Below are 64,568 nucleotides of genomic sequence, written 5' to 3' on the forward strand. Positions count from 1 at the left end.
TTTCTAAGTCAAAATGATTTTCCCCCCAAAAAAGTTGTTCCTTTGGGCTTTTAACTGCTGTTTTCCTGCTCCCCCATCAAAATACTATGCTTTTTCCAATCCGGTGGGGTGACTGGATGTCCTTCGAGGAGAACAACCTTAAACCCCCTCTGGCCTTAAGAGATGACTCTAGCATCAGTCTTAATTAACCTAGAGAAAGACAAAAGTCTAGGGTGGGACTTTCCTACTAGACAGCAGATGGAAAAATTCCTAGAGGGTCTCTGGAGAAAAGGCAGAATCTGGCATTAGCAATTTGCTAAAAATAAAAATTTAAGTACCTTGCAAGCCATCAGCTTAATGCAGGAATATTCTCTTAGGTAGCTCCAACCCAGATATCTCAGATATCTTATTTCAATTTAAATCCCCACTGAAGCAAGTACTAATGTCAGAAATCTCCCATGGAGGGCCTTATTCTTCAAGTGCTGAGTGCCCTTCCATCTTTGTACCATTGGCACCTTGGTGACAAGTTTAGGCCTCCCTGGGATGCTCCCTTGCTACCTAGTGCCAAGGAACCACCGAACCCTAGACTTTTGACTTTGGTGAAACAGACTTAAATCCCAGTCTTTTTTTTTTTTTTTTTTTTAATGGGGTCTCACTATGTTGCCAGGCTGGTCTTGAACTGGACTCAAGGGAGCTTCCTGTCTCAGCCTCTCTCCAGTGCTGGGACTACAGGCATGAGCCATCATACCCAATTTTGCTTTTCCTCTTTAACCTTAGGGAAGTTACTGCTCCTTTTTATTTTTTTCCCCACACTATTATTAATATAGGTATAGTAGCACTACAGAGTGCTGTGAGAACTAGACAATATTCTTAAAGCACCAAGAACAGTGTCAAGCATCTTAGAAACAATAAATGAGAGCAGTTATTGTATTTATTACTCTTCTTTGCTCTGAAAGCAAAACAATAAAAACAGCACATTCATATCCCTTGGAGACATGGGCTATGAATTCCCTACAAGTCAGCTCCCCTTGAGTTGCTTTCTAGTAATATTCCTGTCTACTCTGCCTTCTAACAAAGGAAACAGGACAGGTCTACAAGTGCAGGCAGGTGATTCCAATGTGCATTAATGCTTGAAAGTTACTAGTCCAAAAACTAATCTGCTAATCTGCTTAATCTACCTTTTTCTTTTATAACATGTAAAACCTTAAGTCTGTTGTCTTACTTCAGTCAACCTAACTTGAATCACAAATTTACCAAGCACTCTTTAAAGCACTGAGTGAATCAGCAATTAATGAGCCAGTTTGTGTGAAATCCGGGTCTTAAAGGTGTCAGAGAAATATAAGACTTTTTATCCCTGGCTTTAAGGTATTTACAGTTCATGGATGACGGAATCTGGCATACACCAGAAATTTAAAATTTGCATCTTAAAACTGAATATGCATGAAATTCAAAGAAAGGAGAGGGCACTGTGGGCTAAGTGGAATTGCGTATACAGTTTCCATCTTAGCCTTTCATTTTATACCCAATTTTTCTCCACCACCCCCCCCCATTTTTTTGAGGGTCTCAAATGCTAGGTAAGCACTGTACCACTGAGCAACATCCCTAGTCCTGGACCCAATCCTTTAACCCAAAATTTGATGTTCTATTTGTGCTTCCAGAGTAAGTTTCCACAGTGAAAGTCCACACAGATAAAAGTTAACTGTGTATTGCTTGGTAACAAGGAGTGAAAGTGGATATTTCTGGACAAGGCAGGACAATGTTATGGTAAGGGGTATGGAACCATATAAATCTGGGCTCAAATTCTCTGTCTCTATCTTTGTGACCTTTAGCTTCTTAATCTTTGAGCTCCAGCTTCTTCATCTATTGGAACATAGAAACTTTTTAGGGCTGTGGTGAAACAGAATATATCTTGTAAACTGTATGAAAATGGTAAGAATATTACATTGTTTTGTTTTTAGTCACAAGAAAACTCAGGCAGGACTATATCATTCCTTGAAACTCAATTCAAATATCACTTTGTGAAGCCTCCTGGGGTTCCAGGCAAGTGTAGTAAATTCTGCCTTCATTGTGCACCTACAGCAAATCAAACCTCTGTTTTAGCACTTACCAGGGTAAGTTGTCATGTATCTCTACATGTCTGCTTCACTCCCAAGTCTGTGAGCTTCTTCAGGGCAGGGACAGTATCTTTATTCATGTCTGTATCCATCATCAACACCCAGCCCAGTACCTGATATTAAATATTGAAAGAATGATGTTTTAAATTTCTTATACAGATTCTTTCACTATAACTCATGCTTCATGCTGTAATTCTTTCTCATCAAGAATTTATGCTAAAAGTATGTATTATGTATATGTATCTACTTAATTTTTTTAATGCTAGGATGATAATGATGATGATGTTGATTACTTTGGTGGTTCTGGGGATTGAACCTAGGGCCTTGTTCATATAAGGCAAGCACTCTACCAACAGAGCTATATCCCCAGCCCTCCTACTAGGATTATTCTTTAAGGTGAACCTGCTACTCTTGATTTTCTTATTTTTAATGTCCGTTGATACTGCCTGGTAATAGTGAAAGTAAAATTTAAATTCTAAACCAAAACCACCAGCAGGATTTTACCCTGCATTCTCTACCCACCATGTGCACAACTGCTCCCAAGATCATTTCTGAGCTTTGTGGGAAGGAACTAAGCTAACAGAAAACATCCTTTGTTTTAAGTTTCAGCTGTTAACATTGTTGCAACCATTAGCATTTTCTGAATTAATAGCTCCAATATAAAATTCACCTTTAACAACAGTTTTGAAATCCTTGACTCTGCACCATTAAAAATGCTAACACAGAGAGAATAAAACCTTCCCCAGTAATTGTCCTTTGAGCAAGATGTGCCCTGAAAGGTAATGTGGTCTTGACCCTAAAATGGCACTTAAATTTGTACCAGAGGAGATGGTGGTGACAAAGACCTAAAAATAGGATACTTTAAAACTTTGAATCAGATTCTTCTAAAATCAGCCTCCTCCCTGCAAGACAGAATTGTTTGGTGCCACTACATTGTGAAATTTTCTTTGGTAATCATAATGAATAAGCACTATGGGGTATATACTGGGTGCTGGGCACTGGCTTTGTATGCATTGTCTCATTTAAACACCATAGCTAACCATTAAATAGGCAGTCCTTTTTTTCTCCTTATGACAGGAAGCCATATAATTAAGTAGTTAGCCAAAGATCACATGATTATGAGTAAAAGAGTTATGATTTGTTCCTGGGCAAGTCTAATTTCAGAGTTCTTATGCTTAACCACTACTCAGTCCGATGAGAAAGAAATATTTGTTCTTAAATTGAATCCATCAAGCATAGTCAGGAAGTTTAATGATGTACTTTTCCTGTAGTTTTTGCAATTGCATTCATTTAGGCTTTTCCCAGTAGCGTACTCACATCCAAATGTGCCTTCATGAAGTGGTTTTACAGCAGCCTCTTCAATTGAAAAGCACTTTATGACTGAAAGCAAACTTCTTAATGAAAGATCATGAAGTGTCTTGTGGCTCTGAGTTTAGGCAACATGAAATACACTGGGCAGAATCTCCTAAAGAATTATTGTTCAGATGGGCCAATGATAGACAAGCAACTTTCACATGACAAATATTATTATATAATTATATCTAATAACATATAATAAATATTATGTAATTCTTCCATCACCTGACTAAGTCAAGAGGCAGAGTAACTGGCAAAGAAAGAGCTCTGCTGGCCAAGCTGGCAGGTGGAAAACAGAGAGTTTTCACCCAACTTCCTTCTTGCCAGGGTCTCAGGTAAAAAAAAAAGCTTACATGGGGTTTCTGAAGAGTCTAATTTTAGCTGTAGTCAGGTGGTCAAGGAAGGGTTATCAATTCTTGCCATAGTCAATTCTGCAAGAATTTGACGTGGATTTGATGGTGTCCACAGGTCCAAGCATTCCAGACGTTCCTGGTTCCTGTAAACCTAAAGAAAGATTACTGAGTAGGAGGCCATATGATTGGTATTGTTCTTCGATGTTTTTCTTTATTCTTCCTTACAGGCAGGGCTGAATTTGTCGGTTAATTATTTGGGAAGTGAGAATAGGGAGTGAGGCAAAACAGAAACAAGTGAAACACTGACTTGCTAGTATTAGAAGTGAGTTAATCAGCTCATGGCCTCCAGTTATACTGTGACGTAAGAAATTTACTTTTTGGTCTTCATTCACTTTCCTGGATCACAGCTTCTAAAAGCTGTAGAAAGTAGAGCTAAAGAGAATTTTTTGTTGTTGTTGTTATCATATTTGGATTTTGTCCTCGGTTCCTGTAATAGCATAACAATGAAAAAAAGGGTCTTGCGATATTCATAACGAATCCCTTTCAACTGCACATGGGTGTGTGTTAAAGAGGTGACTTCTGGATGTTCCCTAGTGAACCACTGTTGGGGGCTGGTTATCAGGGAAATTGATTGAAGGATTGGGATTTTCTGCACCCCTTCCCAACCTCCAGGTAGGGGAAAGGGACTGCAGATTGACTTAATCCCCAGTGCCAGGAATTTGATCACTCATGTCTATGAATGATGCCTCTATAGAAACCCAAAAAGATGGGGTTTGGAGAGCTTCCAGCTCAGGGAACCAGAGCACATCTATGTGCCAGGAGGACAGTTCCCCACAGAGCTCCAAGGGACAGAAGCTCCTGTACTCAGACAGTTCTGGATCTCTTTATCAGGTTGTTTGTCCTTTAATACAGACCAGTCATCCAGAAAATAAACTATTTTTCTGAGTTCTATGGTCTGTTCTAACAAATGATTGAACCTGAGGGAGCCTCAGGGAACCTCCAATTTGTAACTACACTGGGCAGAAATTAGTGGGTAATCTGGGGATCTGGCATCTGAAGTTGGGAGTTGGAGGAGAAGTCTTGTGGGGCTTAACTCTTATCCTATGGGGTCTGATGCTATCCCTGGGTGAAGTCTGAATTGAGTTAAATGTGTCGGTAAACCCTACACATTTGCTGATTAGAAGTATTGTTGTGAGTGGCAGAGTTGAGAGAAAACATTGAATTGCTTCAAATTTCAGTGTCATCAACCCTTAAAATGTACCTAAATTGAAGCTCAAGAAATTCATCCTTCCTCCCTCCCTTCCTTCCTTCCTTCCTTCCTTCCTTCCAAGCTGCTTTCTCTCTGATGGAGGAAAATCCATGGCAAAGCCTTTTGCTCAGCCTTTTTTGAGGTTTATTTCTTAATTTCCCAAATTCACTCAGGTTTTGTCTCCCTAGGAACAAGAAGACTAGCTTCCTTTCTCAGTGTCAATGACAGTGGCTATCAATGGCCACTTTTACTGAGGTTAGGGAGAAAAGCATAGACTGGCATTGACGAGACCTAGATTCTAGTCATGACTCTTTCATTGACAATCTTTGGATTTAGGATGCGTCTTAATATCTTTGTATCTTTAGCTCTCATCTGAAAATGAAGTACTTGGGATAGGTGATTTCTTAGTTTATATAGAACTAAAATTTTACACACAGATCTTGATATGTCTTTATTTTTCCCAGATTTTAGTCAGTAATGGATATAACCACCCACTTTTAATCAAGAAAGCAGAAAGCCATCTATTGCAACTTGCTGCTACCTGGGAGAAATATTTCTGGAGTAGAACAGACCAGTCGTCCGATATCTCCCCAAAGTATCTCTGTCCTCCACCACCTACTGCCGGTGATAGCCATTTCTCTCCTGAGGAATCTCTAAGCAGTTTCTGTAGAACTCTATTCCATGAGGTACTCTGAGAAATTTGGGTCTATGCCCAAATTTCGCATGTGTATACATACAAATTGATTTGGGAAATACTATACCTGTCTTAGAGATTCATAGTGCATATCAATATGCTTAGAATTCTGAGAACTCCTGCATTTAAAATGCTTGTTTAGCTTTGTTGAATCTAGAATTTCTCTAACTTCATTTGATCATAGAACTTCATTTGTCATACCTACAATATTCCAAAAAAGAATAGAATCCCTCAGAGTAGAATGTTTGAATTGTTGTTGTAGAGTTAAAGACTTCAGAAATTTCAAAAGATTTTTCTTTTTGTAAAGAGAGGAGATATAGGCCTTATTAACTCACTTAATGAAGTGAGATAAGCCCTCTTGATTAATGTTTTCTTCAGCTACTTTCATTACAAACATCAGTCATAATAGAGTGCCTGTCATCTCTAATAGGACAAAGAGTACCCATTCTCATTGATAATAATGTAGCCTGTTTCTCCATACTGAGGAATAGTTCTCTTGCTTTTACATATTCTTATTAGCTTCTCAGATCTATGACGTCCTTTTAGAAATATGTAGTTGAAACTAATATAAGACAAACACACATATTCTGAGCACTCAAAGGGATAACATGAAATAGTTTATTTATAGTTGGGCATGGTGGCACAGGCCTGTAATCCCAGTGGCTTAGGAGGCTGAGATAGGAGGATTGTGAGTTCAAAGCCAGCCTCAGAAAAAGCAAGGCACTAAACAACTCAGTGAGAACCTGTCTCCAAATAAAATACAAAAATTGGGTTGGGAAAGTGGCTCAGTGGTCGAGTGCCTGTAAGTTCAATCCCCAGAAGTCCCCACCAATAATTCATTTATTGATAATTGTTGAAAAACAATTCTATTAAGGGTCTTTAGTATTTCTGCACTTCTTGTGAGCCAGGTTCTGGCTGCCTTGTTTTCCAGACTAAGTGTTCAAGGGTATTTGTCTTGTGAACAGTCTTGAAAGTTAGAGGTGCAAAAGGCAGGCATGTTTGCTGTCCAATATGATAATAATAATGTTTCTCTCCAAAGCATAGGACAGATTCATATTCTCTAAGTTTAGGATTCCTCTCCTGTAACACAACTCACTACATATATACAGGTGCTTTCTGGTCTTTCTGGTCTTTTTTGCATCTCTCTGTAGAAATGGGGGCACCAGGAACTGATTTTTTTTAAAGGCTATGCTTTGTATACTACTATTGCTGTGAGTAGTGGACTTTCTTTTTTCTCTGATGCCAGAATTCTTACATCTTTTACTAGAATCTAAGAGTATGACAGGCTAATGTTTTAGTTTGCAAGGAGAATAAAAATCTCAGACCCTTTGAATTTTTTGACAATTTCTTTTTCCTCACCTAATGGTAAAACAATACAGTATCCTCTACTCCCTCTTTTAGTCATTCCTGTCTTATATTCTGTCCTGCGAATGTTTTCCTAGGCCTCTCATAGCTTTTATAGCCCTCCATCTTTGTTTCTGAGGAAGATACAGTATAGGGCTATTAGAAGTGGTGCATTCTGATTATGGGATGGGATTTCAAAGAAAAGCAGAATAACATTTCATTAAAATGCTATTCTAAGATAGTTTATATTCTTATTTTTTTATTTTTATTTTTTGGTTCTGAGGATTGAACTCAGGGGCACACAACCACTGAGCCTCATTCCCAGCCAAATTTTGGATTTTATTTAGAGACAGGATCTCACTGAGTTGTTTAGTGCCTCGCTTTTGCTGAGGCTGGCTTTGAACTCGTCGCTATTCCCCCTTCTCAGCTTCCCAAGCTGCTGGGATTACAGTGTGTGCCATTGCACCCAGCTTAAAATGATCTTAAAAATTAATATTCAATTAAAAGAATGTTTGTTTTAGTTACTTGACCAAAATACCTGAAAAGAACAACTTAAAGGAGGAGAAGTTTATTTGGGGTTCACAGTTCCAGGAGTCTCAGTCCAAAGATAGCCGACTGCATTGTTTAGGGCCTGCAGTGAGGCAGCATATCATGGGGAAGAACCCAGCAAAGGAAAGCTGCTCAGCTCATGGTGGGTCTGGAAGATGCGGGAGGGGACATAGGAAAGATGAACCCTTCTAGAGCACATCCCCAGTGCTCCATCTCTTCAGCAAGCCTCACCTTCCTACATTTCCACCCTTTCAATCTGTTCAAACTCACAATCTAATCATTTACCTATGCGTAATCCTGCATTTACAGGATCCAAACCATAACAGTGTTACATTAAGGAAAGGAGATATATGCTTATGCACGTGTGTGTGTGTGTGTGTGTGTGTGTGTGTGTGTCTGAATTATGATTGCTACCAAAAGAAATATAGAAAGAGGAAACGATTATAGAGTTCAGATCAGATGAACTTGCTTCATGTGACCAAAGGGAGGAGCCTTTTACCACAGTGTGAACACAGCTTTGTGGTCTTATGTAGGAGACTGAAAACATCCAGATCTCTTGATTGTCCCCAATATTCTTCGGCTTGTGGAACACTCTGGAGGGTAGTCAATTTTACTTCTGATGTGATAACATTTCATTTTAAGTGTTGGTTTCATTGACTAAACTAAGAGTCAGAATTGTGTTTTCTATACTAATGCTTCTGACCAATTGCTCTGAAAGAAATATTTTCTGATTGGAAAATTTTCAAGGACTTTAGAATATAACAATAATGGTTTTGGGAATAACCCAGTCTGGAAATTTATCAGAAGTAGGCTGACAGCTGGCTGCAGTGCATTGAATGGCACAAATGGAGAAGCTGATACCTAACAGTTGTTGAGGACTTACTCTATGGCTGACATTTAACATTGTATGTATTATTTCACTTCATCCACTGTAAAAACATTATGATGGAGGTATTATTATTATCTCCATTAAACAGACAGGAAGTCTGAGGCATAGATAGGTAATGTTACTTGCCCAAGGCGATGCTGCTATTAAGTGGCAGAGCCAGGAAGGGAACCAGACGGCCTGACCCTAAAGCTCACACTCATTTTCTCTCCCTTTCTGCCTTCCAACATCAGAAATTTTAAAACTCCTAGAAAATATCATCTTTTTCTAGGATTCTAAAGAAAAATAAACATAAATCATCTTGATTCTTCAGAGTCTTATGCTTGGGTTATTATCTTTTTTTGGGGGGGGGTTATTATCTTCTCTGATATAATGCTTTGTTCTTCGTTTCTCTAAGTATATTTCAGTGTCGTTTAGGGTTGATCAGTGTCCATTATCAGCCCATGTTGACAGAGAAGAAAGATACAGTATAGTCACCTTGAAATATTCCACTTAAGGTTTTGATGTTAACCAAACTCCAACACATGACACGTTTGAGAAATCTTTCAATAACCTAAAACAAATACACAGTAGCTGTTGAGTGTTTTCCTTTAAGTCCTTATCCAGAGAGGGAGAAAAAAGTAAGAAAATTTTAACATTGTTAACTCTCTACCTGGGCAAGCTTCCATTTTTCATGACCCAGAGTCAGCTCCCACATTGCCCAAATGTCCACAGTCCCCAGATGGGCACATTGTGACAGTGCGTGACAGTCGCATCACAATGCTTCTCCTAAAATCAGACTGGCAGCTCAGCTTGTCCAGTCTCTTGGACAGAGGTGAGGGTGGAATGGGCAGGGGTGTGTGAAGGGGTGGGATACAGAGAGCTTCAAAGGGAAAGGAATTTTAGGAAAGTTTAAAAAATCTTGAATGAATATTTATTTGGATGATGAGGAGATCCTTTAGTATACAGCATTTATGGATTGTTGTCTAACCTTTAAAACTCCAAAATGATTTCTAAAAATTAGTAAGAAGGTTCTTGCAACATTCTTCAATGCTAAATCTGATCTGGCTATTGAAGACAAGTTGAAAGATACAAATTCTTGATCTTTTGTGTTGAAGTATTAAAATTCCTTAACTGGAATTATTTGGATTTATCTGAATTTGAACTTGAATTGTCATGTTTTTATAACATGTATGCTAACTGAATTACTACAGATCCACTATTTTTTGGCAAAATCACCCTTTTTGGCAGTTGTTTACTCTGAGAGCACCTCTCTAAGCAAATCTACAAATGGCATTAGTAGGTTTATAATTCTTTACCACCTCCTTTATTTTGTGTAGGTCTCTATGGCACCTTCTAATTTCTCTACATTTTTCCTCCTCATCTCTGCACTTTCTCCAATCTACTTCAAATCCTATGTCCATAAAGTTTTTGAACACTGTCTCTTGCCTATGGTCTGAATGTTTGTCCATCTTCCCAACCTTGCCAAATTCATATATTGAAGCCTAATCCTCAGTGTGGTGATATCAAGAGATGAGGCTTTGTGGAACATGATTAAGGATGCTCTTTTATGAATGGGAATAGAGCCTTCATCTCTATTCCTTCATGTACGAGGACTGAGGGAGTTTGTTTCTTTGCCATGTGAGTATACTGCAGGCAAAGCAGAGAATAAATTCTTACCAGATACCAAATTTCCTGGCACTTTGATCTTGGACTTCCTGGCCTCCAGACCTGAGAGCAATAAATTTTTATTGCTTATAAATTACTCAGCCTAAGGTATTTTGTCATAGCAACCTTAAGAGACTATGACACTCACAGTACTTAATCATCTCTTTTGTCTTCTATTGCTGTGAAAACTCGGGCAGGTTGATTACCCCCTCTGAGCTTCAGTTTCTCTCTATGTAAGTGGGAATAATTATAGTGCCTATACTTCATATTGTAGTTGTGAGAAAAAGATGATTTAAACATACAAAGTCCTAGAACAACCCTGATGCATTGTAAATATGTGATAAATGTTAATTTTATTAATATTACACAGCTGATTGCATTTTCTTTTTAAATACTTTACATTTTTTTCTTACCAAATAGCAGAGGTTCAAAAACCATTTGCTGATATTTTAAGTTATTTATTTATAATATAATGTCAAAGGAGTCTTTCCTTCAACTTTTTAAAGTGTATTGCTAAACACAAAGAGTTGCCAGTTACCAGTGTTTTTTAAAAGTCACCTTCTTGTAGCTTGATGTATAATAAAAAAAATCAAAGTTTATGTGATTAGTACTTATTGCTTAACTATATATGATTCTAAATATTTCAATTTCAATTTAACATATTACTTGTGATACATTAAAATAATTATTTATCTTCTTCTCCAAGAAAAAATTTAAACACATGAAAGAATTTTTGAGTAATTCTTTATTTTTATTTGTATCTGTTTTTGGTGTTAGAAATGAGCCTAGGACCTTGTTGCATACTGAGCAAACCTTCCACCACCGAGCTTCATCCCAGCCCAGGTAATCCTTATCTAAAATGTCCATCATATTGCAGAACTTCTGTGGATAGGAGAGATTCAGTATCTTAGTTACTATTGTGAAAAAAAAGACTACATACCAAGAATTTTGAAATACAACTTTTATTATCCGCTGAAATCCATATGCAGGAAGTTTCAACATATCAGTATCCAATGTTCTCTTTTATACACAACTTATATAAGGGTACATCCCAAGATTCAGGCAGCCTCTCCATAAATCTGATCTACAGGAGAGGAAGGGCCTTAAAAGGGAACAGATTTCATTATTATGAAGGTAAAAATGGACAGTATTTATTTTAAAACAGAAACAGGTCAACCATTTGAAGACAAGGAAAGTCAATATTCTTGTTTTACAGAACCAATTGGAGTTATGTCGTTAAAGATTAAGTCAGGAATTCTAAAGTTTGTTCAAAAGATAAAACACAGATCCCTCCATTAGTTGAATTTTTAATGTTTGAAGCAAAAACCTCTGTAAATCAAATATAAGGCATTTTCTTTATCAATGTTACATGGATATTTTTAGGCAGTAACTTCAACTCTCCAAATAAGTTTAACTTGCTGGGGATGTGGCTCAAGCGGTAGCGCGCTCGCCTGGCATGCGTGCGGCCCGGGTTCCATCCTCAGCACCACATACAAACAAAGATGTTGTGCCCGCCGAGAACTAAAAGAATAAATATTAAAATATTCTCTCTCTCTCTTAAAAAAAGAGAAATAAGTTTAACTCCTCTTCTTGTTGTGTAGTGTTTTGTAATGGAGATGAAAGTTTAAATAAGTTGAAATCTTCCTGCAGAATTTCTCAAGCCCTCCCTTTCTATTTCCACATCTGCTCCCCTAGTTCATTTCCCCTCACTCTATGTCTGCACGGTGGCTACTTTCATCCAGACCACCCTCCATGCCATTGTCTATCTTCCCAACATATTACTGCCTTTAGCACATGCATTATGAGTGGCTAGCCTGTAGTAATTGCTCAATAAATAATTTTCATTTGCTTAAAGTAACTCCCCATTGCCCAAGAGGCAGAGTGACTCCAAACCCTGAAGATTCATAAATCTCTTAGAAGACTGTAGCATAATAAAGAATATATTTGATCTTTTCCCACATTCCCAGTACAGAGCTCCTACACCCCTTGGAATTTCCCAGTAGGAGAGCCTATAATGCCTAGGAAGAGACTCAGGGTGGGTCTCTACATGGTTTCGGGAAGGGTGCCAATTAGCAGGAAAACCAACTAAACACCAGATTAGAGTGTTAGAATTTTGGGCCAGCCTGACCTGAGTTAAAAATCAAATAAAGGAGAGAAAGGGGCCTAGAGACTGATTTTCATCATGTGGTCAATGATGTGTGTGTGTGTGTGTGTGTGTGTGTGTGTGTGTGTGTGTATGAAATTTCAATAAAAACTCTGAGGTTCAGTGGATATCTCTGATTAGTTAACTCAGATTCTATGGTCCTAAGAAGATTTTCAGTAAATCAGTTTTTCATTATAGCTACTCTATACCAAACCATGCTCTGGTGACTTGATTTACTTCTATAGATTTGAGTAATAACTACTTATTACTATCTCTGTTCTGCTTCCACCCCAATCAGTTCTGACACTATCTACCTAGAGTTGGCACAGACTCCATAAGTTAGGTGTGCCTTGAGAGTGCATGTCTCCTCAGCACCAGGAGGGTGGGTTCCCTGAGTCCACAGCATGAGGGTATGGGACCTCTGTGTCCTCTCCCTGACCTTGCCCTGTGTATCTCTTTGTTTGGCTTTGTGGGAAATGGAAAGTAGAGTGGTCCATCTTCACAATGTGGTATTTAGCCTTAAATGTAAAATTGGGATGTAGAATCTATGTGTAGTCATTTTGAGCTTCCAACCTGTATCCAATCGTAGCTTTTTTAACTACAGCTCTTCCCAATTTTATAATTACACAATCATGTAGATTGTAACCCTGAGCTCCTCCTATCAGAACAAGGGGCAGTGCCTGTTAGGGATAAAAAGGCGGGCTACTCGCCCAGGTGTGCTTGCTTGCACATCCTTCTGTAAAAGTAAAGTGTACCTTGCCAAGTAATTTTTGAGCTTGATTTCTTTTGGTACTCCAATGTTTCTAATACCTCTTTCTTGAAATATGTCCTTTAATGATAAAGTTATAATCATAAATATAGTACTTTCTTGGGTTCAGAATATTCAAGTGAATTATCATGGTAACCCCATGGTGGCCAGTAGGTCAAAAGTATGAGTGGCCTGGGGACTTCCTAAGACTTGTGACTGTCATCTGAAGTGAGGGCAATCTCATGGAGGTCTATGATCCTAAACTTGTGGAGCCTTTGCCAACTCTGGGTAGCTAATGTTAGAATTGAATGGAATGGAAATAACAGAGACAGTATTAAGTAGCTATTAGAGTAATCTATGGAAGTCACCAAAGCATGGTTTTGTATAACAGAGCTGTGATGTGGTGGAAAAATGATTTACTAAAGGCCTCCCCGGGACCTCAACACGATAATACTTCTTCCTGTAATCTAGCTCACAAAGGACCTGCTAGGATGACCTCAGGCTTAGGAATCATTCCTATGAGTCATTGGAAGACAAGAGGAGTCAAAATATTTTGACTAGCCCAGGGCAAGGTATTTCTGATGTATTGTGATCTATGTTCTGAATTCCGTGGGGTCCTGCTAATGGTTTATTTTGGCAGAAGAGAATAGAAGTGGCTTAGTTTCTCTGAAAAACATTCAACTTAGCCCAACATCCAAGACTGACTGTTGAGTTGCGAGTAAGTGTTCATGCTATACATAAAGATTTGAAATCCTCTGCTTTGTCTGCATCCTAGATAGCAATTCTAAGAAGAGTCATGTGGCTGGTACGGGAAATTACACTGCATGGAGTGCCCTCCCACTATTTCTTGCTTTCTAAGCTTTTCCCATTTTGGCAATATAATAACAGCAACAGAGGGGAAAGAAAAGAGAAGTCATGAGGTACGGAGCACCTACTGCATACTAGGCATGGGATAAATGCTTCCACTTATGTTACCTTATTTAATCCCCATAATCTTCTAGAAGAATGGGTATTATTATCACCACTTTGTGGACACTTAAAAGGGATCAGAATTCCCTGAGGTCTCATAGTAAGTTAAAAAAACAAGCATTAGCACTCAGGGTTGTCTGCGTCTGAATTTGAACTCCACACTCTTCTTTATTGTTTACCAGCTTTGGGCCTCACTAGGGTGTGCCCAAGTCACACTCTGATGAAAACAAGATTACCTTCCTCACCTCTTTGCCAGGAGCTGCTGGTTATCCATCCTTGAGTAAGGCTAGAGTCAGCTGCTAAACCAGTTTTCCCTGATAAGTCACAGATTTCCCCGGCAAGATAGCACTGAGATCTTTTTCAGCCTCCTACCTCAATGTTATCTCTTTTAGGCAAATTGGTGCTAATTGTGGGACAGGCAGGAACAGGCCATCATCACAGCCTCCTAGAGGCCTCCTCTGCACAGTTGCCTGCTCACTGCTGCTTACAGAATCCTCTTCAACCCCCTGACTCAACTTGGTAGTTGTAGGAGTCAGAGCTGACTTTTCTGGCAAGGACCCGTGACATCACATCCTCTCTCTTCCACACAGGACCCCCGTGACATCACATCCTCTCTCTCCCCCACAGGACCCGAGCAAGAGCTCAAAATGTGCTGAAATCACTCAGGGAGGATAAGGCTGGGCATCCTGCATGATTAAATGTCTACTTGTCATTAGTAAGAGGCTCCACCCAGCCTGGTTGGCTGAAGACCTAATATTGGGAGCCTGGAGTATTGAGCCCAGTATTCTGGGGTGGGTTGGTGGGGGAGGATTAAAGAAGTACAATGAGACCTCCACAGTCTCACTCGGCCACCAGCAGAGCTGGCAGTCCAGGATAGTGTGTTACCTGGGCCAAAATTTTGAATACCCTGTGGACTGGGACCTGGGTTGGAGACGGGGAGGAGCCATTGGCCATTGAACACCTCCAGCCCAACATAGTCCCTCTCATTTCCTAAGAGTTCATGGCAGTTGATTTCCAATGGAAACAAGCAAAAATCTGCTTTAATCATTTGGCATTTTTAGTTTCCTAATTTGTATGGGAACCTAGAGATACAGACATATGGTACATTCATTATCCCAGAAATCTACAGCTAAAGGGAAAATAGTTGAAGGCAGTCTTAAAAACTGGAAATCTTCGGCAGATGCCTTAAAATTACTTTTCTTCATCTCGGACTGTCAACAACAGAAGGGTTCTTTCTGTTTCGGCTCAGTACTTCCAGAAGGATTGGTGTTTGGACTTCTGGTGGGTGCTTCTCCATGGCCCATCCCAGCCTGCCAGCTCTTGTGGTTAGATCTCAGAACCTTGCTCTTATTTCCTAAACCAGCTTGAGAGGGGAATGATGAGAGGCTCAGGTGTCAGCAGACCTGAGGTCTAATACTGACTCACGACCTTGTTAATCCTGAGACATGGGGCTAACCTGAGCTGATTCATGTCTTCTTTTCCTCATCTGAATATTTTATTTATTCATCAAACATCTATTTTGTGCCGGGCACTGCTTTAGGAACTGATTAAACAGCAATGAACAAAATGGAATCATTGTTTTTATGAGTTTTTATTCTACTTAGGGGGAGATAAATAACAAATTAATAGAAGAAATAATATGCCAACTGGTGATAAGTGTTATGGAGAACAATAAAGTAGAGGGAGTATTTGGGCAATGATAAAATTTAAAGGCTGTTCAGGGAAGTCATCACCTGTGCCGCTGTTGAATGAAGAACGTTTTGGGTGGAGACTACCTGGGTTATTTTTTTTTGGTGGGGGGGCAGCCAAGAGTCTGGTGTGCCTGTAGTTCCTGAGTGCAGAGCTTTGGGCACCTCTAAAGATGGTGCTATGGTAACTCTTGTATTGGAGAGTTTTAAACAGAAGGGTGATATGATCTAAGTTGTGCCAAAGTTACTCTGGCTTCTGTGCTGAGTTGGATGAAGTGGACAAGTTAGAACATCACAGTTACCAAAGGGAGACCCCATGGTTTGTGGCAGGGTAAAATTGATGTTGGGTGGTGAGGAGTGGTCAGATTGTAGTTAGCATATTATTTTGAAAGTAGAATTGAAATAGTCTGCTGACATATTGCATGTGGAAGGTGAAAAAAAAAACCCTTAGGATTACTTTAATTTTTTAGTGCATTTCTTGGAAAAACAGAATGTCCATTTTCTGTGATGGTCCATGGTATGGAAGGAATAGTTTTCTAGATGGGGAGGGATAGAAAACCTGGAATTCAGTTGTGGACATATTAAATCTGAGGTCCCAATTAGAAATCCAAGTGGGGAATATGAAATATATTATTTTAGGATCAGAAAAAAAGGGAATTCCTTTCCTGCCCATTGTTAAGGTTCATGACCAACAATCCTGTAAAACAAAAAAAAGACAGGATAAGAGGCTGGAGTTATAGCTCAGTGGTAGAGTGCTTGCCTAGCATGTGTGAGGCACTGGATTGGATTCTCAGCACCACATATAAATAAATAAAAATAAAGTTCTATCAACAACTAAAAAAATTTAAAGACAGGTTAATAAGAGAAAAGCATAATAAATTTATTTGACCATAGTTTCACATGGCATGGGAGTCTTTAGAATGAAGACCAAAGACCTGGGGTAAAGCATCCATTTTTATGGTTAGGTTTGATGAAGCATGAATGTCAGTATAGATATGTGACTGGACAAAAAAGGGTATGACATAATAAGAATCAACCAGGGAAAGGAAAGTCCAGCAAGGCCTGTACTTCAGGTTCTTCTTGGTCTCACTATGGGGCAAGACACTTTCTAGAATGGGAAGGGGGTTCTGATGTATAATAAAGTTGGTCAGAGAATTTCTTTATGGCCAACTCTTACAGAAAAAGGCAGGAGAATTTTAGGGTAATAATTTTAGGTTTTTATGGCTAGATTTTGGGAAAAAAAGTAATAGTTTCTAAGACTCAACCTGGGAAAAAAGAATGCTAGCCTTTATGGCTTTTTTGGGGGAAACTGAGCCGTGAGAGGCAGGTGGGCAGGAGAAGGTCAGAGAAGAACTTTGCTTCTGAGGCTGCTTCTGTTCCTTCACTTTGGTATACTGTTTTCTGAGAGCTAGCATTACCTATCAGACAGCTGAACTTATCAAATTTAATAAATCTAAAAGAACGACTGCTTTTATCTTCAAGAAAAACAAGAGTAGCTATCTGATAAGAAGGTAAGCTGATTAAGTAAATAGCTTGTTTCTGTGCTTTCCTAGCATGGGCGCTATTATCTCTTTGCAGTTGGGTCTATAAGCTAGTGGGATTTCAAAGATTCACAAATTTAAAGCTAAGGAAAGGTCCTGGCACTGAGACATTCAATATAGAAAGCATATATCCACTTCCTACTTACCTATTCTTTTTTTTAAGGATAGTTACACACTAGAATTAGAAACAGAGTACTTATGCCCAAGGGTATAGAGAAGGCCATGGGATGAGAAGGCTTGTGCTCATATCAGTTTGGAGAATTTTTTTTTTTAAAACCTTTGTTTTATTTGTTTATTTTTATGTGGTGCTGAGGATTGAACCCAGGGCCTCACACGTGCTAGGTGAACACTTTACAAGTCTGGAGAAATTTTTGAACCCCAAATGGAGAGTCTTTGAAGGCTGGTGGTGAGTCGCTGGCAGAAATTATACTACACTCTTGTAGGGATGCCAGGTCTGGCTGATAGCAGGCTTAATGAATTGTAGTTTGCTTTCTTTTTCTTATGAAGAACCCTGCATTATTAATCTTTATGTTCTTAGTAGATATATAGTAACTGTACTTATTTCTATACTTGAATTTAGTCACTTTATGCATTAATGTTTCTAGGGCATAAGGGACCTAAGGATCAGGTCAAGGAAACTGTAAACTTTATTCTAAAGCAGTACTGCCACCAGAACTTTAATATGTAGCAGTATGTATTCTAAGTTTTCTAGTATCAACATTTTGAAAAGTAAAAAGAAATGAAATTAATTTTAGTAGTATTTATTCAACCTAATGTCAAAATATTACTTTCATGTAATTAATATAAAAATATTAACATATTTTTCCTTTGATTGTTTTTTTAAAAAATCAGGTTTTTATGGCAATAGAACATCTCTACTCAATAAGCCACATTTCAAAGTCTTACTAGCCACATGTGACTAGTGGTGGTCATATTGGATAGAACAATACTAGGGATAATAGAGGGTATTTTCATTTCATTTGAAAATTTATTTATTTGTTTACTTTTGAGAAATGGTGTATTTTTAGCCAGTCAAGCTCAGATGTTAATTGTCCCTTTGCTTTAAGCAGCAGGAAGTTACACAGTTGCTCTTCTAGTACATGGAGGAAACAGAGGGAGGATCTTAAATTTTCACTAAGCTCCACCTCCTCTCCTCAGGTAGAAACACCCACCCAGTGAAGAACACAAGGGCAAGATCCCTAACACCAACAGTATAAGTGTAGTCCCTTATCTATGAGGAATATGTTCCAAGACCCCCAGTGGTGCCTGAAACCAGATACTACCTTAACCTATATATATAATTTTTATCTGTACATATATGTCACATATGATAAAGTTTAATTTATAAATCAGACCCAGCGAGAGATTAACAAAATCTAAAAATAAAATAGAACAAATATAGCAATATACTATAATAAAAGTTATTTAAAATTCATGAATTATTTGTTTCTAAAATTTTCCATTTAATATTTTTGGGCTACAGTTGACCACTGTTAAGTAAAACTCTGGAAAATGACATTGCAGATAAGGGGTACCATGGTGTTGTACCCACAAACTTTTCTTGCATGGATAGTTATGCTAATAGATACATTTAAAAATGTTACCCCTCTTTGATTTTTATGTTAAAAATCTCCCCATGATGAAAAGGCATAAGAAAGGTGAATGAGACATAAATAACTTGGAACTGGTAACAGGAGGTCTTCTAGGAAATAGCACACAAAGAAAACAAAATCAAAGGGAAAACTAGAAAAATGTAGAGCTTTTAGTCATAAAATAAATTGAATTTTAATTTCATTTCAGTTTATTAAATGACTTTGTGTGTTTTGGGAAATCAGTCATGTCTTCTACCTTATGAAATTCCTCCCTGACCACAATCAACATTGTTCTAAGCACTTTAAAAATATTATTTAATCCTTATAACAGTCCTATACCTTTTATAATAAGAAGTTTGAATCTTAGCTCTGTCACTTGCCATTTAGGAAATTCTCTGAATTGGTTATTTTAATATGTAAAATGTAGATAAAACATGACTCATCTAATAAGATTACTGTGAAAATTAACTTGAGGTCATGGTGGCACTGTGGCATACAATAAACTCTCAATATACATTGCTACTCTTATTGGTGACAAATAGCTACTTTGTAAACCTTGAGATAACAGGTTACAAACACTATGGTAAGGAGGTCACAGGGTTAGGACCTCTGCTTCTGGTTCACATAGTGGCTTTTTCTTTAAAGAATCCACTCTGCTGGGTACAGTGGAACAAACCAGTTCTTGAGAGACTGAGGAAGGAGGATGGCAAGTTCAAGACCAGCCTGGACAATTTAATGAGGGCCTGTTTAAAAGGAAAAAAAAAAATGAAAGTGCTGGGATGGTAGAGGATTCCTGGGTTCAATCTCTAGTACTGCAAGAAAAAAAAAATCACAGTTTCTTGTCCATGTACTAGAAAGTTTTGGAGCCTGTATTAACCTTCAAAGCCTTAGGGAACTCTTATGTAAGAGTGCCTAAATCAAGAATTCACCCCAACCTCACTAACATTTTTAAAGCAATTGATTAATGAATAGGAGTACAGGCACATTATACAAAATTCAAGAGAATATAAAATCAGAGAAACTGTATAGTTTTGCCAGTGTTTTTGTACACCCATTAGAGGTATTGTGTGGATATTCAAGTTCTGTCTGTCTCTGTCTCTCACACACACATACTCACACACCCCTTCAAATACAATCTACATTGCTTAACAACAGGGTTACATTCTGAGATGCACAGTTAAGAGATCTCATTGTCTGAACATCACAGAATGTTCTCGCACAAGTTAAGATGACTGTGATGTTACCAGGCAGTCTAATCCCACAGGGCTGCCAAAGTTTATAATTTATTTTTGACAGAAACATTGTTATGTGGCACCTACCTGTACTCATTTAACAAATATACACAATATTCTGTTGTTTTTACTGAGATACCCCCCAAGCTCTAAGCACTTATAAAGAGTTCTAGTTTAAGAATATTGATTTTCCTGAGGGGCATCTTCTTATGGGCTCATGCTGGCTATTGACTTTGTTGGTGGTAAGTATATCTAAGACTCCAGGGAAGTCAATAATCAGGTACAGGGTCTGAAATATGGGAAAGAAAAAGGATCAAGGAAAGGGAGGTAAAGCTTATGAGTACCTATTTGTGTCAGGTGTGACTCCAAAAAAAGTTTAAGTGTGCTATCTTAATTTTCTCAGCTAATTTGGAAAAGCTTTATTATTTTTCCTCATTTTGCAGAGGAGAAAACTGAGGTATAGAAAGATTATGTGACTTGCCTGGGGTAACAGTTGGAAAGTTGAGGAGGCAGAATTCAGATGTAAATCAGACTGAAATAAAAAAAATCCCAAGCCTAGTGACTTATACCTGGGGAATGGACAAGAATATCAGATCCCAGGAGGGCAGACAGTGGCTGAATTCCCAGTTGCTTTGAATCCTTTAGGATGGGAAGGGAAATTAAATCAGAAAAACTAAAATTTATGGTATCCAAAACTACACCAAATAGGCTAGTCGACAGCCCTTCTCTGTCTCTGCATCTCTTCAAACATGTCAACTCTTGATTAGGACACATTTTAAGTGGTCATAGATGCCATTTCTGAGACCAGCACACAGTGATGATGGCATTTGTTGGAAGGCAGATGTTCTGCACTGGGAAAGACCTTAGTCTATCTAGAGACCTCATTTCTGTGACTCAGTAAAAATCTATGATAATCACTTGGGTACTCACTAAGATTCTTGTAAATGAAAATTCCTAAATTAAAAAAAAAAAGTGGATGTATTCTTCACTAATGGTGTTATTACTAACGGTCTTCAACAGTCCAAGCCTGTTAGGGCTTAAACAATAGGCACTTGTTTCTCACAAGTTCCAGAGGTGGACAAGTCCAAAATCAAGGTACAGCAATTCATTTCCTGGCTTGCAGATGGCTGGCTTCTCACTGTATCTTTACCTCAAACAGAGCAGGGAGGCATAGGTAAGCAAGCTGTTAGTAACTTCTTTTCCCCCCCACCCCTTATGATTAATCTAAGCTTAAACACTCCAAGGTCCCCTCCTACTACTATCACATCAGGGCATAAAGTTTCACATATGAATTTCTGGAAGATATAAGCATTCAGTCTGTAACACTAACAATAGTAAAAATAATGCATTCAGACAGAGCTTAGGTGTTAGCAAAGCAAATTCACATCAATTACCTCATTTTAACCTCAGGGTTGTTATCTGTGAGCTAGTTATTTTTATTTTCCCTGTTTTACAGATGAGGAAGCTGAATTGAGAAGCATTTGGTGATTCTCCCATGGTCACATGATAAAGTGGCACTGGTGGCATGCAAATTTAGGTCCTCTAATTCCAAATCCTGTGTTCTTGCAGCTGCATTAGGAACAGGCCATCTGCCCCTCATATTATCAGCAGAAGCAACAAAGAAAGAGCAACTACTGATATTTATTTAGTACTGTGTTATATGTCCGTCTCTTTGAAAATATTATCTTTTGTGGTAGATACTAGTATTTTCTTTTCTATCCCAGAGTAAATCTGAAATTATTAGGGTTGAATAACTTTCCAAGATAACATAGCTGGCACACGATAGAATAAGTATTTGACCCAGGTCTGGCTGAATGTATGGATTATGTTCTCATTAAACTGCTCTGCTACAGTGGCCTTTAAAACGAAATGCTCTTTGAAACATGGTATGTAAGATGAAAATATTGGGCGTATTTATCAAGATTTTAGTTAGAAATGGATTTCTTGCCCTTTCAAAGCATTAGTGTCCTACAAAGTACTCTATTGAAAGTCCTATTTTTCCGGCACCACAGATGGAGGACAGATGTTTCTTTATACTCTAAAAGGTCCACTCTCTGTGGCTGACTAGAATGAGATTGTATCTTGTTCTGAATGTTTCAGAAAATGGGCATCAGGCAGATCATTTCGAATGAAAGCCAAATCAAAGGAGTGCACATATTCATGAAAAAACAAAAACCCCAACCAACAGGATGTTATTCAGTGGTATGAGCGAGAACTTTTCATTTCAGAGTTCGTTTTGAACCCAGACATTTTCAGATGCATCCCGCCCTGGGACTCAGCCTGAAGACAGAGAATCACATTTGTGTCTGATTGAGAATTACGTGATGGGCGAGACAGGGTGGGGGTGCTGCAGGTTTGTGTCATGCACCGTTGAACTTTATTTTGGTGAGACTCAGAATTCCTTGGAACATGGACAGAAACTTCTCTGTGATTTAATTTGATTATTCAGATGAAGAAAAATGTTCAGTGAGTTCAGAAATGTTATATTGAATGTCTAAGTATATATTTTAAATACTCTTTGGAAAAAAGTATTCTTACCTCTAAGATGATTTTTCAGGTTTTTTTTTTTGTTTGTTTGTTTGTTTTTTGTATATGAAGAATCATGATTGCAACACTTGGAAGTTTTTCTGGGCAAATAGGTGCACTCTTCCTGCACTTGTGTTTTGATCCAACTTAATTCTGGGTTAGGAAGTCTATTTGTAATCTGCAGAGAATTGTAGCATCGTAGAGCCTATAAGTGATCTTAGGGTGACCTAATGCAAGTCTCCTCACTCTATTGAAGATAAACCTGAGGCCCAGTGAGGGTTAGTGACCTGTTGGATTCAAACTAACACAGCTGAAAGAGCATTCCCTGAAGGCCTAAAGGACCCTTGTTCAAAATGGTGTTTGCAGGTTTGATTGAGGTTTGATTGAGGTTTTGCATAGTATTTAAGGACACAAATTCTGAAATCAGATGTGGATTCTATCTCAGATTTCTTTGCTTATTAGACACGTGCCATTTCCTTTAGCAAATCACTTAACTTTCCCAAACCTCAGTTTCCTCAGCTGGAGAATGGGTAAAAGATTTTCTTCCTTTAGCCTCATTGTACCTACTACAACATAAAAGAGTGGACTCCAGTTATTCCTTCCTCATGCCATTTCCTTTAATGACTTCTCATTGTTTCCACCTTCTGTTCATAAAAGAATCTACTAGCATAAATCTACTTGCCCTTAGGTGTTCTGGCTAACTCAGTGGCCAGGACACACCTTGCTAATGACAGGCTGTCCGGCTTTCACTCATTCTATACCTACAATATGTAGTACTACACTTGTTGAAGGGATAAAGTATGAATAAGATTTGGTTTCTGTTATCAGTTTAGTGAGGAAAAATTAATTAATACCCTTACTACCTTGTTGTAAGGGTTAGGAATAAAAGCAACTAACTCCAATTTGGGGAAAGGAAGGTGGTCAGAGAGGTGTTATAGATGACATGATGTCTCATCTTAGTGTTGGAAAATGAATTGAAGTTTGACACATATTTGGATAGGGAAGGAAGGGACTTCTGGTAGAGGTGGCAGCCTGGGCCATGTCATGGACTTAGAAAGGCCAGTGGCATGGAGGGATGCCCTATAGCTCATGGTGGGCCTGTGGGAATGCATGTGGGAAGTCCAGTGCTGCCTGGAGCATTTGGATTCTTACCAGAAGAAAACCACTGGGGTCAGGTCACATTGCTACTTTGTGAAATCCCACAGGGCACAAAAGGGCAAGAACATTCACATTTCCAGGGAGTCACATGTAAATGGCTATACATTAGCCAAGATTTTATCTTCAAGGCACTGAGTCTCAGAGCCTCTTTCATACCAGGTGTCAGAATGAAATGTCAGTGGGGTTACATTTCTACCACTGACATCATTTCAATCTTGTCAGCTTGAATTTCTCTTTCTTTTTTTTTTTTTTTTTTTTTTTAGGTTACACTTTTTTTTTTTTTTAATTTTTTTTATTGTGGGTTGTTCAAAACATTACAAATTCTCTTTCTTTTTTTCACGTTTTTTCCTTTCTCTCTTCCTCTCTTCCAAGCTTCTACTGTCTATAGTTACAAGAGACAGGACATCACTCTTCGATCATTCTGCTGGCTGTGGTGAGAAGAGGCAGGGGTGCTCATGGTACAGGGTACCAAGAGGGCTCTGGCTGCCTTCCTTGTTTTTGGCCCATGAGTGGGTGCTGGGAGAGTGCTTGTTAACAGTGGGGCACCCAACACACCCCCCGTTTGTACCCTGATTTGGCTACCTGCTGCTTCCAGGGAGATGTGGGTACCTCCCAGGACATAGCCTGTTCTTTGTAGCTGTTTACTGGCCTTCCTGCCTCTTCACTGTAGGAAAAAAGAGGGAGGAAAAAGAGGGCCCTTGTGTTCCTGATGGATCAGATTCTTCTTTTCTAGCTCACTACAGGTTTTTTTTTTTTCATTTGGAAGTGAATATCTCCTTCAAATATTAGCAAGTTGGGTGGTTGGGTATTTATGAAGAATCTTAAAGCTGGGTGTGAGACTTCAGGTGGACATGGATACTGTCTTCAGCATTGTCTAGTCAGGGAAACAGACATTAGAGAAACAGTAGTTACTTAAGTGATTAATACCTCAAAGCATAGTGCCAGTTGCCATGGTAACCTACTATAGAGGACCTAAGTAATCATAGACCTGGTTGGGAAAGTGCTGCACTGAAAATGCGAGTATTTATACTGAGAACAGGGTGAAAAGGAGTTAGCTAGACAAAGAGTGAGGAAGAGCCTCTAGGCAGAGAGAAATGCATTGCTCAGATGAAGGTGGGAAGGGCTGCCTTTTAATGAGCTCCTACCATCTTTGGAGGAAAACTCATTAGAGTTAGCCTGAGGTGAGCATCACCACCTGCCCCCCAAGCATACATTACCTCATGGAGTATTGCCAAGAGCTCATAAGTTTTGTTTGTTCCCATTGCCCCTAAATGCCTTCAATACCTAACACAGCATTTGCTTAGTAGTCACTCAGTATTTGTAGAATAAAGTTTATATTTACAGAAAAGGACTCTGAGGCTCAAGGATATAAGGTAGCTTTTGCTGATGAAAATAGGACTCTGATATAGCTAGGAGATGAATGTTTTCCTGGCAGCCAGTTGACAGCCTGGCTGTATCCAAGGAAACTGTCTTGCCTCCTCTTCATTCAGGTACAGCAGAGTCTAGGCCCAGGCCTGGAGTAGTCCTGGGCTGGGCAGCAGTGCACAGAGACAGTGCTTAGCACACAGCTCCAAGGTAGTGCACTGCACAGCTAACGAGCCTGATGGTACATATCCTGCCCTGAGACCTGAACCCTGCAAGGGCCACACCCAGAGTCCAGGCAGAAGCTGACACTTCCCAGTTTACCCAAGCCTGGAGGTATGTTTGTCTAGCTAGGAGCCCATTAGCTGACCTGACACTTGGCCCCAGAGCCCCATAGAAGAGAAACCCGAGAATTTCAAACTGCAGGCATCTGTTTGTCCAGGTCAGAGCCTGGGCAGGATGCCAATGCTACAGGGTCAGCCTCAGCTTTCAAGTTTCAGGTTAAAGCCCAAGTGGGCAGAGCTCCTCACAGGTCACCTGATTACCTGTACAACCTTGGGACATTTCTCTTTACTGTGAACTGTAACTTGAGCATTGTACAGGCCCTACTGGGAGGGTTCTATCTGTTCTGCCCTAAATATCTTCTCTTCACTGTGTATTTGTCTTTCCTGATGAGGAGGCCCTATGGAACTGTCCTTAGGATAATTCCATCTTTCTTCACTTGCTATTATGCTTCAGGTTCTTTAGTGAAGAGTTTTGTTCCTGTGTCACAAAAGTGAATCATTTCAAAAGCTGAAAAAAGAAACGTATGACACACTCAAGCTCTTAAGAAAATTACTCAGTATTAACCCTGATCAACACTTCCCACTCACTCAGCGGGAGTTGGAAGGCACCCTAGGGAATATCTAAACCCACCTGCTAGCTGGGCTCAGGACTGGGACCCTGGCATGCTAACGAAAAGGCAGATCACACAGGAAATGGCAGGATCACAGGGGCTGGTGCTGAAGCCCAGCCCATTTTTTCTCCTTCTATGAGACTGTCTCTAGAGTCTTGCCATGGACACTGACAGATTCCCTGAGTCACAGCTCACGCTGCAAAGTGTGTGACTTTTCTCCAGGTCCTTCTAGTCATTGGCTCAGTTGGGGCCTTCTCAGATTATTGGACACAACACCATTTGGCTCATTTCCAGCCTTGTAAGAAAAGCCTCTGTGGACACTCTCCTGTAAGCTTAGAGAATTTACATTCGCCACCAAGAAGAAAAAAGAAAAGAAAAGAAAAACTAAGAAGGGCCAATTTCTTTCATCTTCTAGGAAAAAAAAAAAGATGTGATTATACAAAGTCCCAGCAAAGTCACTTCCCTCTATCAGCAAAGCTCAGTAGAGGGGCAAGGAGACCCGCTCAGCGCTGCAGAACCCCTGCAGCATCGAGTCTTAGAGGCAGATGAGCCAGGTGACTTAAGGTGGCCTGACATGCCTCGTGCCTGGAAGAGCCAGCATTGTGAAGAACTGGGGAAAATGCCACATGAGCCAGTGCTACGAGCAATGAGGTGTGAGGACATGGACTAGGCGTCCTCCCTGCTCAGCTATGCGGTCAGCCAGGAGGCAAAGTAGGGCCACTGCGACATCGCCGGAGGAACACAGCTTCTTATCTGGAACATGGCACAGATTCAAGAAGGACAGCATAACTTGTCCTTCCTCCTCATGCCCCATCAGGAGCAGCAGAATGAATTTAGCCCTGAACTGTGATAGGAATTCATTTCGCAAGTCAAAAATGTCTGCCAGCATTTTCCTATAATAAATCAAGGAGCTCAGGGAGTTAAACAGTAACTTCCATTCTCTAATAAAACCCACACTGTGAGGCTCAACAGCAACCCAAAACAAAACGACACAAAGTTATTAACAGCTCTTTTTAATAAAAAGAGTCTTTATCCAACATCACCCTCAGGGTCAGAAATCCTGCACAAAACTCCTTTCTTCTAATGAGAGCAAATGTGCTTGTAGATTTAGGTTAAAACATTAAAATAAAAGCTATGCATGTTCAAAATTAACCACAAAGTTTAAAAACAGTCATTTGGATGACATTAATTTATAGTAAAGTATGTATAAAATTGTGTGTGCGCGTGTGTGCGCAGGCGTTGATGGGTGTATCAATCCTTTCCCAGAATATGCAGAGTCCACCCATCATAAGGAAGAGAAAATTGGATGAGATGACAATATTTTAGGCTGTGCTTACAACTCTACCACTTGTTCAACATATGGCCTTGGCAGTATAGAAAAAGTGGAGATTTGGTGCTAGTCTCTAAGTCAAAATGTGGCTCTGTCATGGACTTGCTATATGAAATAATAAATAATCTAATATGCTTCTTTACCTTTGTGAGCCTATTTGTCATCAGTAAAATGGAGCTTGTGCCTACTTAATATGCTTTAAGCTTTACTGACATTATTAAAACCTGTGGCAAATGCTTTGGCATTTCTCAATATGGTAAGTATTGAGGGTGTCTCTTTTTTTTTTTTTTTTAAATTTCTTTTTAGTTGTTGATGGACCTTTATTTTATTCACTTATTTATATACGGTGCTGAGAATTAAACCTAGTGCCTCACACATGCAAGGCAAGTGCTCTACCACTGAGCCCCAGACCCAGCCCCGAAGGTGTCTCTTACAGAGCCTAGTTTGCTTATAGGTGAAATTAGAACAAGAGCCTAAAGTGTTTTGGGCCCAATAATGCACAACACTGATCAGGAAGGCGTCATAACTAAAATGAATACAGTTCGTGAGAGAATGCACTGGACCTGGCATTCTATAGAAGACTGGGCACTAGGCTTGACTTTTCTTAGGATTTGGTTAAAAGCATAGTCTTTGCTTTTCATAGCCTGCCCAGCAGAGTGAAAAAAACACCCACAGATCTGGGTACTGTATCCACCTCCCTTGGTTGTGATCTCCAACAAGCCTCTTCAACTTTCTCAGGGAATTATTATGGTTCTTTCCCGTTGGAAAGTTCTATGGTTCTAGAACTACATTAGAGGATGAGGAGGAAAATAAAAGGTATGTGAAGTGACCCTTCAGCTCAGAAGACAGAAATTTGGGTACATTTGGAGCAGGAGGATGCAGTAGGCAGAAAGAGAGCAGAAGAGACCATGGAGCTCTGAAAACCAGAGTTTTTAATTTTTTTATCTGTCCTAATTAGTTATACATGACAGCAGAATGCATTTCGATTCATTGTACACACATGGAGCCCAATTTTTAATTTCTCTGGTTGTGCACGATGTAGCATTGCATCATATGTGCAGTCATACATGTACCTAGGGTAATGATATTTATCTCATTCCACCATCTTTCCTGCCCCCCTCCTCTACCCCCTCCCTACCTCCCCTTTGCCCAGTCAAATTTCCTCCATTCTCCCCATGCTCCCACCCCCCCTTATGGGTCAGCATCCACTTATCAGAGAGAACATTCGGCTTTTGTTTTTTGGGGGGATTTTCTTACTTCACTTGGCATGATATTCTCCAACTCCATCCATTTACCTGCAAATGCCATAACTTTATTATATTTTAATGCTGAGTAATAAATAGTCCCTTGTGTACATGTACCACAGTTTCTTTATCCATTCATCTGTTGAAGGGCATCTAGGTTGAAAACCAGAGTTTTTAAAACACCAAGGTGGGTATGAAAGGAGAAAATTCTGATGCTAAATAATCAGCTAAATCTATGTAGAAAAAGGCATGCAGATATGTAGGTTGAATATGACTCCTGCCTCTCATGAACAGTTTTGAGACCTTGGGATGGTTATAATTTGAATGTTGGATGGATTGATACATGGAAAGCCCTAGAGTATCTGGCATTATAATAGGTGCTAAGTGAAGTTTCTTTTATCCTCCATTGTATTACTTCCTTCTACAGTGATGGTCTCTAAGCTTGAGGAATATGAGTTAAATGGTCAGATTTTTTTAAAAAAATTCATTCTTTCTTTCTCAATTTGGAACCATGAATGAGGTCCATAATGTGCTTTGTTCTGCCTTGATATCACAAGCAAATTTTCCTTAGGCTTCTTAATGTGAACTGAATCAAGTTTTCTTCACTTGGCTACTTTTTTAGGTTCTCCCTTTTTGTAGAGTATGTGCCTGAGCAAGGGTCAATTTAATCTGAAAAGGTTAGCTTGATTGACTTGGAAAAGTGACTGGTTACTGCTCTTTTTCCCCTTTCAAGGGATATGAGCACTTTATGCATTATAATAGGCCTAACAAGGCAAGGATGGAAGACACCCCTTTTTTTCCCTTTGGGGAAAAACAACCAGGAGATGCCCTTCACTCAGGTGGCACTTGGTCCCCCCTAGTGGTGCAATTCAGAAACTCCAGGAGAGAAACCTTTCCACCTACTTTTCTCTCCCCACTCCTCTCTCTCTCGAACTTGTTCCTGCTCTATCTCTTTTAATTAGAGCTTGATAGTTAAACATTGTAGTTGGGTTCATCCGAGCAAACTCATACATGCATGGAAATTGATTTCAGTTCATGATCCCCCCTTTTCCCTCTGCTTTTTCTTTCCCTCTTTTCCTTCCAATCTTCCATTCCCTCTCCCATTCTCCTTCCTTTACAACTGATAGAAGAAAATTAGGCTCAACACTCCATCATGCAGGTGCTGCCTCCAACTTCCTTAAAAAGACCCCCAAAGCACAAGAAATAAAACCAAGAATCAATTAATGGGATGTCATCAAACTACAAAGCTTCTGCACAGCAAAGGAACCTGAAGAGAGAGCCTACAGAATGGGAGAAAACCTTGGCCAGCTATTCGTCCAAGGAGGGATTAATATCCAATATAAACAAAGAACCCCAAAACCTTAACATCAAACAATCCCCCCAAAACAAATAACACAATCAAAAAGTGGGCAAAAGAACTAAGCAGAAACTTCTCAAAAGAAGAAACACAATGGCCAACAAATATGTGAAAACTATTCAGCAATTCTAGCAAATCAAAACCACATTAAGGTTTTGTCTCACTTCAGTCAGAATAGCAATGATCAAGAATGTGAACAATAATGCATGCTGGTAAGGTTGTGGAGAAAAAGGTACACTCTTACATTGTTGGTGGAACTGCAGACTAGTACAATCAAGAGTGGAAATTCATTAAAAACAACCAACCACCACCAACAACAATCTAGGAATGGAACAATTGTATGACCCACTATCCTACTCCTTGGCCTTTTCCCCAGAGATCTAAAATCAGCATACTACAGTGACACAGCCACATCAATGTTTATAGCAGCACAATTCACAGTAGCTAAATTATGGATCAACACAGATGCCCATCAATAGATGAATGGATTAGGAAACACACACACACACTCACACTGGGATGGGGATTGGAGGGAGTGAATCTGGAAAGGGAGAGCATAGGGCCAGGAAAGAAAGGAGAAAGGTGCTGGGAGGGGAGAGGGGAGCCCAACAGTTGTCAGACCTGCTCATGAGGACTGGGAGAAGAGATTGTCAGTTGAGGATATTTGACAGAAATGCTGTGAGATGTGAGAACCCCCCTATACCCCTGATCCCACCTGTCCTTCTGATCAATCAAATTTAAACTCTACTCTTGCTAGAATTTTGTTTCTGAAGAAGGGAATAAGAAAATAGTTCGTATAAAGGTCCATGATTTTTACTAATAGAAGTCCTGTTTTCTCTTTACCAAATATTGAATATTCACGTTTTTAAATGCAGTGTCAGATTCTTAACCACTCAGGGAACTCACACCTGGGCTGACCCTACTGCTTGGGGCTTTGTGTTTCTAACACTTAATTTTAAGTGCTGGGAATTGAATCCAGGACCCCATGTGTGCCAGGCAAACGCTCTATCACTGAACCACATCCCCAGCCCTATATGCATCTGAGATGTCCTCCCTGAGATTGAGGGATAACAAATTCTCAAAATCTTATAGGGTAAAGGGGTTGTATTATTTTGTATGACAAAACTAAATGTAAGAGCAAGAGATTGGGATATTGTGGTTTAGCACCATATCAGGAAAGCCAGGTAGGGCTTCAAAACAACTATTCTAGAGTCAGATTTGCTTCATAATTCCACAGGTATTTTACCTATAGAGTTGACGTCCTTATTCCAGAGGTAAGAAGGTTGGCTAAGATAATTGTACACATTGATAAAAAGCCCTTCCCCTCTGCCTGTGAGGGTTGTGGGGAAATGTCACTGTACTTGCCAAATAAGTAATGGATAGTCTGTGTAAGAGAGATTACTAGGAGGAACACAATGTGGGACCTGCAGAGAGCTGGATAGAATGGGTTAAGAAGTGAACAGTGAGGAAATGGGGCTAGGCAGGTTCTTTGGTGTTAAAAAAAAAAAAAAAAAGGAAAGTAGGAAGACTCTGTTGCTCTGTTGGGTAAAGCAAGCATGAATGTTATTTTCCCAAAAGAAGGAACCTGGAGCTGTATTTACTTCCTAGTGGGTGCTGCTGGGTATGCTTCTGATTGATTTATACTCCTTTCAGCAGCAGAGGGAAGTAGAGAGTAAAAAATGATATGGGCTGAGAACAATAGGCAAGTGTAAAAAAAAAAAAAAGCATAAAAAATTCAAGGTATTCATGGAAATACTTTTGGAAATCTCTGTAGCAGGCAGGCCACACTTTAAAATCATTGGTGATTAAGGGGAAGACAGACTTCAAACTCCAGGCGAGAGAAAGATGAGAAAACATTGGATGAAGAGAGATTTGTATTTTCCATGAAAAAAATGGCTTTTTTTCCTGGATCCATCTTTGGCATGTGGCCTCTTACGTAAATGTGAAGCTCAAGTTCAAGGGCTGACTTTGTACCTTTTCAATAAGATGCTTTTCTCTAGACCTCGGAAATGAGGGGGACTGAGAATACCAGGCTGGAACAGAAGAAAACAGAAGCAGAAATCAGAACAAAATCTGCAGCTCCAGAGGAAACCCTGCCTTCCATGGTGCCCACGCAGCCTCTCTTCCTTAGTCAAGCCCTTCGTCACATTTCTGAGGATCCATTTTGAAAGAAGGACCTGAAGGCTGAGGTACACAAAGCCACGATGATTGCTGTCTGTGGGGGACATCGTGCATCCTCAGGCTGTTGGTCCAGCTCTCAAAACACCTACTATTCCCAGGAAGCCTGCTGATGCCTTTAGACAGGCATCTGCATTTCCTCCATGTGCTTCCATTCCCATGGCATCGGAGGTGGGGGAACCCCTTGCTTTAAGTATTGCACTTTCAGGGAAAAATTAGAGTTAAGTTCCCTCATAATCTGGTTTGGTATATATGTTTTTCAGCAGATAAAAATTCTGGGTATCAGCTTCCTAATGTGGACCTGAATCTGTGTGTGCTCAAGTGAGATTGTTTGATCTCAAACATCAAACCATTATGTGCATATTTTATTCAATAATTCCATTGTCTGAGTTTTACTCAATCTTCTCAGAATTACTTCTCTTGCAGTTATTTTTTCTTTATCTGGTTCATTATTCAGTGTTGAACTAACACTAATGACAGAACGAACACCAATAAGGGAGGGAGAGGTAAGTTGACTTCTGAGTATTTGTCCCTGAAAAATTCCACAGAAGAGCACTCGGAAACACGGAACCTGCATGAAGGAGGCAGAGCCCCATCCCTCTCCAGACCCCCAGTTAATTCACCCCCTTTTCAGGTGCTTGCTATTTTGTTGAATATTTTGAAAACTCACAAGTAAATCCAAAAATCTATCTTTCTGTACATAGTAGCAGTACTGTGCAGGGTAGCCTTGGATGAGATAGGGAATTCCTTTTTGAACCTGGGCACTGACAAGTGAATGCAGGTAAAAATGAGTACAGTCAGCTTCTTCCAGCATTTATTTTCATTTGCCATTTATTTTTTATTTACTATAAAAATTGAATATTTATTACACAAAAGTACTTTAGAAACAGTAAAATTTACCAAAACCTACTGAATCAAGGGATTCAGTAGGAATTTAAACCTGAGGGCCAAAAAAGTTGAACAGAATCTTATATTTTCTAATAACTCATTACCAGAAGCAAAAACCAATTATATACACATCCAAATATGTGACAAAGATAAAATAACAAATGCTAGATTTTACTGTGAGCTAACAAAAGAAAATGTCTCTACTCAAGATTGGCCCATTATTTCACTAAGAACAAAACATTTGAGGAATTTAAAAAAACTGTCTTGAACAACGTTAACATTTAGGCTGATACACAACGTATGTGCACAAATACATCCATTCTAATTCTATAACCTTTTGTATTTTTAAAACTGCACCATCTCTGTTAGAGATAATGTATACCATGCAAAAAGCATTCATACTTGTTTTTCTCAGCAATAGAAATAATTGTTAAATGCAAAATTTAAATATGAAGTTTAATTGTAAGCCATCTCAACTCAGAACTTTGGCTTATGTAGTCTGTGTTAATGTCTTAGTGTTGATGAAATTATTTATGTAAAAAAATGTTGAAAGTAACTGTAGTCCATTACCAATGGTACTTAGTAGATAGCTCCTGCTATTACAGAAGTGATGGACAAGAGACAGAAAGAGACCAATTAAATAGGATTGCAGGTTTTTTTCATTGCTTCAGCACTTCATATCCAGCTAAAGATAAGAAATAATTACCATTGAGGGCATTTTGTAACCATTATTTCATATATATGTCTTCAGAATACAAATCAGGATACAAAACACCTTGTCCTCTCTTTTCACTAGTCTTTCTCTTGTTTCCAGAAAGAAATAAACACAGATACTGAAGCAATGTACAGTAAATGAAAACAAAGTGGACCTACAGTTTTATTTTCATGCTTTTGGCAGGGCTGAAGGATTACGAGATTAGCTCTAAATACTGAAGGGAAGCAAAAAGAACTATCCAGGTATTATTATAGGCATGGGCTTTGCCCCCTTCCAATAAATACATGTTCAGGTGCCACTGAAAATCCTTTAGAACTAATATATTCTGTTACTATACAAGTACTGATCGAATTTAACAAGGTGGGTGAGTGAAGAAGGAAAATAAAATACCTTTTATGAACAGGGTGTTGCTAAGAGAATATAAAAAGATGAACAGATAATTTTATTGAAATAATGTCAAATCCACAGAATTGTTCGATTATTTTAATGAACCCATCAATATTATGCAGTATTTTAATTAAACGTAGTATTTGAATCATGAAACACTTAAAGAACAGAAACAAAAATTTCTCCATCAAACAATGTTATGCAAATAAACCAATGCAGCACACCTATTGGGACTCTTTCACAGCACTGAGATCCTGAGGATCTCATTTACCCTGTTTTAACATAAATAATAAGTGACAGTAAAATATGATGACACTCAAGGGGGAAATGTTAAGACTGAGAGTAAAAAATAAAAATATAGTACCTATGTGACACACAGATATACCCTGATGTAGGTTAGGGGAAAGAACACTAAATCTTTGCAGGAATGATCAAAAAACACTTAATGGTTTTCTTTTAAATGTCATAAACTAATAGAACACTTAAGTTATGAATTTTTAAAAAATTGCTATCCTTCAATTAATCTACAATCTCTTGCAATTTTGGAAAAAATATTAAATATATCCAAAACCAATAAATTACAATTTGCACTCATGGAATATGTGTGTCTCTGTGTCTGTGTGTGCATGCAAATAAAATGAACCAATGCTATTTTTAGTACAAGTCATAAACGTTTTAAACTTAATTCTCTATACTTAGATTTTGGAAAATACACTCTTGGAAATCAAACCCAACTAAAGTCTCGTAATTATAATCTAGCAAACTTCATTTAAAAATTCTCTTAAGTGAATATCTATGCTTGCAAAATAAAGATCTGCTCCAACAATGTAGTAAAGGTGGTATCAACACCGTATTATTTCATAGGTCAAGCAGTGGTGTCATTGTTTACTGTGTCAGTACTGTGTTGTTTCAAAAAGCTACTTAAACATTGATGTATAAGATTTAAATAAAAAGACATTTGAAAATTATGGCATCAAGAGCAACAGTTTGCACCAGTAACTATACCCTAGTATGTGGAAAGTAGCTTATGTATTCATTATTGGTCCTGGGAGCAATTTGCTTGAATTTATGTAAATGAGGAGGAAGATTTAACCAATGGCTTTTGCACTTGAATGGAATCAATGACTAATCCTGCAGGAGTTCTAGTTTGTCAAGTGAATGGTAGCAAATCTGAATTTTATTTTGAAAATACTTCCTGTAAAAGAGGATAAGATTTTTTAAAATACAAATTATGGCTAATTGTGTGGCCCAAATCAGTACATATGACAATTCTATTGGTAAGCACTAAAATAACCATCAACTCACATTTTAAGAAATAAAAATAACAAAACCTTGCATATAGTCAGAATCTGTGAAGTCCTAGAAGAAAGTTTGATCATTATGCCTGGTTCCCTGAGAACTTCAGTGTTCTGGTTAAAGGCAAGTTTTGGTAAGAAGTATATTTTTACACTGTTCCTTCCCATTCAGAATAAGCAATAATGTATGAGGCAGCTTTTGGTGCTCAGTATTCTTTACAGCTAAAATTTCATTTAATGTGAATAATTCTTTTCTCTGAACTTCATTCAGTCCAGGCATGTGCGGCAGATGAGAGAAACTGTATTTACTGTACTTTAATATTTTAAAGACTCATTTTCATCTTTCTGGAACAATGCAAGGAAAACATATACTGCACACAATTTCATGTTTACAGTACCCTTTATCCATCATGTCTTCCAGTTTTTTTCTAGATGCAGTTAACAGATTACTTCAGAGTTGTATCCAAAATGAGGTGGCATCATAATGCTTAGACCCATTGGAGAAAAACATATTAAAAATGTACATTTCCCAAAAGTGAGTCAGTTGATTTTATTCATTTAACATGATGCACAATAATATAAGGCCAAACACAAAGCTCTTTATAAAAAGGAGCAAAATGTATTCCAGAAGAGTTAAAGACATGAGATGAATTTCAGTTAAATGGATCTTTGTGAGCTTGGAGAGCTCATCTTAGACACTGAATAGATGCTGAATGTTTTATTTTATAATCATATCTCGAGATCATGCAGATGGAGGAAAAAAAAAAACATTTTGCTTTAACATTTACTAAATCCCTAACAAAGTATTTTGAAATCAATTTTAAAATCCAAATCTGTCCCTCTCCCCTCTATCACAGTTTTTGTAAATAACTAAGAATTGTACCCGTACAATTACACAGAGACTAGGGAAGAGAGAGGTAGTTGATGTGGCCATCCTCTCACAAGGAAACCCCCCGAATATTTTAGGGCACAAAACACAAGGCTTTTGTTATCCAAGAGTAATTAGTTGCAGAGTACAAAAACATTTTGGAGCAGAGTGCACAAAAACTTGAGAATCATAAACAGCCCAAACCAAGTATCATTAGTTCTTAAAGAAATGCTATGTTCTCTGTACCTTACAAAAATTATTCTCACAGACATGGAACCCGAGACCATACAATAGAAAATATTTATATATTTTATATAAAAATTTTTAACAAATAAAAAAAGGCTTTGATGATAGATAAGAAGAAATTTTCAAGAATTCATTAATTTTCAGGATGCCCTGAGGGTAACATGTCCTATGTACCCTGGCTCCCTGTTCTAGGCAAAGGCCAAAGATGGGCGTTTTCTCAGGGATCCTCATGGTTGATGAAAGAAACCAGACTAAGGAAGACTTAAGCAAGCTGGGAAAGGAAGTAACAATTAAGCCAAAAAGGAATTCTTCCAAGCATAATATACCCTGCCTAAAAAAACAAAAAACAAAAAACAGTAGGAACACAAATCAAAGACAGTGGTGCATTTACATCAGGGAAATTTATACTGATGAGTTTTTATAGTTGTGGTGATAAATATCAAAACAGGAAGTCAGTTAAAACAGGTGTGCAAATAAAGAAATGAAGATGGGAGGAGGAGGAGGAAAGAAACCTATACTATCCTAAAGGGAAAAATTGCAAAGTAAAGATTCAGTAATTTCACACTCCTCAACCCATCCTCAATGGGTACTTCTTACATCTTAATAAGTTAAAGATCAATTATTCACAAAGTTCCAGTTCAGTGTTTATACTTTTTACCTGTTTAACTTAGGGCAAGACATTGAGTGGCTTTAATAAGATATTTGGTTAGGATGCATCACAATTATCACCCATGTTTCATCTTTATAACTTAGGAAAGTTTATTTCTCTTTTAAAGCCCTGGGGCATATGTTTAAAAATGCCTTTGCAGCACAGGTCTCTGATCAACATTTATCTAAGCAAGTCTGCAAATGTTCTGTCACAGGGAGAGGAAGAGTATTGAGCAAACTATCCTCGACGATCAGACAGCTCCGTTTCAGGGCCTGACACCCTTCCAGCTCTGGAGGCAGCATTTCCAGGTAATTACCAATGAGCTCCAGATGAGTGAGGTTTGACAGCTCACCCACATGAGGGGACAAATCCGTCAGGCTATTTCTCCCCAAGAATAAACACTGTAGCTTCTTACACTGAAACAGTCCATCTGGCAGTGTCTCGATCTGCAAAAGAACAAAAACAGCTGGTGAGATTGGGTTGGATGGTGTAGGATAGTACATTCACTTGCTAATGCCCTAGCTACCTTTCCTGGAAACATGTCTGCAGGCTTCTAAGACACACATATTAATGGCAATAAATATGAGGTAGCTGAAGGAGAGAAAGGAAAATTAGGGTAGGGGTATCCCATGGAGCCAGGACCCAAATGTGTAAGCCCTGCTGTGCATGGGTGGGCAGCTCATTGGGCTCTGACCATCCTCACAAGAGTCTTAAAGAAAACATACTTCCATCCTCATTGTGCCCAGGATTAAAAAAAAAAAAAAAAAAAAAAAGCCGGTAACTCAGGAGAATCATAATTATTCTTGAGTTCTAAATCAGAAATAAATTATTCTCAAGAGTCCTTGTAAAGATGAGCAACATCCTTGAAAACATCCTAAGGGCAGACACAAGGCTATTTCTCATACTTTTCTTTTTTCCTATCCACAGCCCTTTTTGAGATAGGGTCTTGCTAAATTGCCGAGGCTGGCCTCAAATTTGTGATTCTTCTGCCTCAGCCTCTTGAGTTGCTGGGATTACAAGTGTGTGCCACCATACCCAGTTCTCTTATACTACTTTTCTCAGTATAGATTGCAATTTGATTCTGTTTTTAAAAGAAGTCTATAGAAGTAGAGACAAAAACATATAAGATAGACATGTACACTTCAGTTCCTTCTACATACATACACCTCTGAATGTTTATCTTTCTTCCTGTTCTCTGGCATGGTTTCAGTTGAATAATTCATGTAACAGGCAATTTTAAATATGAAAAATAACCTGCAAACTAGGTCAACTCCTAGAGCTGCTCCACTTGACTGCTCCCCTCTATGGTGCATGGGTTGTGTGTGAGTTTCTAAGGGCACCACAGTGCATATATGAAGTAGGGTTCATTTTGGAGAGACCTCCAAATGAAGTTGAGCTCACATAGTCCCTTCAACTCATCACTCCACTGAGGGTGGGTTTGGGTCAGACTGCTAGACTATATACTTAACCTATAATATTCCACATATTAGCTGGGGACAAATGGCATCTATAAAACAGGGTAGGTTCCTGGGTACAGGAAGTGACTTTGCTAGATATAGGGGCTTCCTGCATCCTCTGATGGGCTAATGCATACTGACTGGGCCAGTTCTATTGGCAGGCAAGCTTCTGGAGCCATCCAGAACTCTCTTCTTAACAGGATAAATACTTTTCAAATGAACTTAAAAATTAGTTACAGTGCACTAAAAAAGTGTTCATTATATTATATAATAAGCTCCCTTTCCTATATAACTAACATATATTCAGTGATGAATATCCTTAAAAGTAAATCACCATTCTTAAGACCAACATTCAACACAGATCATCACTGTAAACACCAAATAGTAGGTATAAGCAAAGGAGAGATATCTATACATTTATTCATTTCTTCTCAAGAGCAGATGCATACACACACACACACACACACACACACACACACACACATTTTAACATGGAGAGAGAGGAAACAGAAATGACAGAGACAGAAGAAATGCAGTTCTTTTTTAAAGCAACCCCTTCTGCTCAGAGACACTTGCAGCTCAGAAGCAGGGTCAAGAATGTACATGTGGAGGAAGATATTCAGGCCTGTGCTGTGTGTTCAGGGGTGAGGGTCCCTGTTGGTACTTAAGTGAAAACAGGGAAGTCTTGGCTCATTTGTATTCAGTAAATATGTGCCGAGTATCTCATATAAGTAAGTGCCAGGCTCCTGGCAAGGTGCAGGGGATGAACTTTTGAGCAAGACTGATGGCCTTCCAGAATATTCATCTAAGGCAGGCTGCCATGAACATCTCAACCTTGGCTCTACTGACATTTTGGGTAGGATGATTCTTGCTGTGGGGCTGTCCTATGCATTGTTACGTGTTTAGCAGCATTCTTGCTCTCTACTCCCCAGGTCCAAGAACCAACAATATCTCCAGAAAAATGTCCCCTGAGGGAGAATAGTACCCCCACCCCCAATTGAGAAGCATTGGTTTAATGGGAGAGAAAAACATTAAATGATTGCACAATTATTCTGCAATGGGTGGGATAAAAAAGAGTGCCCTGACCTGAGTTGTATCGGGGAATCCCAGGCCTTCCATTAACTTCAGATTGCCAGCAATTGCTTAATGGGACTGATTTCCTACTGGGTGATTACCCTGAAGCCATGCCCTCACTCTCTCTGTCTGCCTACCTGCTCTAACACATTCCCACCTAACTTTTTTCAAATTGCCGAATCTGTGATTTTAGTGGTCTTTTCATTGCTCACTAAAGGAGAAGGGCTTCACAAGGTAGGGGAGTGAGCCTTTGGGGCTAGAGGCTAGAAGGTCCCTCAACAGTATTACTGTAAATGAGTTGGGGGCTGTGGCTGGGGCACCCCCTCCCACTCAATGTCAGTGCCCAACTGAGGAGAAGGGCCTTAACTCACCAACTTGAATTCAACTTTCCTCAAGGAAGCTGGGGAGCTTCTTAAGAAACTCTCCTTCAACTCAGGAATTTTATACTGAAAAAAACCTGCTTACAAACTTTAAAAAAGAGTTTGCCTTGAAGGTTATATATTTTTGCCTACCATCAATAAATTTTATAAAAATGTTTCATATCATTAATTTATACCTAGTTCATTTAGTATGTTCCTTTCCTAGACTTTGACACATGAGCCAGAGAGAAGGAAGTAAGTATCCTACTGGTTTCCTCTCCAAAAAATGAGAAAAATTTATAGACCATTAGGGCGATGATAAACTTTATAAACAAAATGGTGTTTGAAAGCAAACTATAATATATAATATAAACATATATAAAATAAACTGAAAAAACTAGAAAAACTAATGGCTACAGCTCTGGCAACCAAATGTCTTCAGCAAAATGGACTGGGGACTCTAGTACAGATTATTCTCTTTCTCTATCTCCATTTGCCATTGATTATTAAATATTCCACTGTGTCCCAAAGACTGAGTGGGACTTTCCTTCAGAATCCTTCTCAAGGTTAGATTTTCTTTCTTCCTTTTTTGGGGGGGAAGGGGGGGGTCAATGCCATATACTACCTCAGGACATGTTCTTGTTTTCTTCTATTCTTCTGTGGTGCTGGGAATTAAACCCAGGGCCTTGCACATGCTAGGCAGGTGCTCTACCACTGAGCCTCACCTCCCAGCCCAGCACATAGTAACAAAACCGATAAATTCAATCATTTCAAGAAACAAGGCTCAACATTTCCAGTTTTAAGTAGTGATGTCAAAACAACAAGAAGCACTGTCACACTGTACTATAGAGAATTTCTATGTGATTCCCTTTCTGGTTAGAGTTTTGAGTTCATAAAAGGTGCATAAATGTGGAAGTTGAAAGACCTGGGTGTAAAATGCAATGGTTTCGAAGATTGAGCACATCTAGTTAAATCCCTCTCCCCACCTTGTGTTTCTCCATCACTATTGATGCCACAATAACCTGGTACCTCTGTCACTGGGAGAGGGATGGATCCTGCCTCTTCCTCTCTCACCTCACACTACCACACACACACTGCTGTTGCCCATAAGGCATCTTTGAGGTAGATATACTTGAGACATAAGCTCAGGGAAACAAGAACTGGAACACGTGGGCTCAACACCAGCACCATCCTGGAAGCTTCAGACCTCAGGTTAATCAGTCTGAGCCTGTTTCCGTGTTGGCAAAATAAGGGCAGTGGCCTAGAGTAGGGGTTGGCAAAGGTTTTCTTTAAAGGACCAGAAGAATAAATATCCTAGGCTTTGTGGACCTAAGAGGAAAACCTAAAGACATTATGTAGGTACTTACGTAACAAGAGAGAAGAAAAAATTATATGCATTTTTAATAAAATTCAAAATATAACAATTGCGCATATATTTTTTGTAATATAGGCCCAATAATGAAAAGAATTGGATTTATTTCTGGGCACTAAAATTTGAATTTCACATAATTTTCATGTGTCATGAAACATTGTTCTTTTTTGACAATGTAAAAACAGGCTATGTGCAGATTTGACACTCAGGCCATAGGCTTCCAATCTCCAGACTAGATCAACAGTGTTCCTTTAATATATGAATCTTTGTCTCTTGTTTTAAAATCTACATTCCTACTTCTAAATCATAACTGGTTAGGCCTTTCCATGGGGTTTTGCTTCTTGGTTGCCCTCTCCCAGCCCTTTCAAGCACACAATCAAAGCCTCCTTTGAAGGAACCAGTTCAGACTAACTAGCACTTTCAAGTGTCACCCTAGTGACTATCAGATGAATCAAACATGAACTAGGCGGGCAGACTCCCAGGTACTCCCCATTCTGACCCACTCCGCTATATGCTCTTATCTCTTATTACTTCTGGGCATCCTATTGCAGTCCCCTGTGCATGACCTTTATCTTTCTACACATAGCCCCCATCCAGCTTTTCAGGGTGTGTTTCATAGAACATTCCTCCCATAAGTTACTAGGAGAAAGGTGTCTTGCTCAAACACATTTGGCAGATGTTACACACCATCTCTCCCTCTTGGAGAAGCGTAATGTATTTCACATGTTAAAGGTACTGAGGAACACTGCAGCAAAAATATGATTAAGAAAGGAAACATTTAATTTTTTTTGTAATTTTGTTTTGTTGTTGTTTATGGTAACAACTATTACATCCTGTGGAGGAAACCCTGGCTTGCCTTGTCAATGAATACCTATCACCAGGGCCACCTGGGGGACTGCCCAACACTGTTCTGTGTCTAAAGAACTCCCTGAGACTTGGCAGAAATCAGAGCTTACTTCCCACTGGAGAAACCAACACCACCAGATTCTCGTGTCCCCAGCTCTCTTATAGCTACTATGGGTGTTCAGAAACCGTGCCAATCAGGTGTTCAGACTTGAATCCTGAATTGGCTTCAAAGCCTTGTAATCTAAAGATCTCTCATTTATCTTAATGGACTCTCCCCTTTTACTTATAAGTAAAGTTTCTGGTTCTAAAAAATCGGCATGAATTTTCTTCTCATCTCCCCATTTTGCTAACAACTACAGTTTTCAAAACCAACGTCTGATGATTATGATGTTCACTAGCCAACTCCATGCTCATAGCTATGTTTAGCAAAAAGAAAATGTGAATTACAAAAAGACTAGAAGATAATACATTTTGGGGTGGGTTAGAAGAAAATAGCAGTGCCCATTTTTCAAGTAGAGGAAGATTGGTTTCATCTCTTGGCAGGCCTGATTTATGTTCCCCTTCTCCCCATATGGACATTACCCTCACTCCCTTGCCCTTTAGAGTAGCAGCGATTTTTTTCCTTCCTCCTTCACATTTTAACCTAGGAAACTACTCATTTATTTTGTTTTTTCTTGTTTCAGTGAAGTTACATTTTCCTTAACTTGGCTGTACTCTTGCAAATTATGGTTCATTTTTATACATGGATGCTGGAAAAAGCTTCCAAGAAGCCCCAGTATTGCATTATAGAGCCAGGCCTTTCATTTTGAATTGTCTTTCTAGATATTCATACAGATCTTGAGTTTTTTTTAACTGCCTTTCCAGAAGGATTTATGAATAATTCATAATCTTAGCATTTTTAAACAAAAAGTTACTTGGATGGCAGATTTGGAAGGCTGAAAATTAAACTTTCTGTGTGCTCAAGACAAAAAGTAAGCTCTACCACAATTAGTAAGTTTAAAACACTGTAACTATGATGTTTCTATAGAAAATGGAGAAAGAGAATAAAGAGAATTAACATTTGTCAAGCAACTATCATGTGCTAGAAACTGGGCCAATGTGTATATTTTATCATATAATCTGCATGACAAATCAAAACTTAATATAAGAAACTGATGTTCAGTGTTTTTGTAAATTGTCTAAGGTCACATGGGCTGGGGCTCAAGCTCACAGAATGTTTAATATGTCATAAAGTCCATTTTCTTCTTCTATGTTACAAACTGCAAGCACAGCAGAGAGCCTCAAAAGACTGGCTGAATAAAGGATGGATTTACTTACATTGTTGTTGGTCACAGCAAAGTACTGCAAATTACTCAGATACTGGATTTCTTCTGGAATGAAGGTCAGGTGGTTATAGCTTAGATCCAAATAATATAGTTTGGTGCATAGAAAAAGCTGCAAGGGCAGATTCTCAATATTATTATGATCCAAAGAGAGCTGCTCTAGGTTAGATAATGCTCCGATCTGGGCAGGAATATAAGCAATGTTATTGTGCCACAGTTTTAAGCAGGAAAGATTCTGAAGATGCTGAAAGCTAATGATCTCTTCCACAGTTTTAAGGTTATTTTCCTTTAGGTCCAACTCATGCAAATTGTTCAGGCTAAAAATGGAGTGTGGAATGCGTTCCAGGTCACAGCTGATCAGTTCTAGGCTTTTCAAATTGACCATCTTTTTCAAGTTGTTCAGCACAACCAGTTTGCTTCCTTCATTGTCAAGGGACAGCTTCTGCAGCGAAGGCAGGAGGTCTGTGACCACCTGGGGGATCCGAGACAGGCTACTCTTCAAGTAGAGGGTCCTCAGGTTTTTTAGGTCCTGAAAGCCCTCCAGCTGCATGGTACTCAACTGCTCTGGGAGAACACAGCCTGACAGGTAAAGTTCCTTGAGATTCTTCAGGTGAAATACCCAGCGTGGGATTTTTCCCATTTCAGTAAATTTCAGGCGGAGGATTTTTAAATTCTCCTCTAAAAAGGCCAGTGCAGGATGGTCTACCACCAGAGATGAATGGTATATATGAAGCTCCTTGAGGTTGACCAACTGCGAGACTGCAGAGGGCAGTTTGACCTCAGGGATAAGCTCTAGGCTGAGCACTTCCATTTCTGTTAACTCGAACACGTTGTCTGGAAGACCACTGAGCATAAAGAGATGCAGCTCTATCTTGTCCTGGGAGTTTTTCACAAGTTTACTTTTCAGTTTCTCAACCGTCCATTCGTTGTTAAGGTTGACCTGCTTCAGTTTGTTCTCACTGACCTCTGACAGGAATATGGAGAAGCGTTTGGAATAAAGTGGATCATACTGGTCAGCCAGATGGAGGATGAAGGCAAAGTCATTCTTGACGTCCGGGATATCACTGTAGTTGCTTTTTTCTCTTAACGCCTTAAAGGAATATTGCTTCAGGGAACTCCTCAGCATCCACCATAAGCTATAGGAGGAGGTGAGACCGTATAGTATTACCAAAATAACATAAAATGAAGCCAGGACTTTAAATATTTCTGCCAAGGAGTAGACACACTGGTAGCGCTTATATCCTGTAAAAGCCTGCACGTCGATTGAACAGTCAATTTCAAGAGTAATGTAGGTTAAAAAATATGGAACATAAGTTATGATAAGGACAAACAAAATGACTTTGACTATTATCTGCTTCAGATACACCCGGTAAATGATGTCCTTCTGCTCCACGTGCAGACGGAACCTTTTCACTTTCTCAAAGATGGCTTTTGCCTGTTCACCTTCCTTCTTGTCCAGGACACTGGAAGTTGGGCTTTCTATGCTGGCTGACTCCAACCCTGACTGTGGGTAAGGCAGGGACTGCTTGCTGGAGTCAACCTCAGCTGAACACCCTGAGGACGAAAGCAAAGTCTTGGACTTGGAGACTTTCAGGGGCCTCACTGACTGTTCAGCCACTGTTTCTGACAGGGCGCGGGTGGTCCATGGAGAATCGAAGCACTTGTGAAGGATGGCCACAAAATGCTCCAGCCTGGAACTGGTGCTGGGGTAGTGAAGCCAAAAGTTGCTGCAGGCTGCAAAGATAAGTGTGTGCAAGAGCACCAGGTAGGGGAAAAACTTCGCAAACCAATGGAGCTGTTTCTCGTAACAGACTGCATCGATGTAGGAGTACTGCTGTCGGTGGAGATCATTCTGGATTCGGAGGGGGAGCGGAAGCGGTGTCCCAGAATTAGAGGATGTGTTCACGCTGGCTTTCAGGAGGTCCCAAGGCACAGCGCAGTGATTGTCAAATTCCACTTTGCATGGGAGACAGCACAGGACCCTGCTCTGAGTGAGCTGGAGAGCTCCAGCCAGCACAGCCACCAACAGCATGATGAGGGTGATGTAATACCAGAAGACGTCCCACCATGGCTTTAAGATGTGATAAGATGACTGGGCGTCTGCTAAGCATTTTAGCTCTGTTAGTGTAATCATGACTCTCCTTTGCACGAGTACAGAAACTGGTGAGGAAAAGAAAAGAAACACTACTGAAACAAATACTCACATGTACATTTCATTCTAATGCCTGTATGTACATTCCCTACCCAAGTAGATTTTTAGCTCAAGGCTGATCATGGGGCACATGAACCTTCTGGTTTCATTTGAAAACACAGGCCATACCGACCCTGCACTGTAAAGTCCCTGACATGGGGGCTCATTTGGTGATAGGTAGAGTGGATCTGTAAAGAAATTTGGGGGTAGTTCTTGGGGCAATTATTTAATTACCTCCCTGGTTTAAACTCCAGGTTGGGTTACTAAAATCCAGGAGCCATTTTTTTCTTGTTTTCTTTTTTTAAGTGATATGGAACAAATTTTCTTGTGCTACCAATTTCTAATGGTAACATTCCATGTTCTCTAGAAGGTCTAAGTAAGCTCCTTTCTGCATGGCACCTCATGTCTGGAACATCATTTATAACCTAAGTGTTGTTCTAAACACAAAAAGGAACTTTTTTTTTTTTTTTTTTTTGTGCAAGTTTGGCTTTATAAGGGTTTCCCTCTTTGGCTTACAGGAATCTACCCATTTCTTCCCAAACTGTCACCGAATGTATCATCTCCTTTCCTCAGCTCTTGCTTTACAATTTAAGTATATGAGTATTTAAAAACACCATATTTGGGCTGGTTATTTGGCTAGTGGTAGTGCACTTGACCAGCATGTGTGAGGCCCTGGGTTTGATACTCAGCACTGCCCCCACCCCACCCCGTCTCCCCAAAAGAAAGAAAGAAAAACTGAGTATTTAAAGTTGGGAAATAAGAATAATGATTGAAAAAGTAACAGGGAAGAAAAACCCTGTTAGAATACTCAATCCTCGGGATTCAATACATTTTCTACTTTATAGTCAGAACAGATTCAACTTCCTCGGCTTGATAATGTGGCATGTTTAATGTCATAATGGCGCAGTGCTAACAGATAAGTGATTAAGGCACACTCTATTATTATTTTTGCCTTTAGAAAAACAAGACACATTTTATATCTGTACCTTGAAAAGGATTCAGACAGTTCTCCTGAGAATTTCTGTTTAGCCACATTTGTATAAATTGTTTAAACAATTGCTAATTAGTAAAATCCAGACCACCTATAAGTTGGTGCAGAATAAGATAAAAGGAAACATTTGGAGCTTATGAAGTGTCTGATAAGAAAAAGAAAAAAAGAGACCATGGTAGCACTGTTGCTGTTTGCTGGAGAGTCCAGCTCTAATTGTGCTCAGGGGCTGCTCTTGGCTTTCTTTTTTTTTTTTTTAATATTTACTTTTCAATTTTTGGTGGACACAACGTCTTTATTTATTTTTATGTGGTGCTGAGGATCGAACCCAGCGCCCCGTGCATGCCAGGTGAGCATGCTATCGCTTGAGCCACATCCCCAGCCCTGCTCTTGGCTTTCTTGAGTCTGATGTTTCTTTCCTGGGCCTGAGTTTCTTGTTAGATAACCTGTTACCTGTAGCACCCTCAAAAGAAACCTTTCTTGCTCTCATGGGAGACTAGTTCCTGCCTTTCAAGGAATCCCATCACAAAGGCATGCTGTTAATAAGCATCTTCTCTTTTGCAGGTCTGAACTTATTCCTGACTCTGAGCCCTATTCCTTCATGCTCTCTACCTTTTGCTAGAAATCCCATGATCCCTGATTTTAATTTCTGAACTGCAGTGCCACTTTCTGCCTATATTCTCTCTGGGCATTTATTGAATATATGTATTCCACTTCCTCCTAAGCCCTGTGACTTGATTATATAACTTCTCCAGAGCTTCCCTCCCTTACTCTAGGTTAGTGGGTCTGACTCTCAATTCCTCCCATTCTGCATTGCCCCCACCGTGGTTAACCATAATTGCATGTCAAGACAAGACAAAAACCAAAAACAAGAGGATTACATGAGATAAATATGTAGTTGTGGACTTAGACCCCAAAATACCATAAGCATGATGGGTGGGGAGAATAGTAGAAATATTGCTGGATGAAAGAACATGTTAAGAATATCTATGAATTTTAACTGACATGTATGCATAATTTCAGCTACTTGTATAATAGCTATTATGCTAAAACAGTGATTTATAGCCTTTGGCCACATTAATTTGTGAACCCAGATAAAAGGGTGACAGGTCTTTTGTGCCTGTCTGGTGAAATCACACCTGGAACTTAATGCTCAGTTATGGGCTGAAGACAGAAAAGGCAACAAAATCATCAGGAGCTGCCATCTAAAACCATTCTCGGCAGAGGGATACAGGGAATCAATGACATTCAGCTGAGATAAAGGATGACTAGGAAAGATGAGAACTTATCTTTACATTTTTGTGCAATTACCTCATGAATAAAAGAAATAATGGATTTGTTTCAGATGCAAACTGGGTGGGTAGAAGATTTAGAGAGTTGCTTCAATTTGTTGGTAGAACATCAAATCTTTGAAACAGTTTAGCTCCCTGTCACTAGCTGGGGCTAGATGAATAAAATGACCATCCCTCGGGGATGCTGTAAAGGAATTTCTTGCAATATATAAAGAGAATGAACCAGATAATCTCTAAGGGCTTTTCCAGCTCTGAGTTTATGGTGACATATTTGTCCTCTAAGGACCTGAGAATTAAATTCTTTTATGCAACTGAAACTGTGGAAGAATGAAACAAACAGTTCAAATAATGATAAAGGTATTTGGCAGACAACAGAGATTTACTCAACAAGGAATACTAGCCAACACTGACCAAAATAATTATTAAGTATTTATACTTACTAAAATGGGAAAAATGAATCAAATAAATCAGCTATGCTTCAATCAGGGGGTCTACACCTTTTGAAGTTTCTTAGACACACCATCTCTGAGTTTGTCTTCATTCTATGAGAAAGCATAAGTATCTTGAAAGACATATATTCATTCAAATGAACAAAAACATTGCAGAAACTGTCTTTCCAGACCCTCTCCATCAGGAGACATGATATGGCCAATAGATTATCATAGGTTAGTTTACTTTCAACTCAGAGGCACATCCTGGCAAAGCTGTATATACCAGTCCCCACCCATACCCATCAGACCATGTTCATACCCTGAACTCCCTTTTCAATTACAGAGTAGTTTCTACAGAAATTTAGGTCCAACATGTTTTAAAATTCTGTATATATAACACTTAGCTATTCCCAAATAGTTTGCATATGTTAATTTCTCTCATACACAGTTGGTCTTATTTGCATTTCTCAGATGGCTTGTCAAACCATGTAATTTCTGCACTCTAATTTAAAACCACATTTCTATCCAAATATATATGCTCCAAAAATTTAGTCTACCAGTTTCATTAGAAAAAGTCACAAGGCAAGAAGACTTTCTCATACACAACTCAGAAATATGGCTAAAAATTCCCTGAATTTGTCATTACATATATTAGTATGTACATAGTTTTTTTTTTTTTTTTTTTTAAATTCGGTAGGTTAACAAAAGCCATTCTCTGCATATACTACAATCACTTGTGACAGATGAACTGCAGGAAAACTCTGAAATGCTATATTAAAAAAATTGAGTCTGAAAAAATATATTTTTAGTGTCCATGGAAACTCAAAAAAGTTGCTGGGAAGGTTTTATTTTCCCTTAAGATATATATATATATATATATATAAAATAAAATATTATGTATTTGAATTCTAACAAAGAGTATTTGCCCCAAATTGTATGGGGTTAGAAAGCTCTATTAGAATATCAGACAACCTATCTGTGCACTAACTCAGCACTACCGGAAAATAAATTTACAACATAACAGCATTTAGAAGCAGACAGCAGGATAAAGACTTATGGAGCACTAGGGTGGAGTTCAGAGGTAGAATGTGTGCTCAGCAGACATGAGCCTTGGGCTCAATAGCCAGCACACACATATGCACACTCTGATTGTGACACACTTTACATACTCTTCCACAGCACTACATCTATAATTTCCAGAATGCTACTCCCTCATCATGATGCTCCTTACACAAGTTTTCCTTTAATATTACAAATACATTTCCTACTTTATAGGCAGTATGTTTATGAAAGAGAGATATCAACCTCCAACTAACAGTAACAATTTTAAATTATCATAATAAGAAACTACTATCAATCTACCATTGAATCACTCCTGAACATGTTTGCTATATTCATTCCATCTGAAAATGAATTGGAAAGGACTTTCCTGTTTGCCTTTTTAAAAATTATGTACTTTTCCTGTAATCACCTAATTCAGATTTCCCTTGATGAGTTCCTTGTCAAAAGAGCAAATAAGAATTTATTGTTAGTGGAAAATACCTTGCTCAAAGCAACAAAACCATCAAAAAACAACTTCAATTGGAACTTACGAACTCCAACCCTGAGCCTTGTCAATGTCATATCACAAGGTAATATCTCACTAAATCCAATGAGCTGTGCTGAGGTCTGTTTCTCAAAAGCTGGAGAAAAAGTTATAGAGCTCTTCCCCCAACATCCACATTGTAACTGAGTTCTATTATAATCTTGAAAAACAAGGATGCAAATGTAGTTTACTGCAACATCTCAGTTTTATGGATACATACCATGTAACCTATTCTCTTAGCATAAATATTTTTCTACTAAATATTTTTACTGAATTATCTAAGACTTAATATTTAAATACACAGCAACTTGATTAAAGGATACATGAAAACTTTCAAGCATTCTTACCTATCAAATGCTGCTAATTTTTCTAATTGAAGTACTTAATTGGAATTAGAGCCATTATACCTTTTAATACATTTTGCATGTGCCCTAAACATTTTCCAAACCATATTTTGGCAAAGAATGAGGATTCAATCCAAATGAAATCCCTATTTCTAATACACAAATGCACTAAATTAGTTCAAAGAAATTATGTTAAGAGTACCAGATTTTATGGTCTTAATCCCATTCCTTTAGCTTTTAAATCTCATTAAAAAATCATAAAAGCTTTTCAAAACACATGAATTCATCTGACAATCTCATCCCAAAGTCTCTAAGACTGGAACAACACCACTCAACTTAGGCATCTTTATTTCCCAGTAGACCTTATTTTACTTTGAAAGCATTTCCAAAATAACCAGTGAAAAAATAAATAAATGACGATCAGATGGTATTTAGAGTCATTGTATGCTGAGAACAACATGCTTTTTCAAAGATCTGTCCTTTGATCCCAGAAATCCGGGGTTCCCTACACTACTCTCACTGAAACTTGATTTAAAAAATACCTTACATTCTGTCAAAATGTTTATCAGTACTAACCTATATTTAACTATAATTTAAATTTGCCTCTTTTTATTTATCTCCTTAGAAAATAATGTATCTGTACCTCTGAATTATTTGCCCCTCTTCTTTATACTAAAATAACCCATTTAACTACACTTCAGAAATCTGAAGCCCAGCATTTAGCATTTTGCCTGTATTTATCGTGATCACTAGTAGCAAGGATACTTGATATATCTGTTCCCTTATGTCCCTTACCAGTTCCTTCAGATCTTGTCAGTACACAGACTTTCAGATAACAAACATCCTTTCCAAACTTGGTCATAGTTTAGAGACCTAGAAAGAAACTAAGAGATAGATTTATCTGGTAGAATGTTTCTTTAATATTAATGTCCATAAAAATTGCGAGAGCTTATTAAAACAAAAAGTGAGCTTGCCATGGTGCCAAGGATCTCAGCTACTCAGGAGGCTGAGGCCGGAGGATAGCAAGTCCAAGGCCAGCCTTGGCAACTTAGCAAGACCCTATCTGGCAAACAAAACACATAAAGTGATAGGATCCTACCTTCAGAGTTTCTGGTTCATAAGGTAGTTCTAACAAATTCTAAATTGGTTGCTACTGGTCCAGGGATCACCTTTTGAGAATCACAGTTTTGAGAGAGCAGTTTTCAACTTTGGCTTCACATTGGAACTGTCTGGGGGCACTTTTAAAAGAAACCTAATCACAAGCCCTATCCCCACAGAACAATCCAAGCGGTCTAGGTGAGGCAAAAATTTTCCTCAGGAGGAGAAAACTTGTAAAATAGATTGGCAATAAATTATCTGGGGAAAAAATGCATATCTTTTAAATCTTCTTGGCAATTACACTAGATGTCTACAATGCTCCATTCTCTCCCAACTATAGTTAGAGCTTCAGAGACTCGGGTATGTGAGGAGTAGAACAATGAGTCACTGGCAGGACAGACTGAAGGAGGAGGGACTAAAAAGTCTGAAAATCTGTTTCAATATGGGGTAAAGAAATAATATGTGTAAATTTTATAATATGCTTGAAAAGAAAGCAAAGAATGAAATAGTCACTGCTATATTTTGGATCTTAAAAATCTTCCAAAGGCCCTGTGTCAGAAGTTAGATCGCCCACCTTGGGAGGTGGTAGAACCTTTAAAAAGTGGCTCCTAGGGCTCAATGGTAGAGTGATTGCTGAGCATGTGTGAGGTACTGGGTTTGATCCTCAGCACCATATTAAAAAAATAAACAAGTCTCCATCTATAACTATGGGAAAAAAAAAAGTACACCTAGAGAAAGTAAGTCAGGTGAGTGGGTGCGGGGGAATGACCTTCAAGGGGATAATGGGATCCTGGACCCTTTGCTGTTTCTTGTGGAGAACCATCCATGGGCTGTGAATGAACTACATCAGTATCATAGCCTAGTGAATAGGAGAATCTGGTGTCTGGGAACTTCCAGTGGAAATTTCTTTTGGCCAGGACCACCCAAACACATGTGACCCTATTCAAGCTCTGCCCCAGGTCCCACACAGCACAGGACATGGGGTGTCCTGCTGTAGCCACACAGCCTCTCAGAGATGGGTGTGACCTGCCAAGATGCCAATCAACCTGTTGCTGCAAGACATCAAGAAGCAAGACTCCACCCATGAAGCCTTATCCCTGCCTTTGTTGTACCCCCTTTAAATAAATCAGGGGACCATTTTCTAATTGTCCAGCTTCAGCTCCTGTGTGGGCTGGGCCTATCAGATGCTCTCCTTTAAAACTATTTTTCTGACTCTGTCTTTCGTTCTCCACTAATTATTTGTGACTTATTTTCTCCCATGGTCCTTTTTCCCTCCTACACAGGAAAAAAGACACCCTGGTGAGGCGCTGGCAGCCTCCCCATAGTTTCTCTCTTTCACTTCCTGGCCATGATACCATGAGCAGTTTCCTCCGCCACATGCTCTAGCCATGATGTACTTCCTTGCAATAAGGCCAACTGATCAAGGACTGAAACCTCCAAAACTGCAAACCAAAATACTCTTTTCTTCTTTTTTAATTGATTATCTCAGATGCTCTGTCACAGTAACAGGAAGCTCACTAAAATACTTATTATAAATTAAAATTCAATACCATGTAACAACACTGGACATCTGATGGAGGTCCAGAGTGGGAGTCAAATGAATTCCAATTTTGTTCCTATGCTAATATAATACCTTACAGTTTTGTAGCATGTGGTGCATAGTAAATACTTATACAATAAATATAATGTACAAAAATGCAAATTATATGAAAAATTTCAGATATTTATACATATTCTAAGATGATAAAGACTTTGAGCTGGCCCAAGTGGTGAAGGAGTGGCTAGAACTCAGTAGTATATAGATGGAAGGACTTTTGATTAACTGTTCAGCATATTCTGCAATTTAATGGCTTTAAAAAACATTAAGGTTTTATTTCTTGAGATTTTATTGGGGATTCTTGTATTTCATGGTGTTGGCCAGCACAAAGATGGCTGGAAGGTCCAAAATGACCTCATTTGTTCATTATACTGCTGGCTCATAACTTCTTCATATGAGAGTCAGTGTGGTGCTTTGAGTGTCCTCAATGAACATGGTGGCTGGATTCTAAGACAGTGTGTTATAAGCACAAAAATTAAAGCTGTGGACTTTTTAGGGCATAGCATTTGAAGTTACACAGTGCTGTGTCCATGAAAATCTATTAGTCAAGGGAGATACAAGGCCAGCTCAGATTCAAGGGGATGGGATGCAGAGAACACCTCTCAGTAGTGAAATGACGAAGAATTTGCAGCTATGTTTAATACACTACTATCCATAAATAATTCCATAAATCTTCCATAAATAACTTACATCTCTTCTCCACAGAAAGCACAGTAGCCCTCTCCCCCAACATTCATATACCATCACATCAAATTCAGGCTTAAAGGCCAGGCTTGTGTCTTATAAATCAGGGCAGCATCCTTAAGATTTTTAGAAGCCGCTCCATGCAGCAGAGATATCTAGGAGGTTATCATATAGGGTTTTATAGCTGTGTCCTTGCTTTTATTTTCACCTTGAGACCAAGTTTTGCTGGTAATAGTGCTCTGGATCTGATCTTTGGACCTGAGACCATTTCCTTCTTTGAGTATCTTTTGTTGAGTAGAGAAGGTTGCTAGGAATAAGAAACAGTTTTATTTCCATATCTAGAAAATTCTGGATTGGAAATATTTCCTCTAAAGTCTGCTTACAATCTGGACAGTTTGTTCTTTAATGCATCTCTTTCTTGCAAAACTTTGATCATAGGTGGTTAAAAAATGAAGTTATTAGTTGGTGCTTTCAATATTCTGCTGAAAAATCTCCTACCCTAGATCCACAAGGTTGTTAGGTTCATTTTCTATGTGATTTGTAGGTGATGGTTCAGCCAATTTTCTGCCAATAAAACATAAGAGTGCTATTTTATATCCTCCAATAGCAATTTCCTCACTGACCTTTATACACCATTAATACTAGTTTTACTACCCTTCAGACCTTCACCGCTTCCTTTTCCCAAAGCCAATGCCAGATGTTTTGTTATGGTAGTACCTCACTTCTAGGTACCAATTTTTGGTTTTACTTATTTATTTTGTGTAACAAGCCATACCAAAACTTAGTGATTAAAATAATGATTCGCTGTATCTGATAATTCTGTAGGATGATGAGGCAGTCTCATTTCGCTTGGTATTCATTGGGATGCTGGGGTGGCTAGAAGGTCCAACATGCCTCTATGCCACACTGGTACCTGGGCTGCCTGCTTGTTGCGGGGCTCAACTTGTGCTATTGACTGGGCCCTTGGCAGTCTCCACATTGATTCTTTAGGCTTCCTCACAGCAAAGGGGAGGTTTTGAGAGGGAATGTTCTATGCATACAAATTCAGAATTTGCAAGTCTCTTAAGGCCCAGTCTTAGAAATTACTACACCCCTACTTCTGCCACATCCTGTTGATCCAAAAATATAACAGAGCCAGTAGAGAGTCAAAGGCAGGGAAACAGATGGGAGGAGTTGCTAAGTATTTGCAGTCACTTTTAATTCATCATAGGATGCCATAAACATTTAAGTAGCCAATGGTTCCTCAGTAAAGTAGTCTTTGAGGAAAATAATTTAATGAGTGAAAACCAAATCTCTGTCCATATGAGGAAGGATCATCAGATGAAGAAGAGTAAAAAAGGACAGAGAAGCAGAATTAGTGAGGTAAAGAAAAAGCAAATATTTCTGGGGCACATAAATCTAATTTCATGGAAAGAAACTGACATAGTCAAATTATAGAGGGAAGGCAAAAAATAGAAATGTGTCACTACTATTTAGCAATTTCCTACCCCAAACTGTAAAGTAGAAATGGGTCTGTGAAACAATCATACACAATATTCTAAAGAGTATGAAACTCTCTGAAGCCCCAGGAGAAAGTTATTGATAATAAACTGCAGAAAAAAATAAATAAAATAAATAAGTAAGTTACAGAATGAATTAAGACCATAGGAACAACTCTAGAAATCCTAGTGGAATCTGAGTTCTTCTGAACTTTAAGGAACACCATTTCACTTTTCTTGGTTTCTGGTGATAACAGAATACATCATATATCTAATTTAGGTGAAAATTTTCTTTTTAGGAAAAGACCTCAATATGTAACAGTTACATATTGAAATATTTATACCAGAACATAGCTTCCAGTAGCTGGATAATTCTTAGAAGGTATTGAGGCTGGGGTTGTGGCTCAGTGGTAGAGTGCTTGCCTAGCATGTGTGAGGCACAGGGTTTGAGATTCTCAGCACCACACATAAATAAGTAAAATAAAGGTCCATTGACAACTAAAATAAGTGAATATTCTTAGAATGTATAAAACAGAAGCCAACATCAAATCCTCCAACTTTCATGGTTTTTAAAAATACTTTCCGACACCCCACTCAAGTAAGCAGGCCATAATAAAGTAGGGCCAAACCTCTCTGCAGTCTCTGGGAAACCACACCATAGCATTCCATTTCTTCTCTTCAGACTTCCACAGGTGACCTACCTGTCCCAAGAGCAGAATTATATGTTCTATTTAATCCAGGAAGACCCCATTGAAAACAGGGTTCATTTTCTATAAATAAAGAAACAATTTCAGACGCATTTTAGTGGCTTCACTATAATCATGGGCTTAGAACTAAGGGTCCTAATTTGAAAAGATCTGGGAGCTTAGTGGCATACATTTTGGATACCTAATTAGTAATAGGTCTTCCCATAAAACAAATGTAAAATTGTAAATAGTTGGAGAAATTTTCATTAAACTATAAATTTAAATGAAAGACATATTTTAGCTTTTGTCAGATCTAATAATACTTAAAAACATAATGTTTATTAATTGCAGAGGCTAGATACCACGAAGGCATACGAAAAGAATATTGTCTCGAGTCATCTGTGGGCTGTGTGTGCACTGTGCTGCACATTGTAGCCTAACAGATAGGATAATCTGGTGTCTAGGAACTTCCAGTAGACATTTCCTTTGGTTGACTGCCCAGAGTCATTGTGAATTTCTATTCCACTCTGCCATGTCCCACACAGCCTCTCTAAGATGGGTGTGACCTGCCAAGATGTCAATTAACCTGTTGACTGCAAGACATCAGGAAGCAAGACTCCACCCCTGAAACCTTACCCCTGTCTTTGATGTACTCCCTTAAATAAACTACAGGAGCCATTTTCTAGTTGTCTAGCTCCCATTCCTGTGTGGACTAGACTATCAGGGCTGTCTTTAAAACTATCCTTTCTGACTTTGTCTTTTGATCTTTTCTAATTATTCTAGACTTTAATTTCTTAGGAGGCTTATCCCTCTGAGCAGTCAAGAATACCCTGGTGAGGTGCTGGACACCCTGCGATAGAATATGAGGGCTTCTCTCTCCTTTCCCAGGATCATGATCCCACTGTAGAGAAGAAATGCATAGTTGAATGTTGTATACCACCTAATACTGTCATTTCAGTGCCCAAATGAGTGGGATGATGGGGTAAATCTAATAAATATTACATTTGGTTCTACTCAAATGCCCAGAGAATAGCTGGAACATCACTGAACGGCATCATCAACCAAAAACAGAGGGGGATTTTAGTCTGTTCATGCAATAAATACTTAGAAAGCCTGTTATGTACCAGGAGTTCTAAGAGTTAGAAAAATAAAGCTGTGCAAGACAGACCAACTCTCTGCTCTTTTGGATTTCACTGTTGTGAGGGAAGAGACAATAACTAGCACATAGCACAATACAGATCAAAAATGCCATAAAGACTAGAAAGCTGCTGTAGACCGGGGGTCTGGGAAGCCTCTTTAGAGGAACTACTATAGATGGAGAATGAAACAAAGCCAATCACAGGACAAGTAGAAGAGGCTCATAGACGAGTAAAGATTAGAACAGAAGCCACTCTGGCTGGGATGTCAGGAGCCTGGGGAAAGGAAGAGAGTGATAGGTTTCAGCCTAGGGAAAGAGTCTGTATAACAAATCCAGGAGTGATGGAAGAGCCACAGAGGGTCGGTCAAATAGAGGGTCAAGTAGAGGGATGGCAAGAGATGTTATCAGCTTTAAAAATTTTACAGTCAATTTGAAGAATCAGCATGGAAATATGGACATACCCAAAAATTCAAAGGATTTTTACCTTCATCTATAAAAAGAAGAGTGTTCAAAATGTAGTAGGTAACAGACCCACTATCCTCACCGCTGTTCACCTGGGCTATATGTCCAGAACTGGGGGGTGCTTTAAGACACATGCTGTAATCACAACACTGGAAAGCTGTGCTATTTAACACCATGCACACTCATCATTCATCGTGTCAAGGTCAAGAGCCCTGCCACAGAGCTAACTTAAGGTTAATCTTGCACAATTAGAAGAAGAGTTTCTGCAGGAAGCACAGAAGATAGGGCTTGTTTATTTCTGATTTTGCCTACCCAAGGAAAGCATGGCCACTCTTTATTCACAGAAAAATGATGTGTTTATTCTATGCATTAAAAATGCTACCTAAGACAAAACTCAGGAGAGAGGGACTTAATTCCTCAGACCTTTAATGTCAAGAAAGTGACAAATACACCCCCCCCACACACACACACACGTATACTTTCCTGCTTGCAAAACCCACAAAGGACAGGAAAATGACATTTTTATTAAAATACATTCTAATTTCAATTTTAGCTTCACTGGTTTAAAAACACTAAAATGATTTTACTCAAAACATCTATAAGAATATCAATCTCTTTCTGTACTTACTTGCCCCAAGCTACCAACCTAATTGTAATTATTTTTACCATGTGTTCACAATTCAGGATGTTAATCTTACCCTATGAATGCTGGTCAACCAGAAACTCTGCAATTAGTTTCAATTTGAGGAATTCCTAAAGAGAAATCATAAACATATTGTCATATTTTATGTATCAGAGGACTACAAGATAATTTATCCACTTATATGGTTCTAAAATTTCTAACATATATTATAATTTTATGAAACAAAGATGAAAAAGACAACTTCTTTAAAAAGTGAGGGGTGTTAAAGACATCACCTTCGGGTCCTCTCACAAAAGTTGTCGACTGATACCCAGGGAGAGAAATCACATCCCAAGTTACACATTTAATCTCAGCACAACAGTAATTCACAAAGCATCCAATTTTTAGTGAAGAATGAAATGAGTATTATTGCTGAGGCACCAGTCACTTTACTATAGAAAACTTCACTAAAAACATGTGTACTTCTTAGGATACACAGGGGACATGGCAGAAAAAGACTGGGTGTCTACGACAGTTTTCTCCATCCAGCTTTGACGTTGATTTTGTTGTTTGCTTACCCACTATTTTTGCAGTTACACCATTGTTCAATCCAGTGGCACAACACTTAGGTCTGTCTTTGTCTCCTATTATATATTATGGGCTTTCCTGTTGTTTAAGTTTCTCTTAAACATCATTTTTGATAGAAGCGTGATAGTTTGTACATGGATATGTCATAGTTTACAAACTCTCTTCCCTACTGATCATAGATTCTCTTTCTAAAATTACTAACAATGCTGTCAACATCTCCATACTCTGTTCATGTGATTTCTTTTACACAGAATTCCAAAACAAGAGCACTGAGTCAAAGAGCATGAACCTTTTAAGCCTCAAATTACAACAACTTGTTTTCCCAAGAAAGTTATACCGATTATCTTTTTTGCAAACAATATATCACAGCATCCTCGATAGATTTGAGTTATCACTTAATACTCCTCACCAAAATACACACACACACACACACACACACACACACACATGCTCAAAAGAAAACAAACAAACAAACAAAAAAGCTTTGCCAATTCCACACATGAAAAAAACAACCTTACTGTTGTTTTATTTTGCATTTCTTTGAGGTAGGCTGATCATTTTCCATCATGTTAATAAATGAGTGTCAGTCCTCTTTTCTGTTTAGATTTAAGCCCGAGGAATATTTTGCTGAGAAGATATAAATGTAGAACTTAAAGAAAGTGCTCATAATGATTACTTGTCATCTCAGGGGGAAGCCATGGCTGTCAAGCAAGAGGAACAACACAATGTGGCTCTGTTTCTTTATACAGGCAAAAAATGAAATCATTCAAACTAATTTTAGAAACTGTAGCAAAAGTTATCCTCTTTCTTCCTCCTCAGAAGAACACAAAAGTACCAAGCTGGAAGAATGAAATGTAAAAATACTAAATGGCAAAGCTTCTCAGAATAGAATAAATCATCCATATTAGGCAGGATAAAAAGAGGACAAAGACCGTCACAGCAATTCTGACAGACCCAGCTGCTGAGACAGGCGGCTGCTTCAGTGGCTCTCCAGCATGCTATGCTAATGAGTGTTACCAAACTACCTTACTCTACCCCCCCACAGAGGCATTTTCTCCCCAGGGGCAGGACACATGACATGTGCATTTTAACTTAAAAAGTCAATTCTAAGGTAACCTAAAAATGTGTTCTGGAAGATTTGCACATAAGAAGCATAACACTAAAAATTTCCTTCTTTTTTTAAAGAGCTCCTTTCCTGAATTCCCAATAAGGAAATCTCCTAAGTGACTAAGGATTAAGGATAGCAGGTGACAATCTGCTTTCTGATAGAAAAACAAAAGGGCCCAAGGTTTTCACTGTGAAAGCAAATGAGTTTAGATGTTCGTACTTCCTTCTGGTAAATAGAGATAGAGGAGGTGGACCAAACTTACACTGAGATAGAGCAAACAATTACTGGAATCTGAGACGGGTTTTCCATTTGTGTGTTTGTCTTACTGTGAGGTTACATAAAATCTTAGGAAAGATCTAGCAAGATGTCAAGAATCTTTTTGTTGTTGTTGTTCATTTTGAGGTGCTGGGCATGGAAACCCAGGGCCTCACACATGCTAGATAAGGGCTCTACCACTGAGCTACCACCAGACTGAAGTCAAATGACCAGTAATGGGTAAATGTGAGGTCCTACAACGTCACTTTGCAAGTCTGTTCTGCCTGGAGTCATAGCAATATTGTACTCATTCACTCTGCCTTGTGCTATCTATGTTTTAGGCTTTAAGTTACATAAAATTAAAGTCTCCCCTATCATCAATTTGAAAAATTTAAAACCAAGAACTTAAAAGAGGGACTTTCCACTTCATCATCTGTTCTATTCTGGAATTGCCTCTACAAGCCACTCTGACCATCACAGACTGAATTCATGGCTCCCCTTTCTCTGTTCCAGGGACACATTTACAAATATTTCTCCCACACTACTTTATGGTATTTGTTAAGCTATTGCCTCAAATCCTTGAGAGCTGGGGCAGTGTCTTTCTTATCTATATTCCAAGGATCTATCCCAGTGCGTCTTTCCAGGGCTGGATTAAAGAGTACTGAAAGTGACTGGGGGGCAAGATAAGGAATCTGGCTATTTTCTTAGGGTCAGTTGAGATCCTAGGAACTGGTGTAAGGGGGAACTAGAGGGGGTTCTTTGGCTAGCCTCTTTCCATACAATGTGTGGCTTTTTCTCTTTTTAAAATATTGTGAATAGCTGGGCGTTGTGGTACACACCAGTAATCCGAGTGGCTTGGGAAGGTGAGGCAGGAGGGTGGTAAATTCAAGGTCAGCCTCAACAAATTAGTGAAGCCCTAACACAAAATAAAAAAATAAAAAAAAAGGGTTGGAGATGTAGCTCAGTGTTTAAGCACCCCTGGGTTTCATCTCTAGTAATAAATAAAAGTTGGAAACAAATATTTAAAGTATAATGGTCTAAAGTGACATTGAATCTTTAGTTGGCCCAGAGTAACAAAAGATTAGCTTACCTAGGGAGCTCCCATATCTGATTTTGCTCATGTCAGCACCATGTATATTCAGTAAGTCGTGTTGAGTGAATACATGACCCAGACCAGGTTTCATTACCCAGTTAGAAACCAGGTGAATGGAAGAGGACTAGCTTTCAGATCTGTGAACAGAATTGGTGCCTACAGACTGTGGGACTGGAAGGGTGACAAAAAATGTGGTAGGGACAGAGCCTCAGGTGTTTTCATGACCCATGGCAGGTGCAGAGATCAGCAGCAGAGGTTAAGCCTTCATACTTTAGGAAGAAGAAAAATTCATACTTGCCAATTTATATACCAAACATGACATCTCACATATCTGAATGTAGGACTGCTGTCAAATTCAGCATGACTGGCTGCTTTATAATGACTGCCAGTCATTTTGAATTAGTAATGGACCACTGGATAAATGCCACAGCATTTCTAAGTGACCTTAATATCTTAGTAGTTTATGATTTCAAAACTACTTTTTGCAACAGCTAGTCTTATAATGCAACAGGAATAAGGCTAAGATAGAATTAGCAAGTTATCACCCAAATGAGAATGTAATACATTGTACTGTTCTATGCTTGCTTTTTGTCCTGTTTGCTCCTCCTGAGATCATAAGCTCTGGGAGGGCAAGGATATTTCTTATCTTCTAAAGCCTGCCACATATTAGATGCCCCATAAATATTATAATTCCATCATGCCATGAGCTATGATCAAGCTGACAATACTGCAACATATTTTCAATAATTACCTGTGCATGACAAGGGGTGGTGGGAAACAGAGAGGGGAAGGCTAATATTTACTGGGTACTAGGTAAGGTGAGGTGGGTATTATGATCTCAGCTATGAAGGAGAGAAAGCTGATGAGGATCAGAGGAACTAAGAAACTTGCTCAAGCTCATAAGCAAACTCAGAATTCACACCAGTTCTGACTAAGAGCCATCTGCTACATGGCCTCTCCAAAAGCTATATAAAACTGAGTTTTTATATAGATTGTGACATCTCTCTTTTTTTAAATTTCTACAATCCATCTTTTAGAGAAAAACAGGAGACAATTTAAAAATGAGATTTACGCTGTTTTCTTCGTCATTGCTCAGTATAGTGAAACAGAATGAACAAGAGCTTCTTCACCCTGCCTGCCTATTAAATAATTAAGACTGATGTGATATTTAGCCGGGGCAAGGATGCATCCTGCTACACAATTTCACAGAGAAACATTTACCCACCAATTTAATAACAAGATGAATAACTTGAATTTAATCTATATTTAAATGATGTTTTACATGGCTTTTCTTCCTGGTTTCCACCAGGAAGTTAAAATAAATTAACACAATATCACCTAAACATGATTGTATTTTTGAATAGCTTAATGAAGGAGCATACCTTCTGTATGTTAGTTACTTTGTTAGCCTTAGATTTTATTCTGAATAGCATTTGAGAGACCCAGAAGAGAGGTCAGTTGAATGGATAAAGGCAGAATTCTGTTTCTGTCATTTACCACCTGTGTTTGATCCTAGCTATGATAAGTATCAACTTCCTCATCTGTAAAATAGTAATAATGATGGCTTTTACCAAGTGGAACTGTTTTAAGAATAAGGGGATTATAAATCAAATGATTAGCACAGGAGCAGTTTCTAAATAAGCACTTGAAAACAGTAACTTATTAACAGAATAGTGTCATTATCTAAAGTTGGTCCTTTAAAGGTTAGCTTTCAAGTGTTATCATGTGAACAGAAATCAGAAACTTGATATTAAGGAGTTTGGTTGTCCACATAACTTAGTGATTTCCAACCTTGGTTTGCAATATATTTGAGTCCAGTTACCAGAAAGTGCTGTGAAATGTCAGTTTTCTCGATTGTTTACTCTATGGACCATAGGGAAGATAAAGTGTTGTGAAACTAAAACAATACGCCAATCCAACATTTAAAGAGAGTTAACCTGTACAACGCATCACTTTCTGATACAATATCTGCCAGCCCAGTCAAGACTTCTATCACAGACAAGTCAGACTTGACTAGTACCGACCCAAAACAGGGCTGTTTCAAAAATTTATAATCTCAGTTGCATAACAATACGAATGTGCTTAATGCCACTGAATTGTACACTTACGAATGGTTAAAACAGTAAAATTCGTGTTATATCTATTTTATCACAAAAATCTATAATCACGGAAAATTTTATCGCTTTTAAATAAACAAACTGAATTATACAAATCAAATAGTCAGTGGGTCTCAGTGTCCTAGAAGAGAGGCTAACACATTAAAAGACTATTTTAGTGTGTCAAATTTGCTGTGTGCATGAATCATAGGTTACTAAATAATAAATATTTAATTATCGATTTTATTTGCAACCTTCAATTAGAAGGATTTGATTAGAAGAGATTAGATGATTCTCCAAATTTGTCCAGAAAAGGTTTAGATCTTCTTTATTGGATAAATAGCCATATATGAAGCTAAGACATTAAGAAATCTTCTAATGACTATTCAGATCAGCACACATGCAAGGTATTTTTTTCCTTCACCACTGAAGGACCCATGTTTACCAAATTTAATAACTTTAGAGGGATTTGAAAAGTAGATGATACTCTGGTTTAATCTTTTTCTTCTTAAGAGGTCAGTCTTCTGGAAGGCATCATGGACAGTGTGTGACGGGTAGAGGAGCAGCAGCTGGTGATGATGCAGACTGTGTGTGTGTGTGTGTGTGTGTGTGTGTGTGTGTTAGGAAATGGTGAAGAGAGCAACCATACTCCTTGGCTTTGGCCTTAGTCACAGCACACCTACTTATCCGGTGCTTACATGAAATGAATAGATCAGGCAGTCAATTCCCAAGACTTTCATAATAGAACACTAATTTTTGTAGGATTGCCTGGTTATTTCCTTGCTCTCTGGATATGTGGGGTCAAAACGCCCACCCAACACAGAAGTAGATAAAGGTAGTGAGAAATATCAGATGAAATGGCTGCTTCATCTCCCTGTGGAACTGTTGGAGAGTTATGGGAATGTAGCAATGTGGTTAGAAGTTCACATGAAGTAACCATCCCTGAGGCACAAGACCATGCCTCTCTAAGACCTCGCCTCAGATTTGTTGTTAGGAGACATGACAACATCAAGTGATGGGAAAGGTGCTCCTAGCCTCTCCTGGTCTCTGCTTCATTGGGTTTTGGCACCTCTTTCCCAGGAATGCTAGCATTTTGACCCTGGAAGGCCAGACAGGGTGGATTATGTATTTTGTGACCACAGTGATCACTGAATAGGAAAACAGGATGCTTCACCTGGTGGCCTGCTGTGGGCTCTCACTCAACCTCACAAGTTAGGCCA

The 64,568-nt window shown here is 38.8% G+C and overlaps 1 protein-coding gene across 2 annotated transcripts; it reads right to left on the reverse strand.

Moving 5' to 3' along the window:
• Nucleotides 1-32,934: 32,934 nt before the first annotated feature.
• On the reverse strand, nucleotides 32,935-58,369 carry Lrrc8b (leucine rich repeat containing 8 VRAC subunit B). 2 transcript variants are annotated; one of them, XM_048814493.1, is made up of 5 exons: nucleotides 58,285-58,341; nucleotides 51,239-51,327; nucleotides 48,524-48,625; nucleotides 43,608-45,772; nucleotides 32,935-37,628 (listed from the first exon to the last, which is right to left on the reverse strand). In XM_048814493.1, the coding sequence occupies exons 4-5, from the start codon at nucleotides 45,744-45,746 to the stop codon at nucleotides 37,356-37,358; spliced, it is 2,412 nt and encodes an 803-aa protein (XP_048670450.1). In that variant the 5' UTR covers nucleotides 45,747-45,772; nucleotides 48,524-48,625; nucleotides 51,239-51,327; nucleotides 58,285-58,341; the 3' UTR covers nucleotides 32,935-37,355. The 2 variants fall into 2 exon arrangements, with proteins under 2 accessions (XP_048670450.1, XP_015356392.1); XM_015500906.2 differs by lacking the exon at nucleotides 51,239-51,327 and having other exon boundaries at nucleotides 58,285-58,369.
• Between the last annotated feature and the right edge of the window lie 6,199 nt (nucleotides 58,370-64,568).

This window comes from Marmota marmota, unplaced genomic scaffold (assembly GCF_001458135.2).
Source record: "Marmota marmota marmota unplaced genomic scaffold, marMar, whole genome shotgun sequence".
Taxonomy (NCBI): domain Eukaryota; kingdom Metazoa; phylum Chordata; class Mammalia; order Rodentia; family Sciuridae; genus Marmota; species Marmota marmota.

What these genes read in the sequence shown, in the direction of transcription:
- Lrrc8b (XM_015500906.2), bottom strand. Translation starts at nt 45,746, where the DNA reads ATGATTACACTAACAGAGCTAAAATGCTTAGCAGACGCCCAGTCATCT. An exon ending in TTGCTGTGACCAACAACAAT is followed by an intron (nt 37,629 to 43,607) that starts GTAAGTAAATCC and finishes GTTCTTTTGCAG; the next exon opens with ATCGAGACACTGCCAGATGG.